Here is a 72,089-nt window from a genome sequence, read left to right as displayed (position 1 = left end):
GCAGAAGTGTGTGTCAGAGGGAAGCTGCTACACTCAAGGTGGGTGGCAAGAAGGATAGCGACTGGGAAAAGGGGACACACGGATCATGTACACTTCCAGAGCACGGCCCAAGTGACCCACCTCCTCCAGCCACACTCTACCTGCTTACAGTTCCCATTCACACTGGTGTGGACTGATTAGATTCCAGCTCTCCTTGTCCACTCATTTAACCTCCGAAAAATTCCTGAAGTAACAAGAATTTTGGGGACACACTTCATATTCAAACCCTAACACGTGGCCAAAGAGTATGGCATGGGTCATTCATTTGGGAAGGAATTTACTTTTTGTTTGATCTAAAATAAGGCTAAGGGTACTAATTTGAGTAACAACACCACTAAAACTCCCTGAATCTCTTCATCTCTTCATTTCTACTTCCTAATTATATTATTCAGATCTTCTGTATACATTTTAGGGGACACTTAATCTTATAAAAACTTGAAAACTTCCAAAATAACATCCCATTTTTTTTATGTCATTTCTCCAAAATATGACAAGCACTGTTTTATTTATGTATTTCAATACATAACATTTCATCCATAAAGATTTAAGTCAATTGTAATTTCTCGGTTACAGTTTTATACTCTGTTGTGAGTATAAGAGTCTTACCTTGTTCATTTCAGAGATTTTGCTCTGGATTCTACTTTGCTTAATGCTGATGTGAATGTTTGCTTCTGAGGGTGACCACCAGTTGCCTGAGTCAACTTTTCAATGATTTCCTTTGATTATTATTATTATTTTTGTGATACTAGGGATTAAACCCAGGGGTGCTCTAACACTGAGCTACAACACTAGCTCTTTTTGTGTTTTAAATTTGAGACAGTAGACAGCACCTCTGTTATGGTTTGGATGTGAGGTGTCCCCCAAAAGCTCATGTTTGAGACAATGCAAGAAGGTTCAGAGGAGAAATTATTGGGTTGTGAGAATCTCAACCCAATCAGTGAATTAATCCCCTGATAGGGATTAACTGAGTGGTAACTGAAGGATGGGCTGGAGGAGGTGAGACTTTGGGGGCATGGCTTTGGGGTGTATCTTTTATATCTGGAGAGTGAAAACTCTCTACTTTATGATCACCATACATGTGCTGCATCCTTCTTCCACACTGTGCATCTGTGATGTCCTGCATCACCCGGATCCCTGAGGAATGGATCCCTCTGTTGACTTCCGAAACCACGAGCTCTCTGATAAATTTTTTCCTCCTCTACAATTATGCTGCTTGGGGTCTTTAAGTCAGGGGAGCAAGAAAGCAGATTAAAACAATCTCCTTTGGTTACTGGCCTTAGAGGCTAGCCTCAAACTGAAAATCCTCCTGCCTCAGCCTCAGCAGTTGCTAGGATTTTGAGAATGTGACCGGCATTCCATCAATTTGCAATTCATCTAACAAGACAGTGTGAAGTGAAAATGAAAGAAGATGAGGGGCTAGTGTTCATGGAAGTTTAACAAAAAACGGAAGTTGTGAGGAAAGGTGAAGAGAAGGAAGTACATTTAAAAGCTGATGAGGAAAAGCCAATATAGAAGACAGTATTAAAATCTCAGATGAGAAAAGAAATAATGAATGGAATTAAATCACCAAAGAACTATTGGAAACAAGGTGGAGATCATAAGTTGGGGGTTTATCTTAATGCAGGAGGAGGGATGCCTCTCCTCATCCTGTTAGGAAGGTGGATTTGAACTTAGGAGCACTGGTACCTTTGCAAATGGGGTGTCAGGAAAGCAAACGAAATTTTCATTTTATTACTTCTGTTTTACTGTGAAGCAGAGAGTTGTCTGCTGAAAAAGAGGTTTGATCATGTACAAATTTTTCAGTGGTGGAGGTTTGAAATAGTTACCATATAAAATGGGATAAAATCAACGAAAGAAACATCGATAAATTGTCCCCGAGTACAAAAAGCTCAGGAGAATGCAAAAATCACAGATTTTTAGGTCAAACCTTTTTATGAGTGTGTGTGTGTGTGTGTGTGTGTGTGTGTGTGTGTGATTTCCTTCCCCATTACTTGGCAGCCTGGAAGAAGGACCAGAGACAGTGAAAAGTTAAGTCCATCCATGGGATGTCTTTTGCTGGGCTGATGTCACTGAAGAGCAACAGAGAGATTGAAGATGTGGATGAGAGTTGGCGGAGATGTTAGGCTTTGTGATGTAGAAGGAATGAGAATCAGGATTGAGATACAAGAGTGAGCTGAGATGGGAGAAGTTCAGGAATGTGTGTGTGTGTGTGTGTGTGTGTGTGTGTGTGTGTGTGTTGCTGGGATTGAACTGAGGAACTTGTGCTTGCTAAGCGTGTGCTGTCTGTCACAGTTACACTAGTAGCCCCGGGGAATTCTATGCTTCACGTTGAATTCCAGATTCAATGTTGAATAACAGATGCAAAAAGTCATGGAGAGAAAACTGAAAACCTAAGAGGTGTATTTTCAAAACATAATGTCTTGGGCCATAATAATGTGAGGATGAAAGTATCAGATAGCAGAGATGACACAAGTGACTTCCATTTTTGAGAGGGATGAGGAATAATTAGGGATATAGGGTATGACAGCATTCAAGTTGCCTGGGAATTTTCCTGACCAACTGTTCCCGTTGTCTTGTATTTTCTGTTCTGTGTGCTGAGGGGCCTTATTCAAAATTCATGAAATATGCACATTTTCAAAACCCATCTAAGAAGAAATAGAAAACTTAGAATACTTCAAGTAAATTAGATAAATTTAATAGAATTAAAAAAAAACTTGCTGCATATGAGAATTCAGTTCCAGAAATCTTTTCTGTTAAATCTATAAATCTTTAAGAAAAAAAAGAAACTAATTCCACACAACTCTTACAGAAAATCAGAAAATAAAGAAAAGTAAAATTCCCAACTGATTTTACCAGGCGTCTACTATACACACACACACACACACACACACACACACACACACACACACACAAAACCCAGAAAAAAATTAAGAGAAAATAAAACTACAGAACTATGACTCTTTTTAATTTTTTTTTTAGTTGTTGATGGACCTTTATTTTATTCATTTATTTGTATATGGTGCTGAGAATCGAACCCAGTGCCTCTCAGATGTGAGGCAAGCATTCAACCACTGAGCCATGACCCCAGCCCCAGAACTATAACTCTTATAAAAAACAATGATAAAAGTTTTATGAAAGTTTTACCAAATCACATCTAATAATATATAAAATTAGTAGTACATCATGAGAAAAATGTATTTATCTTGGGAATGCAAGGTTGGTTTAACATTAGAAAATCAATCAATATAATCAAGATATTATACAAAAAAATGAAGTTATATGATTATTTCAATAGCCATGAAATAATTTTTTAACATGTATTTATAATGAAAGCTTTTAGTAAGTTAAGAGAGGGAATCTTAAATTATTAAGAGAGGGAAATTGGCTCACCCTAAGAGATTGCACTGTACTCCTGGTAGAAGCTTTAGGATTTCTACCTGAGATCAGGAAAAAGGAAGTAATTTCCTCTCTCATCCTATCTACTCAACATTGAGTTGAGTCTTATTCGGTGCAAGAAATCAAGAAAAGTGAACAACTGGCACAAGAGTGGTAAGGAAGAAGTAAAATTTTCTTTATTCATGGATGATGTGTGAATGTACAAAGAAAATCTAAAAAATAAACCAAGAAATCACCAGTAGTCTAAAGGGAGTTCAGTAAAATTTCACATGGGGTCAAAATAAACGAATCAGTTAAATTTCTCTATACTGGCCTCTATGGCCTGAATGTGGTGTTCCTCCAAGTTCATATTAATGGCCAGGTGACAGAGTTCAGAGATTGGCCTTTGGGAGGGGATTATATCTTGAAGGTGGGTCCTCCTGGAGATTAGTGCCCTTGTGGAAGAGATGGAGAGCATCTACTTGACCCCCTTTTGCCCTTTTACAACTAAGGACATAGCAAGAGGCACCTCTCTAAATACTGACTCTGTAGGCACTTTGCTCTTGTGACTTCCCAATCTCCAGAACTGTGAGAAATAAATGCTATCATTCACAAATTACTTGGTCTAAAGGACTTTGTAGACTAAAACACTAGTAACTAGCTATTAGGAAATGAAAAAAAAATTCCATTACAACAGCATTCAAAGATAAAGAAATTAACATAATGAAAGATGTTCAAGACGTATATTGAAATCCACCTAATATTATCAAGGAAAATTAAAGACCTAAGTAAACAGGAAATAGAACCATCAGGCACTGAAAATGATCTATTGACTCAATATAATCCCAGTTAATATCCTAGAAGAAATTTCTTTTTATTATTGTGTTTTTTTTTCAAATCTTCTTACATATATTAAAATTGACTTTAATTTTTAGTCTAGTTTTAGGTACAAAAAGAATTTTGACTTGAAAGTATAGAGTTCCCATGTGCCCCCTCCCCTCATAACTAGAGTCCTTCCAGTCTCCCACACCAGTTTGGCACATTCGTTATATTCAGCGAACCCACATGAACATAACATTTTCATCTAAAGTCCATAGTTTACATTGCGTCTTATTCCCATTGTCGTACATTCCATGGGTCTTAACAAATACACAATGACATTTACCTACCATTATAGTATCATAGATAATAACTTCACTGTCCCAAATTCTGCATACCATATTTTCATCCCTCCTCCCTGCTAACTCCTACCAACTAATGTCCCCTTGGTTTTACATTTTTTTTTTTTTTTTTACTTGATAGGGTTGGAATCAAACAGTTATGTAGACTTTTTAGACTAGCTTATTTTGCTTCGTACTATGCTTTTAAGTTTCTTTCATGTATTTTGGGTGGCTTGATGGTTGATTTCTTTCTAGTGCTGAATACTGTTCCATTGCCTAGATGTGATATTTATTCATTCACCTACTGAGGGATATCTTGACTGCTTCCAATTTTTGACAACTTTGAATAAAGTTGCTATGAATCTCCATGTGCAGGTTCTTTTGTAGACAAAATTTTTTAAACCCATTTTCATAAATATCAATGGATATTTCTGGATTAGGAAGCAAAAGTATATTTAGTTTTATAAGAAACTGACAAACTATCTTCCAAAGGGGGTGTACCGTTTTTGTACTGCCACCAGCCATGACTCTTTGTTCCAGTTGCTCCATATCCTTGTCAACATTTGAAATTGGCAGTGTTTTTGACTTTGGTCCTTCTACCTGGTGCGTGGTGGTAGCTCATTTTCTGAATATGCAATTCTCTAGAGACATAGGATGCAGAAAGTCTCTTCATTTGCTTATTAGTTTTCTGTGCACTTTCTTTGGTGAGTGTCTGTTCACATCTTTTGCTCAATCTTAACCAGATTATGTTATTGATTTAATACTAATTGCTCAATCTTAACCAGATCTGTTATTGATTTCTAGTATAATTCCATTGTGTTTTTCTTATTGTTGAATTTAAATTTCTCCATAGATTGTGAATAATAGTCCTTTATCTGATACGTAGTTTGCAAATATTTTCATAGTTGGTATCATGTCTGCTCATCCTATTCACAAAATCTTTTGTATAGTAGAAGGTGTTTTCTTAAAATTTTAATGAAATACAGCTTGTTAATTATTTCTTTCATGGATTGCATGTTTGGTATTGTACCTAAAATGTCATCACCATACACAAAGACACTTAGATTTTCTCCTGTGTGATCTTCTAGGAGTTTTAGAGTTCTGAATTTAGATTTATGTTACACGAAACAAATTTTGATTAAGTCGTATTTTCATTTTCATTTTGTTTGGATTTTAAAAAATTTTTATTCAAATTTCATCTTTAATCAATGTTTTATTTAGCAATATGTTTTATAATCACCAAGTACTTTGGGATTTTCTAACTAGATTTCTGTTATTGATTTCTATTATAATTCCATTGTGTTCTGAGAGCATATGTTGTGTGATTTCTATTATTTTAAATTTGTCATGACCTGTTTTATGGTCCAGAATGTGGCTTATCTTGGTGACTACTCCACATGAGCCTGAAAAGAATGCGTATTCTCCTCTTGTTAAAAAAGTGGTCTACAGATGTCAATTACAGAGGGCTGACTGACGGTGTTCTGGAGTTCAACTATTTCCTTACTGATATTCTGCCTGCTTAACCTGTCCATTTTATGATAAAGGGTGTCAAAGCCTACGAGTATAGTAATGAATTGAGCTATTTTTCCTGACAGTTATATGGTTATTCCTCAGGTATTTTGAAACTTTGATGTTGGGTCTGTACACATTAAGTGTTGGAAGGCTTTCTTGGAGAATTGACTCCTTTATCATCATGCAATTTCTCTCTCTATTCCTGCTAATTTTCCTTACTTTGAAGTCTAGCCTCTCTGAAATTTATATAACAACTCCATTTTTCTTTCAATTAGTATCAGCATGGTAAGTTTTTCTCTGTTCTTTTAATTTATGCATGTCTTCATATTTGAAGTGGCTTTGTTGTAGACTTTAGTTGGTTCTTAGTTTTTAATCTGCCCTTAGATATCAGTCTTTTAATTGGCATATTTAGACCATTGATGTTTAAAGTGATTATTGACATCATTAGATTCATAGCTAACATATTTCTTTTTTTTCTCTCTCTTCCCTCTTTTTCTGTGTTTTGTAGTTTTAAGCATTTTATATGATTCTATTTTTCTCTCTGAACATGTCAGTCATATTCCTTTTCTTTTTTCAAAAAACATTTCTAGTATCTTTCCGCAGAGTTTGCAATATTTTTTTATGGTTAATAAACTAGAAAAAAAATCTTAATTCTTTCTTGTGAAGAACTAATTGACTTTTCTGTCAACCTGACTAACTGGGCTAAAGGATGCCCAGCTAGCAGGTAAATGGTATTTAGGGGGTGTATATTTTAGGGTAATTTTGGAAGAGATTAGCTCCTAAATCAGAATTTTGACTTCTGTGGGTGCACCCATGAATGCAAAATGTCCATATATATTTTTTTAAATGGCACATTGGCAAGTGCACCATTAAAATATCAGGTGCTCTTTGAAATTCTGGAGAACAACGTGAAATGGGCCTTCGCAAAGAAGAGGGGTAATGCTTATTAAGTTGATATATTTGTTCCCAGTTTTCACAAGAAACTTTAACACTATATTTCCTGCATCCAGACTCCTTTTAGGATTTATTCCCTCCTTAATATAGTAAACCCCCAATAAATGTCAATGATCCCAGATACCATGGTACCAAGGCTTAAGTTTTTGAATTATGGCAACTATAGACACTTGGCACCATGTGGTTCTGAGTTTGGGGAGTTCAGAGACATTTACCTCATAAATATTACACATTTCAGGAAAAAAAAAACAGACTCTCTAAGACATAGAAATGTTAATAACAAAATGAAAGCATTATCTGGGCAGGAAAGGCCTCTTGTTAGTTAAGTAAGTCTACTGCGCACCAGACAAAGTGCAGAACGGCATCTCCAGCTCCCAGGCCTGGGCCCAACTATAAACGGTCCATTCAAGTCTCTGAGAGTCCATGTGCTAAAGGGCTTCCAGATGTCCTTGAAGGCAGGCACTCTGTCCTGTAATCTGGGTCTCATCGGCCATGTGGTGTTGATTTGGTTGCTGTGATAGAGCAACGTGGGACGAAACACAGGCTCCCCTGCAAGTTCCCCAAGAGTTGGAAAATTGTTTAAGGCCTCATCATTCATTGGGTTGGAAGTCCCTGTGGCAAACACATCCTGATTTCAGTGGGTTAAGGAGATGCGTAGGCACTCTCAGGAATATAAATTATTATCTCAGCCCTGAAATGACCCCAGATATTTTGGGATCTTAAAAAAAATATTCCCATCCCCTGGTCAGAAGCGAGGTGCTAAATTGGACCCGTTAAATGCAAAATAATAATTAGAATCTTCAGTGTCCACTCTTCCTTATGGGTCTTTTATTTCATTACCCAAAGTGATTATTCTCTTGGTAACAGCCAATGAATGCTCCCAATGCAGCCTTTCAGTGACATTTAGAGAATCAAAGACAATTAGAATAGAATGCGGACATTAGAGTCCCTATTTTGACTCTCCTGGGCTTCAGATTTCTGCTGCAACACCCAGTATGCTCCTAGGGATGCTCCCTCTCCCATGAGTGTCTTTTAAAACAAGAGCACCTTGGCTTGGAAGCTGAAGGGGGACCCACTGCATTGAAATAACCACCCTGAGTTGCTGGCAGGTTGAGTTAGGGACAGGAACACTGGGAGCAAAACCCAGAGCCACTTGGTCCTTAGTCTGTTTAGGCTGCTCTCACAGAATACCACAGACTGTGTAGTTTACAAAGAACAGAAATTATTTCCCATAGTCTTGGGAGTTCCCCATAGAACTTAGGAGTCCAAGATCAAGATACCAGCATTCGGTGTCTGGCAAGGGTCCACTTGCTGCATCCTCACTGTGGGGAAGGCAGATAGCTGAAGGTGGCTATTAGAAAGGCCTTAATATCAATACAAAGGGAGGAGCCCTCGTGGTAACACCTCCTAAGAGTCTCATCTCTTTGTTGTTGTTATTTGCAATCCAGCTTTTTTAAAAAATGTTTTTATTGGTATGTGATAATTATACCTAATAGTGAGATTTATTGTGACATATTCATACATGCACATAACATAATTTGACCAATCCCATTCCCTGGTACCTCGATTTTCCTTTCCTTCCTTTCACCCTCTTCTTCCTCTATTCAACTGGCCTCCCTTTTATTATTATTATTATTTCTAAATTAGTGCCTTATAAATATATGTATGTATGTATATATGTGGATGTGTGTGTTTTTATATATATAGCGGTATTCATACATAGACATAGCATAACTTGGTCAATTTTGTTCCCCAGTACTTTTCCATGCTTTCTCTTCCTCCCCTCCCCATCCCCATCTTTTTCTCTACTTTGTGATATGCCTTCTGTTCTTCAGATTCCCTTTTTTTCCTCTTAAGACCTCCCACATATGAGAGAAAATATTTTACCCCTGATTTTCTGAATCTGGTTTATTACACCCCCATTCTAACCATTTTCTACCAAGTGACATAATTTCATCCTTCTTTATGGCTCAGGAAAACTCCACTGTGTGTATGTACCACATTTTCTCTTTCCATTTGTCTGTTGGTGGACACCTAGGCTCATTCCATAACTTGGCTATTGTGAATTACAGTGTTATAAACATTGCTATGCATATATCACTACAGTGCCGCAGTCTGGCTGGGCATAATTCAGGAGCCACTTGTCAAAAGAAACGAACTTCATTTTTAGAACCACACACGCCAAACAAAACAGCTCCTCAGGAAAAACCTTCAGAGCCCAACTGCCACCACCGGCTTCCCACAAGCCTCTCCACCTCCCCCACTCCTCCTGCCCTTGAGGCTGATTGGCTGGGTCATGTGGGCGGAGCCAAAAAAGTCCCCCAATGAGCAGCTCCGTGGTCTGAAAAGGCGGGGAAACAGCCCAATGAGCATCACCATAGAGGAGCCAATCAGTTGGCAGCTAGAAGTTTGCTGGGGCCGCTGTGAGCCAATCATCAACTGGCAGCTGGAAGCCTTTGCTGGCAGCTGGAAGTTTGCTGGGGCCCCTTCTGCTGTGGCTCTCAACACTATAGGATGTTAATTTTAATTCTTTGGGAAAAATAACAAGGAGTGGAATACCTGGGTCATATGGTGGTTCCATGTCTAATCTTTTAAGGAATTGCCATACTGATTTGCTAAGTGGTTGTGTTGTAGGGACAAACGAGGCAAGGCACTGAAGATAGCAGGAAACAGTTTTATTTGGCTGCAGCCAGGTTCAGGGGGCACAGCTTTTGCTGTAATCAATTAGTCTCCTGAACCCCGAGTTCAGGGAGTTTCAGAATTTTATACCCAGCATGTAAGGGGAGGGGCTCAGAAGTTCACAGTCTGCAGAAGTTCACATAAAGCAGCTTTTTCTTTCACCGTTCGGGGCAAGTTAACCCTTCAAGGACATCACCTGAGAAGGGGAGAGCTTCTTCTCCTCTTTCTTTCCTCCCCCTGCCAGCTGTTACCACAGAGCCCAATTGTAACTTATCTTAAAAATGTAGACATCTCTGTGAAGCCCAGCTCAAGGCCAGAGGCCTTATTTGCACAGTTCTACAAAGTACTATACTGGATATGTTTGTGAAAAACTAATAAGGGGGTGTCCAGCACCTAGAGTACTGGTATCTTCTCGGCCAATTGCCAAGTAAGCAGGGTGACATGAAAATAGGAAGTTTATCTACATTGAACTCTTTCACAGAGACTCTTTTGCTGACAGTCCTAAAATCAGCCATGGTGAAGAGGGTTTTCTGTGGAGAAAGGAGGTGCCACTTCAGTTGTACTAATTTGCAGTCCTACCTACCAATATTTAACCCTACTTCTAATATCACAACAACCGCAACCCTCAATATTTGAGGGTGAAAATTGAAATCATAGCCCACCAGTAAGTACAATCTTGTCTGCTGTGTTCACTTTTCTGTCATAGTTGTTCTCAACAAATTTTCTGATCAGTTTTCTAGGGAGGAAAAGTCAGAACAGAATTTAAAAGGACACAAGACAACATCAACAACAACAACAACAATAATAACAATAACAACAAAAAAGAAGTCTAACAGTAAAAAGATAAAATGAGCACATAACGTTCTGAGGAAGGCTGAATTTCTTGAAAGTTTTTATATAAAAAAATTGAGCCTGTTTGGAATTAAACTAGGACACCTGGTAAGTTTTCATTCATCCAAACAGATGCAAAAATAATCAGAACTCATATGCAAAAGCATAGTAAGATACACGGAAAGAAATTGGTAACTTGGTATCATGAAATAGACAAGTTTTGGCCAATGTAAGCATGCACTGTCAATTACCCTGTGCTTCATTTTCTCCTGCCCCTGGTTACTAGCCTTCAAAATCAGGAAGTAACTTTCTGATCCATTTGCCTGCCTCTGACTGCTTGCGCCTTTCCACATTTCTACCAAACTTAATGTCCTCTATGCATCTGTCTTCCCCCTCAAAAGCCATCCGTGGCTTCCGGTTGCCTGTTGAATAATGACCAATTTTGTCTCAGGGCATTCTAAGCCCGGCACCCAAATTGGCAAGTAGGTTTCAATTAGTGCACCAACTCTGATGGATCTTTGTCCTCTCTTTCTGGACCCTCGTGTTGAAAAGGGATCTAAAGCTACATCTGAATCCAATGAGGAGGCGTGTTGTGATTGATTGGGGATGCCTGCCATGGCTTTGGTAGCTGAGTGCAAGCCCAGGACCACATATTTCCTATCCCTACCAGACACTATCTGGTCTCATCTATCTTTCCATCCTTAGGACTCATTGCATTATCCCAGCTCTTTTTTTCCAGCAAATTATCTTATGTTCAGTTAAATTAGGGTAAAAATGTATAAGAATGTCTTTCTTATTAGAGTGCCAGCTATTTAAGATCAATCTATTCCACTTAATTTTTTTTTGTATACATCCCCTTCAGCCTTCTTATCACTTTTCACTTAGTTGATACTTTTACCAATTCTCATCTGGCCCTTTTCACTATTCTCCTGACCGTCATTGTATTGTGTGTTAAGCTCCCCAGTGCCTCCCATTTCAATTTCCTTAGGTTGGCTTGGAAGACCCCCAACCTTCAGTTAATACTAATCTTTCCAACATTGTCTCTGCATATCTTCAAATGCTCTTGTTATCCAACTAGCATTTTAAGAAATCAGCAGCTTAAAGAAGGTGACAAAGATGGAGAGATGGACCTGGGAGGAATCTGTGGATCCATCGTGGTCTTCAGATTGGCCTTCCAGTTTTCATATGCACACATACAAATTCATGCACACATGTGTTTTAAATTACATAGAATTAGAATATGAATATCTTTCTTATTTCAAAAGCAAACCAACAGTACCAATAAAATTAAGAACATTATTGACTATTTTACTCCCATTCCTAGCAACCAAAGATAATGATTCATGAGTCTTTGGATAATCTTCTAGGTTTCTATTTATGCATTTATAAAATATACATACAGAAAAATTTGTAGTTCAATTTTTGGCTGTTTGCATGTATGCATTTAATATAAATGATCTCATATAATAAGGACTATTGTGTAATCTTGATTTTGAAAAAATAAGGTATTTTATATATATATATTTCCTTTATTTATATATATTTCCTTCCCTTATTGATAAACATACTTATTTTTGCATTCTGGTGTTTATAGCTGCCATTCTTTTCTTATTTCTGATCATAAAGGAATGTTTCTAATGTTTCATTTTTAGGTATGATAACCGATGCTGGTTTTGTTTGATACATTTTATCAGGTTAATAAAATTCTCCCATAACTTCAGTCTGCGAGGACTTTTTAAAAATAATAAGTGGATGTTAAATCTTATTGTTTTAATTTTTAAAAATTTGTTTTAATCAGTTCTACATGACAGTAGAATGAATTTTGACACACCATACATAAATGGAGTGTAACTTCTCATTCTTCTGGTTGAACGTGAGGTAGAGTAACACTGGTCGTGTAATCATATATGCACATAGAGTCATAATGTTCACTTCATTCTACTATTATTCCTACCCTCTTACCCCCTCATCTGTCTTCACTCCTCTCTGTATAATCCAAAGTACCTCTATTTTTCTCTAGCCCATGTGCTCCTTGTTGTGAATTAGCATCTGCATATCAGAGAAAACTTTGGCTCCTTGGGATTAGCCTGTTTCACTTAGCACAATATTCTCCAGTTCCAGCCATTTATCTCCAAATGATATAATTTTATTCTTTTATGCTGAATAATATTCCATTTCATATGCACTACACTTCTTTATTCATCTGTTGAAGAGCATCTAGGTTGGTTTCATAGTTTATCTATTGTGCATTGAGCAGCTATAAACATTGATGTGGCTGTGTCACTATAGGATGCTGATTTAAAGTATTTTGGGGATAAAACAAGGAATGGGATAACTAGGTCAAATAGTGGTTCCATTCAAAGTTTTCTGAGAAATCTCCATGTTTTTAATTGCTTTCCAGATTGGTTGTACCAATTTGCAGTCCCACCAGCAATCTATGAGTGTACCTTTTTCCTCACTCACCAACATTTATTATTCTTATATTTTTGATGATTGCCATTCTGACTGGAGTAAGATGCAATCTTAGTTTTGATGTGCATTTCTCTAATTACTAGAGATGATGAACATATTTTCATATATTTATCAATCAATTGTATTTCTTCTTCTGTGAAGTGTCTGTTCAGTTCCTTAGCCCATTTATTGATTGGGATATTTGTTTTTTGGGGGGGTTAAGTTTTTTTAGTACTTTATATATCCTGTATATTAATGCTCTATCTGAGGTGCTTGTGGTAAAGATTTTCTCCCACTCTGTAGTCTCTCTCTTCACAATCTTGATTGTTTCCTTTGCTGTGAAGAAGCTTTTTAATCTGATTTTATTCTTTTTTTTTTTTTTTTGGTTTACAACCCCCATGGGTGCTTTACCAACCCTTTTTATTTTATTTTTAGTTTTGAGACAGGAGGAAGGGTCTTGCTAAATTAATTAAGGCCTCCCAAATTCCTGAGGCTGGTCTTGAACACAATCCTCATGCCTCAGCCTCCTGATTTCTTTTTCTCACATACATACTTTTTAGGAGAAACTGAATTTCTGGTTAGAACTGGGTTCAGAGCCAGTCTCCTGTTTGGAAAAAATCCAAGATCAAGCTTTGTTCTCACCACAAGTTTTCCAGAAAACTATGAATTGGGATATGTGTGTGTGTGTGTGTGTGTGTGTGTGTGTGTGTGTGTATGTATGTATATATATTTGTTTTTTAGTTGAACACAATAGTTTTTATTTTGTTGATTTTTATGTGGTGCTGAGGATCGAACCCAGGGCCTCGAACGTGCTAGGCAAGCGCTCTACTGCTGAGCCAGAACCCCAGCTCTGAATTGGATTCTTATCTAGTTGATAATAAAGTGATCCCTATCTTTAAAAAAAATTGTTATTATTTTAAATTTTTAAAATTTGTTCTAATTAGTTATATATGACAGTAGAATGCATTTTGACACATTGTGAATAAATGGAGCACAACTTTCCATTCCTCTAGCTGTACACAGTGCAGAGCCACACCGGTAATGTAGTCATACATATATATAGGGTGATAATGTCTATCTCATTCTTCCGTCTTTCCCATCTTCGCCACTCCACTCCTCCCTTCGTTCCTCTCTGCAGAATACAAAGTTCCTTCATTCTCTGACCCTCCCCACTATGAATCAGCATCCGGTTATCAGAGAAAACATTTGGCCTTTGGTTTAGGGGGTTTGGCTTATTTCGCCTAGCATGATATTCTCTAGTTACATCCATTTACCTGTAAATGCCATAATTTCATTCTTCTTTAAGGCTGAGTAATATTCCATGGGGTGTATGTATTACATTTTCTTTATCCATTCATCTGATAAAGGGTATCTAGGTTGGTTCCATAGTTTAGCTACTGTGAATTGAGCACCTATAAACATTGATGTGCCACTGTGTCACTGTAGTATGCTGATTTTAAGTCCTTTGGGTATAAACCAAGGAATGGGATAATTGGATCAAATGGTGGTTCCATTCCAAGTTTTCTGAGGAATTTCTTTTCTGATTTCCAGAATGCTTGCATCAATTTGTAGTCCCACCAGCAATGTATGAGTGTACCTTTTCCCCCACATCCTCACCAACACTTATTATTGCTTGTATTCTTGATAATTCCAATTCTGATTGGAGTGAGATGAAATCTGAAAGTAGTTTTGATTTTCATTTCTTTAATTGCTAGAGATGATGAACATATTTTCATATACTTATTGATCAAATGTATTTCTTCTTATGTGAAGTATCTGTTCACTTCCTTAGCCCATTTACTGATTGGTTATTTGTTTGTTTGTTTTTTTTTTTTTGGTGTTAAGTTTTTGAACTTCTTTTTATACCCTGGAGATTAGTGCTCTATCTGAGGTGCCTGTGGTAAAGATTTTCTCCTATTCCATAGGCTCTCACTTCATGTTATTGATTGTTTCCTTTGCTGGGAAGAAGCTTTTTAGTTTGAGTCCATCCCATTTATTGATTCTTAATTTTACTTCTTGCTCTTTAGGAGTCTTATTAAGAAAGTCAGTTATTTTTTTAACTTTTGATAGAATTTATTATCAAATTGTGAATAAATTTGAGAAGAATTTTATTATTAATATCAGACCCTAATATATATATATTTTTGTTTCCTGAGTAAAATATTGTATATTTTGATTGCTTATTCATATATTCTTTTTTTCTTTTTTTTATTGGGTGTTCACAACATTACAAAGCTCTTGACATATCATATTTCATACATTAGATTCAAGTGGGTTATGAACTCCCAATTTTTACCCCAAATGCAGATTGCAGAATCACATCGGTTACACATCCACAATTTTACATAATGCCCTATTGGTAACTGTTGTATTCTGCTACCTTTCCTATCCTCTACTATCCCCTCTCCCCTTCCCTCACATCTTCTCTCTCTACCCCATCTACTGTAATTCATTTCTCTCCTTGTTTATTTTCCCATTCCCCTCACAACAATATGTAATTTTGTATAGCAATGAGGGTCTCCCTTCATTTCCATGCAATTTCCCTTTTCTCTCCCTTTCCCTCCCATCTCATGTCTCTGTTTAATGTTAATCTTTTCTTCCTGCTCTTCCTCCCAACTCTGTTCATAGTTGCTCTCATTATATCAAAGAAGACATTTGGTATTTGTTTTTTAGGGATTGGCTAGCTTCACTAAGCATAATCTGCTCTAGTGCCATCCATTTCCCTGCAAATTCTATGATTTTGTCATTTTTTATTGCTGCATAGTACTCCATTGTGTATAGATGCCACATTTTTTTTTATCCATTCATCTATTGAAGGGCATCTGGGTTGGTTCCATAGTCTAGCTATTGTGAATTGTGCTGCTATGAACATCGATGTGGCAGTATCCCTGTAGCATGCTCTTTTAAGGTCTTCAGGGAATAGTCCGAGAAGGGCAATAGCAGGGTCAAATGGTGGTTCCATTCCCATCTTTCCCAGGAATCTCCAAACTGCTTTCCAAATTGGCCGCACCAATTTGCAGTCCCACCAGAAATGTACAAGAGTACCCTTTTCTCCACATCCTCACCAGCACTTGTTGTTGTTTGACTTCATAGTGGCTGCCAATCTTACTGGAGTGAGATGGTATCTTAGGGTGGTTTTGATTTGCATTTCTCTGACTGCTAGAGATGGTGAGCATTTTTTCATGTACTTATTAATTGATTGTATATCCTCCTCTGAGAAGTGTCTGTTCAGGTCTTTGGCCCATTTGTTGATTGGGTTATTTGTTATCTTAGTGTCTAATTTTTTGAGTTCTTTGTACATTCTGGATATTAGGGCTCTATCTGAGGTGTGAGGGGTAAAAATTTGTTCCCAGGATGTAGGCTCTCTATTTACCTCTTTTATTGTTTCCCTTGCTGAGAAAAAAACTTTTTAGTTTAAGTAAGTCCCATTTGTTTATTCTTGTTATTAACTCTTGTGCTATGGGTGTCCTATTAAGGAATTTGGAGCCCGACCCCACAATATGTAGATCGGAGCCAACTTTTTCTTCTATCAGATGCAGAGTCTCTGATTTGATATCAAGCTCCTTGATCCATTTTGAGTTAACTTTTGTGCACGGCGAGAGAAAGGGATTCAGTTTCATTTTGTTGCATATGGATTTCCAGTTTTCCCAACACCATTTGTTGAAGATGCTATCCTTCCTCCATTGCATGCTTTTAGCCCCTTTATCAAATATAAGATAGTTGTAACTTTGTGGATTAGTCTCTGTGTCCTCTATTCTATACCATTGGTTCACCCGCCTGTTTTGGTACCAGTACCATGCTGTTTTTGTCACTATTGCTCTGTAATATAGTTTAAAATCTGGTATCGCTATACCACCTGATTTGCATTTCCTGCTTAGAATTGCTTTTGCTTTTCTGGGTCTTTTATTTTTCCATATGAATTTCATGATTGCTTTATGTATTTCTATAAGAGATGCCATTGAGATTTTGATTGGCATTGCATTAAACCTATAGAGAACTTTTGGTAATATCGCCATTTTGATAATGTTAGTTTTGCCTATCCATGAACAGGGTATATTTTTCTATCTTCTAAGATCTTCTACTTCTCTCTTTAGGGTTCTGTAGTTTTCATTGTATAAATCTTTCACCTCTTTTGTTAGGTTGATTCCCAAGTATTTTATTTTTTTTGAGGATATTGTGAATGGAGTGTTTTTCCTCATTTCCATTTCAGAAGTTTTGTCGCTGATATACAGAAATGCCTTTGATTTATGCGTGTTGATTTTATATCCTGCCACTTTGCTGAATTCATTTATTAGTTCTAGTAGTTTCTTTGTAGACCCTTTTGGGTCTTCTAGGTATAGAATCATGTTATCCGCTAATAGTGATAATTTAAGTTCTTCTTTTCCTATTTTTATGCCTTTAATTTCTTTCGTCTGTCTAATTGCCCTGGCCAGTGTTTCGAGAACTATGTTGAACAGAAGTGGTGAGAGAGGACATACCTGTCTTGTTCCAGATTTTAGAGGGAATGCCTTCAATTTTTCTCCATTCAGAATGATGCTGGCCTGTGGCTTATCATAGATAGCTTTTACAATGTCGAGGTAAGTTCCTGTTATCCCTAGGTTTTCTAATGTTTTGAACATAAAGGGATGCTCTACTTTGTCGAATGCTTTTTCTGCATCTATAGAGATGATCATATGGTTCTTATCTTTAAATCTATTGATGTGGTGAATAACATTTATTGATTTCCGTATATTGAACCATTCTTGCATCCCAGGGATGAATCCTACTTGATCATGGTGCACAATTGTTTTGATGTGTTTTTGTATTCTATTCACCAGAATTTTATTGAGGATTTTTGCATCGAGGTTCATTAGAGATATTGGTCTGTAGTTTTCTTTCTTTGAGGTGTCTTTGTCTGGTTTCGGAATCAGGGTGATGTTGGCCTCATAGAATGAATTTGGAAGAGCTCCCTCTTTTTCTATTTCCTGAAATAACTTGAAAAGTACTGGTATTAATTCTTCTTTAAAGGTTTGTAAAACTCCGCTGTATACCCATCCGGTCCTGGGCTTTTCTTGGTTGGTAGTCTTTTGATTGCTTCTTCATTTTCATCCATTGATATTGGTCTGTTCAAATTGTGTGTATCCTCCTGACTCAGTCTGGGCAAATCATATGACTTAAGAAATTTATCGATGTCTTCACTATCTTCTATTTTATTGGAATATAGGTTTTCAAGATAATTTCTAATTGTCTTCTGTATTTCTGTAGCATCTGTTGTGATATTGCCTTTTTCATCCCGTATGTTAGTAATTTGAGTTCTCTCTCTTCTTCTCTTCATTAGCATGGCTAAAGGTCTGTCGATCTTATTTATTTTTTCAAAGAACCAACTTTTAGTTTTGTTAATTTTTTCAATAGTTTCTTTTGTTCAATTTCATTGATTTCCACTCTGATTTTAATTATTTCTTGCCTTCTGCTACATTTGCTGTTGTTTTGCTCTTCCTTTTCTAGGGCTTTGAGATGAAGTGTGAGCTCATTTATTTGTTGGTTTTTTCTTTCTTTGAGGAATGACCTCCAGGCGATGAATTTCCCTCTTAAAACTGCTTTCATTGTGTCCCATAGATTCTGATATGTTGTGTCTGTATTTTCATTTATCTCTAAGAATTTTTTTATTTCCTCCTTTATGTCTTCTGTAACCCATTGATCATTCAGTAACATATTGTTCATTTTCCATGTGATGTAGGATTTTTCCTTCCTTCTTTTATCATTGATTTCCAGTTTCATTCCATTATGATCAGATAAAATGCATGGTATTATCTCCATCCCTTTATATTTACTGAGGGTTGCCCTATGGCATAATATATGGTCTATTTTTGAGAGGGATCCATGTGCTGCTGAGAAAAAAGTATATCCACTTGATGATGGTTGATATATTCTATATATGTCAGTTAAGTCTAGGTTATCGATTATGGTATTGAGTTCTATAGTTTCTTTATTCAACTTTTGTTTGGAGAATCTGCCCAATGGTGAGAGAGGTGTGTTGAAGTCACCGATAATTATTGTGTTGTGGTCTATTTGATTGTTGAACTTGAGGAAAATTTGTTTTATGAATGTCGCAGCACCATTATTTGGTGCATAAATATTGATAATTGTTATATCTTGTTGGTGAATGGTTCCTTTTAGCAGTATATAATGTCCTTCCTTATCCCTTTTGATTAACTTAGTCTTGAAGTCGATTTTATTCGATATGAGGATGGTCACCCCTGCTTGCTTACGAGGACCGTGTGCATGGTATATTTTTCCCTATCCTTTCACCTTCAGCCTGTGTATGTCTTTTCCAATCAGATGTGTCTCCTGGAGGCAGCATATTGTTGGATTTGTTTTTTTAATCCATGATACCAGCCTATGTCGCTTTATTGGAGAGTTTAAGCCATTGACATTTATAGTTACTATTGATATATGGTTTGTACTTCCAGCCATGTTTGATTATTTATCCTTTTTTTAAAAATTTAGTTTGTTTCTCCATGATTATCTTTCCCCCATCCCTCTATCTTTACCAAGGCACTTCCCACTGATGGTTTTGGTTATTGTTTTTCATTTTTTCCTCGTGTAGTGTTTTGCTCAAGATGCTTTGCATTGCTGGTTTTCTGGCTGCAAATTCTTTTAAGTTTTGTTTATCATGAAAGATTTTTATTTCATTGTCGTACCTGAAGCTTAGTTTTGCTGGATACAGAATTCTTGGTTGGCATCCATTGTCTTTCAGTGTTTGAAATACATTGTTCCAGGAACTTCTTGCTTTCAGAGTCTGTGATGAAAAATCCGTTGTTAACCTTATTGGTTTACCCCTGAATGTAATCTGCATCCTTTCTCTTGTAGCTTTTAATATTTTCTCTTTGTTCTGTATATTGGTTATCTTCATAACAATGTGTCTTGGCATTGGTCTACTGTGATTTTGTATGCTCGGTGTCCTGTATGCATCTACAATTTGTATATCCATTTCCTTTTTTATTTCTGGAAAGTTTTCTGTAATTATTTCATTCAGCAGGTTACTCATTCCCTTGGTTTGAATCTCTGTTCCTTCCTCTATCCTGATGAGTCTTAAGTTTGTTTTTTTTTATGTTATCCCATATCTTTTGGATGTTTTTCTAGTGATTTTTTACCTGCCTTTCTGAGTTGGCTAGACTCTTTTCAAGATGATATATTTTGTCTTCATTATCTGACATTCTGGCTTCTACTTGCTCCACTCTGTTAGTGATACTCTCATTTGAGTTTTTAATTTGGTTTATAGTTTCCTTCATTTCTAGAATTATTGTTTGATTTTTTTTATAATCTCTATCTCCTGATAAGATGCTTAACTTCTTCTTTTATCTTCTTATGTAATTCGTTTTCAATGTGTTCTTTCACTGTTTGAATTTGCTGTCTCATATCCTCTTTAAGGTTCCATTCCATCTGTCTAAGGTGTTCCTTGAGTTCTTTATATGACCATTTTTCTGATGACTCTAGGTCCTCCTGAATATTTAGGCTGTCCTGCATTGTTTGTACTCCTTTTCTTCCTTGCAGTACAAAGTTCTGTTTGACTGCTGAGTTACTGTTTACTCCTATAAATTTATTAGATGCTTGGGAGGAAAGGTATTAGAAGGGAAGGGAAGAAGTCACTAAAGAGAATGAGAGTAAGCAGGTAGAATTCAAGGAAGGGGGAATAAGAAAATTGAAAAGAAATGAAAAGACAAAAGAAGAAAAAAATAGGAAGTAAACAAAGAAAAAAAATTTAAAAATAATAATAATAAAAAATAAAAATTAAAATTAGAAGAATAAAATTTAAAAAAAATTAAACAAAAAAAATTTCAAAAAACAACAAGAAAGAAAAATGAAAATGAAAAAAAAAAACCAAATAAAAAAAAAACTAATAAATGCAGTCTGAGAGTTTGATTAACTTCTCTTCCAGTAGGTGGAGCTGTGCCCACCAGGCCAAGCTTCTCCTGTCAATACGCGGGAACAAATCACTGTGCAGCAGCTCTTTCTCCCAGACTGGGCGGGTCTCTATTCCTGAGTTCCTAGGGCCTCCTCTTGTGTCTAGTCACTTCCCCAATTTTCCTCTAGCCAGGCCCCTCTCACCGGTGATGCTCACCACAATACTGGCTACATGCCAGGTCTGCTGCTCCCGGGAGCCCTGTTTTCATGAATGACTGGGCACACTTTCCCTGTTTGCCATTCCCTCAGACCCTACGTTTGTAGAGCTTGGGGCTGAGAATCCTCAGCGAATTTTACTTGCCCTCCGGTAGCCACGCCCCCAGTAGCTGGTGTAAGAGACCTCAGTTGTCTGCACTGGTGGGAGTGGTAGCCAGAAGTTTTGCACCGCGGGTCCCGCGCCACTTCTGATTCCCTCGGTCTGGCTATCGCACTCACGGGAGAGCTGTGTGGGGCCCTTAAGGGAGAGCTGTGAGGGGCCCTTAAGGTTTCTCCGATGTGTGGAGAGTGAAGGCTAGGGGATTACACACCTGTAGCCGCAGGTTTCAATGAAGTTATCTCCTCCGCCGCAGTCTGGTGACGTCAGTTCTCTGCCATGGTGGTATCTCTTGAGAAAGTCAGTTCTTAAGCTAACATGATGGATAGTTGGGCCTACTTTTTCTTCTATTAGGTTCAGGGTCTCTGTTCTAGTGCCTGAGTCCTTGAACCACTTTGAATTGAGTTTTGTGCATGGTCAGAGGGATTAATTTTATTTTGTTCCATATGAATTTTCAGTTTTGCCAGAACTTTTGTTGAAGAGGCTATCTTTTCTCCAATGTATGTTTTTGGTGCCTTTGTCTAGTATGAGATAACTATATGTATGTGGATTTGCCTGTGTGTCTTCTATTCTGTACCATTGGTCAATGTGTCTGTTTTGGTGCCAATATAATTTAAAGTTTGGTATTACGATGCCTCCTGCTTCACTCTTCTTGTTAAGGATGTCTTTGGTTATTCTGGGTCTTTTATTTTTCCAAATAAATTGGTTTTTCTAGTTCTATGAATAATGTCATTAGGATTTTACTAGGAATTGCAATAAATCTGTATAGTGCTTTTGGTAGTATGGCCATTTTGACAATGCTAATTCTGCCTATCTAAGAGCATGAGAGTTCTTTCCATCTTCTAAGGTCTTCTTTAATTTCTTTCTTTAGTGTGTTATAGTTTTCATTGTAGAGGTCTGTCACCACTTTTGTTAGATTGGTTCCAAAATATTTTGGATTTTTTTTGAAGCTATTGTGAGTGGGGTAGTTTTCCTAATTTATCTTTCAGTTGATTCATCACTGATATTTAGTAATGCATTTGAGTTCAGGATGTTAATTTTATGCCCTGCTACTTTTCTGAATTCATTTATTAATTCTAGAAGTTTTTGTTGGAAGTTTTTAGATTTTCTAAATATAGAATCATTGGCAAATATTGGTAATTTGAGTTCTTTTCCTATTCATATCCCTTTAATTTCTTTCTTCTAATTGCTATGGCTAGAGTTTCCAGGACTCTGTTGAATAGAAGTGGTGAAAGAGGGCATCCTTGTCTCGTTCCAGTTCTAGAGGGAATGTTTCCCAGTTTTCTCCATTTAGAATGATGTTGGCCTTGGGTTTAGCATAGGTAGCTCTTATAATGTTGAGGTATGTTCCTAGTATCCATAGTTTTTCTAGTGTTTTGAACAGGAAGGGGTGCTGTATTTTGTCAAATGCTTTCTCTGTATTTATTGAGATGATCATATAATTCTTATCTTTATGTCTATTGATATAATGAATTATGTTTATTGCATTCCATATGATGAACCAATTTTTCATCCCTGGAATGAGCCCCACTTGATCATGGTGCACTACTTTTTAATATATTTTGTATACAATTTGCCAGGATTTTATTGAGAATTTTTGCATCTATGTTCTTTAGGTATATTGGTCTGAAGTTTTTCTTTTTTTTTTTCCTTGATGTGTCTTTGTTTGGTTTTGCTATCAGGTTGGTACTAGCTTCATAGAATGATTTTGGAAGAGTTTCCTCCTTTTCTATTTCATGGAGTAATTTGAGGAGAATTGATACTAATTCTTCCTTGAAAGTCTTGTAGAACTTGGCTGAGAATCCATCTGGTCCTGGGCTTTTCTTGATTGGTAGGCTTTTGATAGGGTTTTCTCCTTCAATAATTCCTTCATTATATAATGTATTTTATGTATTTTGTTATAGCAACATGAAACAGACTAATACAGAGGCCTTCCCATTGAAATTGATCTGTTTAAATTGTGTATGTCCTCCCATTAAGTTTGGATAGGTCATATGTCTCTAGAAATTTGTTGATGTCTTCAAGATTTTCTATTATTAAATTATATATTTTCAAAACAGTTTCTGATTATCTTCTGTATTTCAGTAGTGTCCCTAGTGATATTTCCTTTTTCATCATGAATTTTATTAATTTGAGTTATCTCTCTCTCTTCCTTAGCATGACTAAGGGTTTATCCATTTTATTTTTATCTTTTTCAAAGAACCAACTTTTTGTTTTGTCAGGTTTTTTGGGTTGTTTCTTTTGTTTTGATTTCCTTGATTTCAGCTCTGATTTTTATTTCCTGCCTTCAATTGCTTTGGATGTTGATTTGTTCTTCTTTTTCTAGGACTTTGAGATGGAATCTTAGGTCATTTATTCATTGACTTACTATTTTTTTTTTAATGAAAGAGCTCAATACAATGAACTTTCCTCTTTTAGCACTGCTTCATGGTGTCCCAAAGATTTTGATATGTTGTACCAGTATTCTCATTTACCTCTAAGTATGTTTTTATTTCACCCTGATCTTTTCTGCTATCCATTGGTCACTCAATATCCTGTTAATTAATCTCCAGGTGTTAGAGTAGCTTCTATTTTTAACTTTATCATTGATTCATTGATTTCTAATTTTATTCCATTATGATCTGATAGAGTGCAGGGAATTATCTCTGTGTTTTTTTTTTCATTTGCTGAGAGTTGTCTTGTGACATAAGATATGTTCTATTTTAGAGAAGAATCCAGTGAGCCTGGAGTCTCCCTTCCACATACATCTGTTCATTACTCTTTCGCGGCTGCCTGTGAAGACTCTGTGATACCATGTAGTGCCATAACAGAGATCCTTCACTAAATATTATGCTATTAGGACTTTCCAGCCATCAGAATCATGATCCAAATACATTTCTCTTCTTTATAAAGTACCCAGCCTTATGTATTTTGTAATAGCAACATGAAACAGACTAAGACAGAGGCCTTCCCATAGAGAATTTGTCTTCACTGCTCTCTTTCCCCACACCACTATCTTTTAAGGTCACCCCTGAATGGGAATGATGTGAACAGCATTCCATTACCAATCTGCACCATCTCCATCAAGCTAACCCTCTATAAATTCTCTTAGGTAATTCTTCTGTTAGCAAGTCTCAGGGAACTCTCATGAGGTCATAGTGAGAACCAAGGGAAAGATTTCAGAGTGACAGCAGAGGTATCATAGGGTCTGGGCCACATTTATGCAGTTGCATCTGCTTAAGCACAATCTCTTTTAACGTGGGGCTTTGAGATAATCCAGCTCATGATGAGCTACTCTGGTCATAACGTCATTTAATGTCTCATAGTGAGAAACTAACTGTATCAGGGCACAGTAGCCTCCATGAGCTGCACTTTGAATGATGTATAGTTCTTTGTAGTAGAATGTCAATAGCACTGCACTGCTTGGAGAACCCTAGGGTCTTTCTGCAGTCTTTCAAATGATCTGTTCTCTAAAATAGATCATATCTTATGCCACAAAACAACTCTTAGAAAATGCAAAAATACACACACACACACACACACACACACACACACACACACACACATATATATATATATATATATATATAGAGAGAGAGAGAGAGACAGAGAGAGACAGAGAGATAATACCCTGCACTCTATCAGATCACAATGGAATAAAATTAGAAATCAAAGGACTCATGTGGCATCTTTTTATTCCACAGATGCTCCTACTATCATGGGATCTATTGGTTTGTATAGCCCAAGCAGCAAGGCTGCTTTTACTGAAAACTGGACATGTTACAGAATCTTTCCTTGCTCTTGGTTCCAGTCCAAAGCCATAAACTCTCCAAATAACCTTATATATGGATTGAAGTAGTGTGTAACAATGTGAAGTATTCTGCAGGCAAAACCTAAAGAAGCTTAACAAATAGCATGTTTATCTCTTACAAGTAGTAACTAAAAGATTAATCACCCTTTACTTTGTAAGGGACAGCTGTTCATGTCCTGCAGTAGTCTGGTAGACTCTGGATCTTCACAGGGTTGATTTCTCACTCTCTGGATTATTTTTTTAATAGTATAGGCCCACCTCTCATTCATTAATAGGTATCTTCAAAATAGTGGACCAATGTGACCTTTTGAATGTCAAGATAGTAGATGTCTCTGTGTCCAAAGATGGAAAAATTCCTCTCTGGAAAGCAGTATGGAAATCCCTCAGAAAACTTGGAATGGAGCCACCATTTGACCCAGTTGTCCCATTCCTTGGTATATACCCAAAGGACTAAAATTCAGTGTACTACAGTGATGTGGCCACATCAATGTTTAAATGTTTATAGGAGCTCAATTCTTTTTTTTTTTTAAGAGAGAGTGTGTGTGTGTGAGAGAGAGAGGGAGAGAGAGAATTTTAATATTTATTTTTTAGTTTTCGGTGGACACAATATCTTTGTTTGTATGTGGTGCTGAGGATCGAACCCGGCCGCATGCATGCCAGGCGAGCGCGCTACCGCTTGAGCCACATCCGCAACCCCAGGAGCTCAATTCTTGATAGCCAAGCTATGGAACCAACCTAGGTGCCCTTCAACAGATGAATGGATAGATAAAATGTGGTATATATACACAATAGAATATTAATCAACCATAAAGAAGAATGGAATTATGGCATTTGCCAGTAAATGGATGGAACTGGAGACTATCATGCTAAGTGAAATAAGCCAATTCCAAAAAAACCAAAGGCCAAATGATCTTTCATATGTGGATGCTAACACAATAAGCCAGGCCCCAGCAGGGGGAGAATAGAAGTTCATTGGATTAGACCAAAAAAATGAAGGGAAGGGATGGGGAATAGGATTAGAAAAGACAGTAGAATGAATTGGACAGTAATGGCCATTTCGCATTCATCAACTTGATTGGATTAAGAGATACAGAGGATTAACAGGTTTATGGGTGTGTCAATGAGGGTGTGTCTAGGAATGCTTGGCATGTGAGATAGTCAACTGAAATGGAGACCCTCCCTAAGTATGGGCAGCACTATCCAATAGGATATGGCTTGGACAGAATAAAAGTTGGAAGAACAAGGAAGCAGCAACAGATGCAAGCTACATTCTTTTTGAACAGGTTCTTGATTGCTGCTATGATCCTCTGAAGTTATCAGACTCTCACTTCTTCACTCTTCCAAAGCGGACTCTGCCAGTAATTCCCCAGAAGCTTTCAGTCTCAGACTAGGGTAACACCATGTTTCCCTCTTGTTCTGGGGCTTTTGCATCTTGGACTGTACAGCTACTGGTTCTTCCAGCTCTCCAGCCTGCAGACGGGACTCTCCAGCTTCTGATCACCTAAATCAACCTAATAATTACCCTTTTTATAATTGTACTTCCTGTTGATTCCTTTCCTCTAGAGACCCCTAATACATAGACATAACTTTTCTATGTTCATATATGGATACACGATCAGTGTAACTCCACATTTTGTACAACCATAAGAATGGGATTCTAATTAGGATAAGTTATACTCCATGTATGTATAATATTTCAAAATACACTCTACTGACATGCATATCTCCAAAAAAAAAAAAAACAAATTAAAAAAAAAAGAAATGGGATAATTAACATAGTACCTTGACTGTATTCCATGAATCTACTTCTGTCTTTCTGGGCAAATGGAAATGGCTTTAATCCTTCTTTTTTGGCTGATATAGAAAATAATATATTCACCAGATCAATAACTGCATATTATCTACCCAAGGCTCTGTGAGTCTTCTCTAGTGAAGCTACCACATCCAGCTTCATGGCTGCAATTGGGGCTACTCCTTGCTAAACTCAAGTAGTCCACAGTCATCCACCAGCTGGTATTTATTTATTTATTTATTTATTTATTATTACATAGTTCTTAATATATCATATTTCACAGTTTGATTCAAGTGGGTTATGAACTCCCATTTTTACCCCGTATACAGATTGCTGTATCACATCAGTTACACTTCCATTGATTTACATATTGCCATTCTAGTGTCTGATGTATTCTGCTGTCTATCCTATTCTCTACTATCCCCCCTCCCCTCCCCTCCCCTCCCCTCTTCTCTCTCTACCCCCTCTACTGTAAATCATTTCTTCCACTTGCATTATTCTTCTCTTACCCCTCATTTCCTCTTATATGTAATTTTGTATAACCCTGAGGATCACCTTCCATTTCCATGCAATTTCCCTTCTCTCTCCCTTTCCCTCCCACCACTCATCCCTGTTTAATGTTGATCTTCTTGTCAAGCTCTTTGTCCCTACCCTGTCCTTGGTTACTCCCCTTATATCAAAGAAGTCATTTGGCATTTGTTTTTTAAGGATTGGCTAGCTTTACTTAGCATAATCTGCTCTAATGCCATCCATTTCCCTCCAAATTCTATGATTTTGTCATTTTTTAATGCAGAGTAATACTCCATTGTGTATAAATGCCACATCTTTTTTATCCACTCATCTGTTGAAGGGCATCTAGGTTGGTTCCACAATCTTGCTATCGTGAATTGTGCTGCTATGAACATCGATGTAGCAGTGTCCCTGTAGCATGCTCTTATTAGTTCTTTAGGAAATAGACCAAGAAGGGGAATAGCTGGGTCAAATGGTGGTTCCATTCCCAGCTTTCCAAGAAATCTCCATACTGCTTTCCAAATTGGCTGCACCAATTAGCAGTCCCACCAACAATGAACAAGTGTACCCTTTTCCCCGCATCCTCGCCAGCACTTGTTGTTGTTGGACTTCATAATGGCTGCCAATCTTACTGGAGTGAGATGGTATCTTAGGATGGTTTTGATTTGCATTTCTCTGACTGCTAGCGATGGTAAGCATTTTTTCATGTACTTATTGATTGATTGTATGTCCTCCTCTGAGAAGTGTCTGTTCAGGCCCTTGGCCCATTTGTTGATTGGGTTATTTGTTATCTTATTGTCTAATTTTTTGAGTTCTTTGTATACTGTGGATATTAGGGCTCTATCTGAAGTGTGTGGAGTAAAGATTTGTTCCCAGGATGTAGGCTCCCTGTTTACCTCTCTTATTGTTTCTTTTGCTGAGAAAAAACTTTTTAGTTTGAGTAAGTCCCAATTGTTGACTCTAGTTGTTAACTCTTGCGCTATGGGTGTCCTATTGAGGAATTTGGAGCCCAACCCCACAGTATGTAGATCATAGCCAACTTTTTCTTCTATCAGACGCCGTGTCTCTGATTTAATATCAAGCTCCTTGATCCATTTTGAGTTAACTTTTGTGCATGGCGAGAGAAAGGGATTCAGTTTCATTTTGATGCAAATGGATTTCCAATTTTCCCAGCACCATTTGTTGAAGATGCTATCCTTCCTCCATTGCATGCTTTTAGCCCCTTTATCAAATATAAGATAGTTGTAGTTTTGTGGATTGGTTACTGTGTCCTCTATTCTGTACCATTGGTCCACCCGCCTGTTTTGGTACCAGTATCATGCTGGTTTTGTTACTATTGCTCTGTAGTATAGTTTGAAGTCTGGTATCGCTATACCACCTGATTCACACTTCCTGCTTAGCATTGTTTTTGCTATTCTGGGTCTTTTATTATTCCATATAAATTTCATGATTGTTTTATCTATTTCTACAAGAAATGCTGTTGGGATTTTGATTGGCATTGCATTGAACTTATAGAGAACTTTTGGTAATATCGCCATTTTGATGATGTTAGTTCTGCCTATCCATGAACAGGGTATATTTTTCCATCTTCTAAGGTCTTCTTCTATATCTCTCTTTAGGGTTCTGTAGTTTTCATTGTATAAGTCTTTCACCTCTTTTGTTAGGTTGATTCCCACGTATTTTATTTTTGGGGGGGATATTGTGAATGGAGTAGTTGTCCTCATTTTCGTTTCAGAGGATTTGTCGCTGATATACAGGAATGCATTTGATTTATGCGTGTTGATTTTATATCCTGCCACTTTGCTGAATTCATTTATTAGCTCTAATAGTTTCTTTGTAGACCCTTTTGGGTCTGCTAGGTATAAAATCATGTCATCTGCAAATAGAGATAATTTAAGTTCTTCTTTTCCTATTTTTATGCCTTTAATTTCTTTCGTCTGTCTAATTGCTCTGGCCAGTGTTTTGAGAACTATGTTGAACAGAAGTGGTGAGAGAGGGCATCTCTGTCTTGTTCCAGATTTTAGAGGGAATGCCTTCAATTTTTCTCCATTCAGAATGATGCTGGCCTGTGGCTTATCATAGATTGCTTTTACAATGTTGAGGTATGATCCTGTTATCCCTAATTTTTCTAGAGTTTTGAACATAAAGGAATGCTGTACTTTGTCGAATGCTTTTTCTGCATCTATAGAGATGATCATATGGTTCTTATTTTTAAGTCTATTGATGTGGTGAATAACATTTATTGATTTCCGTATATTGAACCAGCCTTGCATCCCAGGGATGAATCCTACTTGATCATGGTGTATAATTTTTTTGATATGTTTTTGAATCCGATTCGCCAGAATTTTATTGAGGATTTTTGCATCTAGGTTAATTAGAGATATTGGTCTGTAGTTTTCTTTCTTTGAAGTGTCTTTGTCTGGTTTAGGTATCAGGGTGATGTTGGCCTCGTAGAATGTATTTGGAAGTTCTCCCTCTTTTTCTATTTCCTGAAATAGCTTGAAAAGTATTGGTGTTAGTTCCTCTTTAAAGGTTTTGTAAAACTCTGCTGTATACCCATCCGGTCCTGGACTTTTCTTAGTTGGTAGTCTTTTGATGGTTTCTTCTATTTCCTCTATTGTTATTGGTCTGTTTAGGTTGTCTATATCCTCCTGATTCAATCTGGGCAGATCATATGACTTAAGAAATTTATCTATGCCTTCATTATCTTCTATTTTATTGGAGCATAAGGATTCAAAATAATTTCTGATTATCTTCTGTATTTCTGAAGTGTCTGTTGTGATATTGCCTTTTTCATCCCGTATGCTAGTAATTTGAGTTCTCTCTCTTCTTCTCTTCGTCAGCATGGCTAAGGGTCTGTCGATTTTATTTATTTTTTCAAAGAACCAACTTTTAGTTTTGTCAATTTTTTCAATTGTTTCTTTTGTTTCGATTTCATTAATTTCAGCTCTGATTTTAATTATTTCTTGCCTTCTACTTCTTTTGCTGTTGTTTTGCTCTTCTTTTTCTAGGATTTTGAGATGAAGTATGAGATCATTTATTTGTTGGTTTTTTCTTTTTTTAAGGAATGAACTCCAAGCAATGAATTTTCCTCTTAGAACTGCTTTCAATGTGTCCCATAGATTCTGATATGTTGTGTCTGTGTTTTCATTTAACTCTGAGAAGTTTTTAATTTCCTCCTTGATGTCTTCTAAAACCCATTGATCATTCAGTAACCTATTGTTCATTCTCCAAGTGATGCCTGATTTTTCCTTCCTTCTTTTGTCGTTGATTTTCAGTTTCATTCCATTATGATCAGATAAGATGCATGGTATTATCTCTACTCCTTTATATTGTCTAAGAGTTGCCCTGTGACATAATATATGATCTATTTTTGAGAAGGATCCATGTGCTGCTGAGAAAAAAGTGTAACTGCTTGATGTTGGGTGGTATATTCTATATATGTCAATTAAGTCTAGGTTATTAATTGTGTTATTAATTTCTATAGTTTCCTTATTTAACTTTTGTTTGGAAGATCTGTCCAGTGGTGAGAGAGGTGTGTTGAAGTCTTCCATGATTATTGTATGGTGGTCTAGTAGACTCTTGAACTTGAGCAGAGTTTGCTTGATGAACATAGCTGCACCATTGTTTGGGGCATATATATTTATGATTGTTATGTCTTGTTGGTATATGGTTCCCTTGAGCAGTATGTAGTGTCCCTCTTTATCCCTTTTGATTAACTTTGGCTTGAAATCTATTTTATTAGATATGAGTATGGACACTCCTGCTTGTTTCCGCTGTCCATATGAGTGATATGATTTTTCCCAACCTTTCACCTTCAGTCTATGTATATCTTTTCGTATCAAATGCATCTCCTGTAGGCAGCATATTGTTGGGTCTTGTTTTGTGATCCATTCAACTAGCCTGTGTCTCTTAATTGGTGAGTTTAAGCCATTAACATTTAGGGTTATTATTGAGATATGGTTTGTTCTTCCAGCCATATTTGTTTATTAATGTTACTAAACCTGATTTGTTTTCCTCTTTGATTACTTTCCCCCCTTTAATGTCCTACTTCCCACTGTTGGTTTTCATTGTTATTTTTCATTTCCACTTCCTGTAATGTTTTGCCAAGAATTTTTTGAAGAGATGGTTTTCTAGCTGCAAATTCTTTTAACTTTTGTTTATTGTGGAAGGTTTTAATTTCATCTTCCATCCTGAAGCTTAATTTCACCGGATACACGATTCTTGGTTGGAACCCATTTTCTTTCAGTGTTTGAAATATGTTATTCCAGGATCTTCTAGCTTTCAGAGTCTGTGTTGAGAGATCAGCTGTTATCCTGATTGGTTTACCCCTAAATGTAATCTGCTTCCTTTCTCTTGTAGCTTTTAAAATTCTCTCCTTATTCTGTATGTTGGGCATCTTCATTATAATGTGTCTAGGTGTGGATCTCTTATGATTTTGCACATTCGGCGTCCTGTAGGCTTCTAGGATTTGGGATTCTGTCTCATTCTTCAAGTCTGGGAAGTTTTTTCGTATTATTTCATTGAATAGATTGTTTATTCCTTTGGTTTGGAGCTCTGTGCCTTCCTGTATCCCAATGACTCTTAAGTTTGGTCTTTTAATGTTATCCCATATTTCTTGGATGTTCTGCTCATGGTTTCTTAGCAGTCTTGCTGAGCTGTCTATGTTCTTTTCAAGTTGAAATACTTTGTCTTCATTGTCTGATGTTCTATCTTCTAAGTGATCTACTCTGCTGATAGTATTCTCAACTGAGTTTTTAAGTTGGTTTATTGCTTCCTGCATTTCTAGGATTTCTATTTGTTTGTTTTTTAATTGATCTTTTGCTTCCTGGATTTGTTTATGTAGTTCCTTGTCAAAGTGATCTTTCATTGTCTGATTTTGCTGTCTCATGTCTTCCTTGAGACTCCAGATCATCTGAAGCATGTGTATCCTGAACTCTTTATCTGACATTCCATCTGTTGCAGCTATTACCTCTTCTAAAGTTGAGTTGACCTGCATTACTTGTGGTCCTTTCTTTCCTTGTCTTTTCATACTGCTCGCGTTTCTTTCTGCTTGGTGAAACTGTTGTGTTTTTGAAATTTTCCCCCTATTTATTTATATTGCTCTTGTATAGTTGGAAAATCTCCCTTGCAGGGCGGGTAGTGGCTGTGCTCCTCCTCTAATTAGGGTGATCTGTCTACCACGCTGGTCAGTCGCAGGTCTGCCCACCCTGCGGGCGTGGGTGGCGGCTCTGCTCTGCCCCCACTCCAATTGTGGTGATGTGTGATGTGTCTACCATGCTGGCAGGCCTCTAGGCCTTTTCCGCCAGTAGGTCGCAGGTCTGCCTACCTTGTGGGCTTGGGCGGCAGTTCTGCTCAGCCCCCACTCCAAATGGGGCTACCTGACTGACTCTCCAACAGGTCGCTGGGCCTTTTCCGGACACGGGCGGCAGCTCTGCTCCACCCCCACTCCAACCAGTGTGACGTGACTGCCTCGGTGCTACGTGTCCACCACGCTGGCAGGCTACCGGGCCTGTCCTGTCAGTGGGTCGCAGGTCTGCCTACCTTGTAGGCTCAGACGGCGGTTCTACACAGCCCCTACTCCAAATGGGGTGACTTGGCTACCGCGCCTTCGGGTCGCTGGTCCTGTTCCAGGGGTAGGCGGCTACTCTCTTTGGCCCCAGCTGCAGTTGGGGTGTCGTGATACCACACCGGTGGGTCACTTGGCCTGTTCTGGGTGCAGGCGGCAGCTCCCCTCTGCCCCTCTGGCCCCCACTGCACCCAGCAGGACCCAGACTGAGAAGCAGTTACCGCGGGGTCCCCGTCCCTGGGCCAAAGCCGTTCCAGGAGCCAGAACCCGGCCTCTCCGAGCCCGGTGCACGCTCCGCTAGGAGCAGGCTCCAAGAAGCGATCTCCGCGGGTTCCCCTGCCCTAGGTCAAAGCAGTTCCGGGAGCCAGAGCCCGGCCGCTCCAAGATCTCCGAGCTCGGTGCACGCTCTGCTGGGAGCAGGCTCAAAGATGCAGACCCTGCGTGTTCCCCAGCCCTGGGCCAAAAGTGTTCCGGGGGTCAGAACCCAGCCGCTTCGAGCTCGATGCATGCTCCACTAGGAGCTGGCTTCAATACCCAGTCTCTGCGCGTTCCCCAGCCCTGGGCAAAAGCAGCTGCAGGAACCAGAACCTGGCTGCTCAGAGCTCGGTGCACGCTTTGCTAGGAGCGAGCCCCAAGGAGTATTCTCCACAGGTTCTCTAGCCCTGAGCCTGAGCGATCTGTCTGCGAGACGCAGGCAAATGCCAGCCTGAAATCACCTGTTCCGTAGCTGAATGAGCTGAGATCCATAGAAAACAGGGATGATTACATCAGCTCTCCAAGATGGCGGCCGCTGTCCTCCTCCGTGGTCCGACTGGTGTCGAGAACCGAACTGGACCACTTCTCTCCTCCGTCTCAAAGCCAGAACTCAGCACTAAGCACGGCCATTATGCCGCTGGCAGGAGCCCCCAGAATCCGCATCGCTGCACCCCCTCTCCAGCACCTCGCCGCTTCCCAGCATGCGCCGCAGACTCCAGCCGCGGGGCTATCCGCAGATCAGGCAATGCGACCCTCTGTGCGGAGAAATCGCCCGCGTCCGAGTCCCCGCAGCCAAACCTCGCGCGATGGAAATCTGTCCACTAGATTCTGGAGCACCTCAATTTCACTGGAAATTCCCAACAAGACAGCCTTCAGCTGTTTCACCTCGTCTTTCTCCCACACAGTGACGCGGCGCACGGGGGTGATGCACTCCCTTTGCCGCCATCTTCCAGATCTCACCAGCTGGTTTTTATAAATGCCAAAATGATAACTGAATGGGAATCACCAGGCGGCATCCTTTTTATCTTTGAGAGTGGACTTGAATCTGTACCTTGCGCCTCTGAGATGGGATATGGTTTTTATTCATCTCTTGGTAGGATGGGGAAGTGGGCAGGGGGCTTCTATTTGGCCTTTTCTACTATAATTGCTCTTATTCTAAAGTAAAAATGAAACCTGGGTCTCCCAATATTTTAACTGACAAATCACAACTTGAAGAACCAGCTGTCTCCCTCCCTGAACATCCTATCAGGCTACGTGAGGCACAGCCATACCCACCCTCTCAACTCTTCAGTTCCTCACCCCAGCTCACTCCTGCTGCTCCATGAAGCTGTTGTTGTCTGTCCTAAGGCTTCTCTGCTATAGCCAGTGGGACACCTACATCAACCTTCTGCCAAACATGCAGATGGGAAATGGGAGGGAATTGATGCCCCTGATCCATAGGCAAGAGTCCTGTAGACGAATCCTCCCATGTCATGTCCCTTAGATGGGCAGTAATGAGGCCCTTTCTATATGGCTCTCTGGAGGGATTTCTAGAGACAGCACGTCTGTTTCCCACAGTGGTGATCAACTTTGTACATACCCTTCATTTCTCTTTCCTTTTAACTCAATTTTACTTTGCCTCATCCCTACTTCTCTTCCCTGAGATTGCCGACTGAAATTAAGGGACTACATGCAAACTCTTGTCATAGGGTCTACTCTAGGTGTGGTGTGGAACTTTTAATGAAGTAGAATTTATGCCTGTTATAGAAACTCAGAAGACAACTGTAGGTATTTAAAAGAAAAATCCATGCGAGATTCTACTAGCCAGACATAAACTTTCTAGACTCTTGTCCATGCATACACACACTCACCCACCCACACACACACACACACACAAACACACACTCACACACTCACACATACACATCACTTATACTTTTTTGAGGGGAGTACCAGGAATCGAACTCAGGGGCACTCAATCACTAAGCTACATCCCCAGCCCTATTTTGTATTTTATGTAGAGATAGGTCTCACTGAGTTGCTTAGTGCCTCACTTTTGCTGAGACTGGCTTTGAACCCATGATCCTCCTGCTTCAGCCTCTGGAGCTGCTGGAATTACAGGCATGAGCCACTGTGCTTGGCTATACTTATTCTTTTATACTTACTATACACATACACACACACACACACACACACACACACAAACTTTTTTAGCTGTAGATGGACACAATACCTTTATTTTATTTATTTATTTTTATGTGGTGCTGAGAATTGAACCCAGTGCCTCACACATGCTGATCAAACACTCTACCACTGAGTTACAACACAAAATTTTTGAAAAAATGGGACTAGGCTTTTTTTTAAAACTTGTTCTCATCTTATATATTATAAACATCTTTTTATGTGCCTCTTTGGACCATTGTCTGATATTTAATTGCTGCTTAATAAACGTTTGTTGAAATGATTCTTTTTTTTAAAGAGAGACAGAGAGAGAGAGAATTTTTTTAATATTTACTTTTTAGTTCTCGGCGGACATAACATCTTTATTTATATGTTGTGCTGAGGATCGAACCCGGGCCACACACATGCCAGGCAAGCGTGCTACCGCTTGAGCCACATCTCCAGCCCAAGTGATTCTTAAAAATTGAGTTTAAAGTCAGGTGTGATGGTGTATGCCTATAATCCCAGTGACTTGGGAGGCTGAGGCAGGTGGATCACGAGTTTGAGGCCAGCCTGGGTAATTTAGTGAGACTCTGTCTCAAAAATAAAAAAGGCTTAGGGTGTAATTTAGTGATAGAGTGCTTGCCTAGCATGTGTGAGGCCCTGGGTTTAATCCCCAGATCATGAGAAAAAAAATTAAATTAAAAAGACTGCAAGTTATAAGTACCCTATCACATAGTGCTAACATAATTGTTTCAAACCACTGTCTTACACTTAGATATTAAATAGTTTCCCAGTTGTTTTTGCCAGCTTTGCATTGTCATGACCAAAAGACCCGACAAGAACAACTTAGGTGATTTAGCAAATATTTCAGAGTTTCAGTTCACAGTCAGTCAACTCCATAGCTCTAGACCCAAGTTGAGGCAGAACACTGTGGCAGTAGGAAGCAGCTCAGGACATGGCAAGCAGGAATCAGAGAAAGAACTCCTTTCACCAGGGACAAAACCTAAACACCAAACCCACGCACCCAGGGACACATCTCTTATAGCCATATCCCACATGCCTACAGTTACCACCCAGCTAATCCATATCAATGGATAATCTACTGATTGGGTTTAGAGCCCTTACTCCGATTGTTTCACCTCTGAAGGTTCTCGAATTGTCTTACACATGGGCTGTTGGGGGCTACCTCACATCCAAACCACAACACCAGATTTGTTATTCTAATGCTGTGCCCCAATTTATATGCATAAAGGTATTTAAGAAGTAGCAGTCTATCATGATGATTGAAAGCACAGCCTTGGGTGTCAGGCTGATGGATTAAAATATTCTGTTATATAATTTGAACCAAGTTGCTTAACTTCTCTAAGTCTCAGTCTCCTTGTGTAGGAGGCTCATCCATGCAATGGTGACAAACAATTCCATTAACTCATTCCATTAATTTGTGTAAGAATGTGATAAAAATAGATAATAATTGTAGGTGATGCATCATAGGGTGCTATAAGCACTCAGTGTTAATTTGTGCAAAGCACTTAGAATAATGACTATGGCACAATAACTGTTCAATAAAATCATTACAGATTACTTCCTTAAGATTAGTATCTAGGAGTACAATTTCCTGGTCAAAAGGTGTGTGTTTTTGAGGTTTTGATGTAGATTGCCAAATTTTGGCCTGGATTAATAATCATAAGTAGCATACTACAGAGACACAGCCACATCAATGTTCACAGCAACACAATTCACAATAGCTAGACTGTGGAACCAACCTAGATGCCTTTCAATAGATGAATGGATAAAAAAATGTGGCATCTATACACAATGGAATATTACTCAGCACTAAAAAAAATAACAAGATTATGGCATTTGCAGGGAAATGGATGGCATTAGAGCAGATGATGCTAAGTGAAGTTGGCCAATCCCTAAAAAACAAATGCTGGATGTCTTCTCTGATATAAGGGGGGTGACTAAAAATGGGGTAGGGAGGAAGAGCATGAGAAGAAGATTACCACTAAATAGGGATGAGAGGTGGGAGGGAAAGGGAGGAGAAGGGGAGCTGCACGGAAGATGGAAGGAGACCCTCATCATTATACAGAATACATGTATGACGATGTGAGGGGAAAAAGAAAAAAAAAGAAGTGAGTCACATTAGATTGGGTAGAGAGAAGTGATGGGAGGGGAGGGGAAGAGGGATAGGAAGGGCAGCAGAATAAAATAGACATTATTATTGCTGTATGTATATAGGTGACTGCATGACCAGTGTGATTCTGCAACCTGTACAATCAGAAAGATGAGAAATTATACCCCATTTGATTCAAATGTATGAACTGTCAAGGAAAAAAAAATATGTTATGTGATTGAAGGCCCAGGAAACTATCACCTGCTATGTATTGTGCTTAAGGGATTACTTAATTCTAAAATAAAGGAATAGGAATTATCTGTTAAAAAATAATCATAAGTAAATATTCATATTGTTGCTCAGATTAATATTTATGTGGCTACAAATATATGAATCATTCTTAATTCAAGAGGATAAGCATAAAATATTCTTAAAAGTCACATATTTTGATTTTTGGAAAAAGTGTCCAGGATCATCTAGTTAAATCTTTTATCAGCAAGGATAGGCTCGTCCATGCTATGGTGACAAACAACTCCATTAACTCAGTCATTTAAAACAACAAAGGTTATTTCTCCCTCATGCTACCTGTCCAGTGTATTGTAGCGTAGGGGTGGTGGAAAGGTGGGTGTCTACTACTTAGAAGTCATGCACTCGGGCTAATCAGGCTTCCATCTGGTGAGATATTTCCATGACCCACGAGGCAGGAAAAAGAGACAGTGGAAAAGCATGCACTGGCTTTATAGCTTCAGCCTGGTTGACTCAGTTTAGTTCAACTTGTCTTTCATTTTTCAAACAAGATACGGCCAAACCAGCTTCACTACACTTTGGAGAACTACACTCCTTGTGCTCAGGAGAGAAGAAACAGGCTTTACTTGTGAACCGACTTAATGGCTAATGGCTAATGGACTTGTGTTTTAGGTTCCTGTGGCCTATTGAATTAGAATACTATTTATTCTTTGAAACAGGTAATATAGAAGTCACGTGGTTCAAGCTGCAAAAGGGATCTGGGGGTGTAGTTCAATGTAGTGCATTTCTCTATATGTGAGGCCTGGGGTGCATCAATAGCACTCCAAATAAAATAAATAAATAAGTAAGTAAATAAGCAGATAAATAAATAAATAAATAAAAATGAATAAAAATGAAAGAGAGGAATAAAATTCAAAAGGTACTAGATGTTATAGAGTCATACTTCTATATCCAACCCTTTTTTCCTTTACTCGGAGCCAACCAATACTAACAACTGTCTTGTTGCTTCTGGAGATGTTCTGTACATATATTTGCATGTATTAGCAAATATTATGTGTGGGCTGGTGAGTCTCTTTTTGCTTTCAGGCCCATTAATCACCTGCTCTAGTTTCAATATGAAATCTTCCCCAAAGGCTCCTGTATGAATGGAGCAATGGCTGGAGATGAAATAATTGGATTGTGAGAGCAGTAACCAAATCAGTCCATCCTAATTTGTATTGACTGCCTGGATGGTTGGTGTAGGCGTGGGGAGTGTAGCCGGAGGAGGTGGGTCACGGGAGGCTGTCCTTGGAAGCATTATTCTATCTTTGCCACTTTCTTTTTGTGGACTCATTGGCCCTCCATCAGCTGAACAGCTTTCCTCCTCTGGGCCCTTCCCCGGTGATGTGTGGCCCCCACTTTGGACCCAAAGCAAGGAAGCAGGTCATTTATGCACTGAGACCTCTGAAAATGTGAGCCCCAAATAAACTTTTCCTTCTCTCAGTTGTTTTTGTCCTATATTTTGGTCACAGTGACACAAATTAATGATTAAAGCCAGGGGAGGGGTCCTCTGGTTTTCCGTACCCTTTTAATCTGTTCCCACTAGTGGCTCTCCTGTGTTTCTCTGTTGCCATGGCAGCCAAGGTTCTCAGAACCCAGGCTTCTGATAGTTGAACTTCTCAAGAAGTTACTGGATTCAGTATCTGAAGGACTTCAGGTGGCCTGGATTTGCCTTAGGAGCTGGCAGCATCTCTTTCCTAAGGAAGTAAATAGAGTCAGGTGTGACACAGTCTATAAGGTACGTGAGTGTGTGTGAGAGAGAACAGGAGAGAGAGAGAGAGAGAGAGAGAGAGAGAGAGAGAGAGAGAGATCTCAAGGGAAAGCCAATGTGTATGTATTCTCTTTCCCAATGACTTGCTGGAGCATTATGAGAAACGCTGGATTACAGATGTCATCTCGTGATGGAAGGGTGGGTTCAAATAGCTGTATAATTCTAGGAACTAAATTAATATCAATTATAATAATTTAAAAATATTTGCAATCTTTGATCCAATCATCCAGCCTATAGGACTATGTAAAGAGAAGTAGAGGTTTGTGGATAAGGGGTTTAGTATCATGAATGAGACTATTGTTAGTGGTCTTAATCGTGTAAGGGTCATTGATCACCTATGTTAATGATCACTAATAGGTGATCATCAAAGACATTTAACGGGAAAGTGGTTAAGGATTCCAGAATAGTCACATATGCATTTCCAAAATTTAATAATCTCACTTTGTTTGATGTGACACTCATATACATGATGGGTGCACACACGTACAATCCATACATACATGTAGATATGAAAAAAAGAAGACTATAAATAAATGCACCGAAATGTTTTCTGATGGTTATTATTCCCCTTGGATGGAGGGATGGGGGTATTTATTTTCACCTTTCTACTTTCCTGTGGGTTTTCAGATTTTATACAACTATCTTTTATGGAAGGCAGTTCTTCCCACTGTAGTGATAAGACAAAACATGAAGGGGTATCAGGTGGAGATGCTCAGTACAGAGGGTCATTATTCAATAAAACAAGTTTTTAAAGAGGAAGAACTGCCTCTTGTGCCCTTGACTAGAGAGTGCAAATACAGGATGCACTTCTGCCTGAGTGGGAGAGCAGAGAATGGATAAAGGAATGGGCCAATGGGCATCATTTGGAAAAGTACATGAGTCTCTTCCCCACATCACCTAATAATGTTTTTCTTTTGAAATTTCCAGTGTCCAGGGAGCCTGGGCATTTGATCCTTGTACCTCATGGATGACTCATCCTCTGGCACCAGCTGCCCCAATATAGAGCACTGCATTTCAGAATCCAAATCCAACCAGAGCCTCTCTGTAGGCCATTTCCCCTCTGAGGACAGCCCTGAGTATGAGGCTGTTATACCCTGTGAAGACTTGACCTCTGAGGGGCCATCCTCCCTGCCTCCTGTCCAAGGAGCATGGGGAACCAATGGTGTAAAGGGGACCCATGGGGAATGGAATTCAGGAGAAGCCAGAGGAGCTTGGTGAAGAAGACATGGATGAGTCCATTAATGCCTACCTGTGCAGCCTCCACGAAGACTCAGTTGCTAAATGGGCTCAAAGTGACGATGATGATGACGAGAGTATGGACAATTGGAAACAGGAGACAATAACCAAGACCGTCTGGGAAATGTATTATTTCTTGAAAACTATTAAGGTATGTCTGGACAGGCCGAAGAATGACGAAGATGATGACTCTCTGTTCCCTGATTCTCCTCAGGAGGAAGATGTAGATGACTCTCTGCTCCCTGATTCTCCTCAGAAGGAGGATGTCCAGGCGTCCAGCAATGTCTCTTCCCATATGGAGCAGGTCAGTCCTGAAGAGCAGGAGGCTGGTCAGGACTTGCCCAAGTGTCAACGAGCAGAAAATGGAGACACCAAGCAGTGTCCTGGGCTTGAGGAGGATGAAGTTGTTGAGGTGAGCACAGAGCTGCCCCCCTGCAGAGGAAGGACAGGCCCAGTGGGGGTGCCAGGTGGGACAGCATGGAGTCCTTGTACCTGCTGTGAAGCAGAGGAGGACCCCAGTGTCTGGGCAGATGAGCAATGGGAGAAGGTCCTCAGCCAGGAAAGGGGTCAGGGAAGAGGTGTTGGGGAAGTGCCAGGGAGCACTGAGAGAGGGAGGGGAGGACAAAGAAGCACTGTACAGACCAGTGTGTGTGCCTGTGTGTGGCTTTAATGTGAGTGAGTCCTGAATCTTTGCATTGACAGTTGGCGCATTTTGGTAAAAAAGTAAATTGGAAATCCATAAATGAGTAATACTGGCCCCATTGCTGCTGACCCTGAATGTCTCTAACTCCTCTTTGTCTTGGCAGATGGAAAGCCAGGAGCCTGGCACTGCAGAGAGCTCCCCAGTCTCAGCATTGCAGTCAGAGGAGGGGGACCTGCCTTCAGATAAGGAAGGCACTTCCTGTGTGAATTTCCGGGGCTTCTTTCACTGGGTCAGGAAGCGAGTGGTGTCCTCCCTGCCAGGGAGAAAGTGCCGTGAGAGGGCCAGCAAGGTGCCATTCTGCTGCCACTAAAGAGAAGACATTTGTTTGTAGGCCACAGGCTCCAACCTCAAGAATCCCTCTAGTTAGGAACCCTATGCACCCAGAATTTTAATTGATTCCCCCGCCGATGTTGTAGAGTTAGCATGGTTTTCTGTTTTCCTAATAAAGTTCTTGTGTTCCATGTCTTCCTCCTCTTCCATCATAACATCTGGGCCAGGTTGAAAGTAGGTAGGTTGACCAGAAGACTGAGGTTGACTCTGAGGACATCACAGGGAGTATTCTGCCTCCTACACAGAAGGCCTTCATTTCTCTTTCCCTAGGCCCCTTCTTACTGTATTTCCCCTCTTTTACCTCTTATTCATTTTAACATGTTTTATCATTAACTCCTACCTGCAGTGTTAGAGGCAGCAGGACCTCTGTGACTCCCATGTGGCAGGATGGTTTGGGGGGAACTTGTGGGTCTGGAGTGAGTGGCAGAGGGCAGTGAGTCACTGGGAAGGCCATGTCAGTCAGTAGTGTTAGACAGAGAGCTGTTCTGATAACCCTGGGCACCATGTGGTTCTAGCGTGTTATTCTAAAATGTCCTGGCCTGTTGTTTACTTTTAGCAACTTTGCCAACATATGTGGCCCATGGGGGAGGAAGGTGAGGGCTACAATAAACTGTTTCTTTTTTTTTTTTAGACATGCTTATCTCTACTGGTGGTTCATTCAGCTATGATCTCTCTTCTGAAGAGAGTACTGGTTAGATCAATGCAGCATGGCCCATGTCTTAAATGGCCAGTAACAAATACGAAAAAACAAAGAGAGGATTGCCCAAACCAGCATTTACGGATGGTAACCTTTAAAACAGACAGACCTGCATGTTCAAATTCTTCCACTTACTTTACCTTTGACAGACCTACTCCAACTGCAAGATTGCATAATAATCCAGAAAGCCTTTCAAAAGTCAGATGATTACAGCAAAACATCTTAGACAGGCTCCTACCTATAGATGCCCCTTTCTTCAACTCACTTTCCCCTGACACACCAACTCCAAATACAAGGTTTTATAAAAAAGAATCACAGAGACAACCAGAGAGAGCCCCAATATCATGATGAACAGATGGGAAACTTTAAATTGGCCAGCCAAGATCTTTCCAAGAGACTACCTACAGGATCAATGTAGTATTGGCCATGTCTTAAAAGGGACAGTGACAGATATATACAAAACAAAAGACAGACAACCAGAGGGAATTCCTAGGCTCAAGACCAACAAACAGGGGAGAATCTAGACCATATCAGAAGGGAATAAACATCCCTAGGTTCTCCAGTCCTGCTTTAACCATGACTCCTACAACAGGGGCTCCACAGATGTCCCCAGAAAAAGGAACCATCTATTCTCATAAAGAGGAACATGATGTGTGATATTGAAGGTCTCCGAGTGCGCACCGGGTGACTTACCAATTGACCCAGGGAGTCGTGTCTTAACGAGTTCAGTTTCCTTTTTCTCACAGTGGACCAAAGGTGTCACATCTTAACTAGTTCAGTTTCCTTTTTCTGACAGTGGACCGTGATGGAGCAACTGGAACTGTTCAGGTAGAGAAGGCAAAAGGAGCTTTGGCAGCTGCTGGGATGGTCCTCAGTCCCTCAAAGGACTAGCTCCTCTGGTTCAACCAGAGGCAAACTCACCCATCTCATACCTCTCCAGCCATCGGCTGTCAGAAAGTCTGCCTCACATCAGCATGGAAGTGGGGTTCTCTGGAGAACCAGGCCTGCCCAATAAAGCCGGAGCAGGGACTGCTCTCGCGTCTCACCTGGGTACCAAATTTGTTGCCGAACGCTCGGTCTTTGTCCCTGATAACGAAGACACAGTTTGGGTAAAAAGGAAAAGGAAGGTTTATTGCTTTGCTAGCAAAGGAGAAACACAGGGGCCTCCTATCCTAAGGGCTGTGATTCTCTTGATCGGAGTTTTCTGATGACGAGTGGTGTTGAGCATCTTTTCTGTGCTTGTTTGACCATTTGTGTATCTACCTATTTTGAAGAAATACCCTTTCAGACACTTTGCCCATAGATCTAAAAAATTTAAAAAGCAAGAGCACTGTCATTGGAGTTCATTGGAGGGATCAGGAGGACATTCTTAGATCCTAGACAGGAGGCCGCCTACTGTTTAGTAGAGGAGAAAGGATTAAGAAGAGCTGGAGGAGCCTTCTGGGCTCAGAACAAAGTAGATTATTTGAAAGTTAAAATGAACATAAAAAGAACAAATATCTTCATTTGTACTTACAAGATCAGTTTCTTTGCCATGTTTCTCTTGAATGAATGTCTTATCATTGGTATTTTTCTGAAAAATGTATTTTTAAATGTGACACTCGATTTTTTTTTTGGGATAAATTTCTTGCAGATGTCTGACACATTGGCAAACTTTAACAAGGAGAGCTTCCATTTGAATTAACATAAGTAGCCACATATTTGTACTCATAATTTGAAATGAGGTGAGGACCAAAAGTATTATTAAGGACATTTTTGTTTCTAGATATCTTAATTTTGCAAAAGTATTATTTTTATATGATGATGTGCTCTATCACAATTTGGGTCTCTATAATGAATATCAGCTAAATTGTTTCATATTAAAATTTTATTTTTGAGTTTGATTTGCAATGGAATTCACAAGAATTCCTCCTCCTCCTCTTCCTTATCCTCCCTTCCTCTTCCTCCTTCTTCTTTTGACAAAGAAAATTCCAAAAGCTTTACCTTCATTCTTGTTTTTTTTTCTAGGCAGTTCATTATATTGTTTATAAATATTTAGATTGTTTTCCTCCTTTCTCTCTCTTCACAGTCTTTTGCATCAGGAAAGACCTTCTGAGCAAAGTTAAATAATAGTGATAGATGATAATGATAAAGAACATCCTTGTCTTGTTTCTGATGTCAGAGGGAACATAGCTAACATTTCTCCATTAAAACTGTATTTACTTTTGGCTTTAAGAAAATACCCCTTTGAAATAGAAAAAAAAATATTCATTGACTCCAAGTGAAGATTTACTTTAAATCAAGAATCAACTTTGAATTTTATCAAAGGTTGAATCTCTGCAATATTAAACGACATTATTAACCTTTTAAAAATATAAAACCAGATTTTTATTTCTGAGCATATCCAAGTGGATCCTGTACAGAAATACATAAATAGTCAATATAAAACAATTTAGCTTACATTGACTATAGGGGTTCAAATTATGATAGAGGACAGTAATACATAAAGATTGGCTTTTCATAAAGATAGAAGTAAAAAGCTAGACAATTTCAGTAAGTTGTTGCTCAGGTGGTGAAGAAGGGATACCTGTGACTTTGGACCATTCTCAAGGATGTGAGGAAGTAGAAACCCATGTATTCTGTTGGAAGTAATATCTCAAACACTTTCTATAGGTAGCATTCAGGAAATACCATTTAAAATTATGAACACAGTTATTCACTGACTAAGCAAATTCCATTTTACAAATTTGTCCTGTAGACACATTTTTCATATACCTGATGTGACATATGTACAAGTGTATTTCATCACAATTAGGAACAGCAAAAGGTCAGAAAATAGATTAACTATCCATCAACATGAGACAGGTTAAATAAATTATAGTAACACTCTTAGAAGAAAATAAAATACAGTCATAAGAATCATGAGAAAACTTTCCATTTATTCAAGTAGAGAAATTGCCCACATATATCACTATGTTTTTCAATGAAAATACCTCTGATAGTTTGGTTTGATGAACATTAATACTACATTGGGAAGAGTTAGTCCTGAGTTTCATTTCATCATTAATTACAAAATTCTCTTTTTATTTTGCCCTAACTAGTGCTTTGGAAACTAATGCATTTTTTTTAAAGATCACAATTCCCACTTTCCTTTTATTGACATTTGTGAGTCCATGACCACCGGTATTTCTGGATCATGTATATGGTTTGCATACAGCATTTTTATCATCTGATTCAAATGTCTATTTTTTCTATTGATGGATGAATTTAGTCTTTTTTATTTAAGGATAAAACACAGGATTTTATCTTAATTATGTCATGTACTTTATGCTATGATTTCTGGTTATGTAGCTTTAAAAATCTATAAAATATTTTTTGGATGTATTTTATTAGACATTAGAAAGTTGCTCATATTTGTTCTAGTGGTTACTTTGAGAAGAATAATTTTTATAATATCCTCATGCTTTATTTTTTTTTATAGACTATTTCTCTTAATTCCATACAATAAGGAACTAAGAACTTTTCTTACTCATCATGTAATTTTAATTGAACGTATTATTTTTCATGGTATTTATTATTTTTATTTTTATTTTTTTGCACATCTATGACTATATTAGTAGCTCTGATATTATTTGACCACCAATTATTAAATATTCAGAATTCATGCACCTATATTATTCAGAAATAATCCTGAATTCCCACCTAGAGCTAAATACCCGAGGCATGTGTGAGATGTGGCTGTTACATCATCTCTTGCCACTGTCCTGGGGACACAGGGGAATCTCTGTCTCCCAAGGGTGGTCTGACTGGAGCTATTTAGGTTGTGTGGTTGTGCTCATGTGTGGGGCATGCAGGCTAAGCAGGATGTGATGATAGAACTTTTATGGAAAAACCAGCTTTCTCAAGTCATGGAAATTTTGCAATCTATGACCTTCACTTCTAGTTATAAAGTGTTAATATAACATACTGTAAGTTAATATAACATATGCTAAGAAGCTTGGAGAGACTACAGGAAACACCAGGTACATTTTCTACCTGACTGCTTCACCTGAGTGCTGTTGACGGAGACCAGGCTACATCCCTAGCCCAGCTTTAAGAGGTACAAAGAACATGTGGTTGTAGCCCAGCAGACTCCTGCCTGTCCAAAAATGACAAAACAGCTGGTGGTGACTCAATGTCCATTTTAGAGTCTGAGTTGCTAGCCAATAGAAGAAAGCACTTTTACTGCCGACATGTTCTTGGCAAAGTCAGAGCCCGTGGTAACTTGCTGAAATCACATTCGTTTCTCTTACATGTAGAAAAGTATGGAGAGCAATTTTGGAGCCTTATCCTATTGACAATGTTCAGAACTACAGCAAAAATGATAATACCACTAACAATATCAGTTGAACAGTTACGAGGTGTTCTAATTCTTTTGAACAAATTTATTTTCAGTAAAAATTATCTGCCATCTATTTTATGTTATGTCTGACTTTTTTGCATCTAACTGCAAAGTATAGAAATGTAAACCCAAGAGCTACTGGCTTGGAAGCTCTCTGTAGTTGAGGGTATGAAAATAGAAGGGGACCTCAATTGTAATCTATGAGCTAATTTAATCTCCACCAACAGTGTTAAAACTCATTTTACAATTATACAGAATGAATAAATGAATAAATAAATGAATGAATGTTCACTAAGATGATACATATATTTGGCTAAAGACTCTTTCCAGATTATATAAATATACAAATTACAGATTATATAAATATACAAATAAATCATACAAATCAACAACAAAAGCAGACTGCCAAGTTAAAAATGAGCAAAAGACTAGATGGGATGCTATTCAAAAGAAGATAAAGGGAGTTGTCAATAAGCATATAATAGTTATTCATTAAGGAAATGCAAATTAAAACCAAATGAGGTATTGCCACACTGTCACCTGAATTGCTAAGAATCCCCATTGTTACTGATAATTATGGATCAACTTAAACACTTACACTCTTCTATTTGGAATTCTATTGTATTTTTTAAGTTAAGCACATTACTACCCTACCTGATTAGAGCAGTTCCACCTCTAGCTGTTCATCCATCTATGTTATGTTCCATAGACATTTGGAACACAAAAAAATGTTAACTTTCATTCTGTCAAAAGACAAAATTTCCATAAATTAGTTCAATGATCAAATTGACTTTTATTTGCAACTCATGAATTGGGCAACATCTCATCTGATGTTGGACATGGCAGGACAGTTAATTTGTATAATGTGACTGGAGCAGGAATAAGCAGAGAGCCTAACACAAAAGTGGACTGCGGAACATCAGGTTACTTAGGTCACTTTTCTGCAAGAGTTAGAGGGGAGGGGACTTTCTCACCATTGTCAGCCAAAACTGATTTGAGTGTGTTCACTTGGAGATTTGGCTATCATTTCTTTTCTGATTTCTTGGAAGCATCAGATAAACAATTAAGTTTTGGTTGAGTGACATGAAAATTTATCGTGAGTGACTCCCTTTTGATTGGATTTTTTGGGGACTTGTGCAGGACCTCAGGCCAAATCAGTGGCCTCCCTTAAATTTTATTTAACAGTCCTCAAACTATCAACAATGCAAATATCTACATCCACAGGAGAATGGATAAACTATGGTATATTAGTACAATGAATACTATTCATGAATAAGAAAGAAAGAGCACAGGTACATTCAATCATGTGGAGGAGGCTTGGCCCTTGCATGGAGCAGGAGAAACCCAGACACTGGGTGTCCTGTGTGATATTAGAAGAGGCACATATGATTCTTGGTGATCAAAATCAGAATAGTTCTTGTGGAAGATTGGTTGAAGAGGACATAAGGAACTTTATGCAAGGATAAAATGTTTTATGTCTTGCCCTGTGTATGTATATCAGCCTTTTTGTTAATGAACAAAGAAGAAAAATACAAAGGGATTGGGTACATGTCCCATGTTTCAAGAGCCACCGTAAGACCTTGGGCTCATTGTTGGTTCTCTTTGGAGAACCACACCTTTCCATTAGAACATGTAACTTTCCAATGATCCCTTTGTCACCAGAAGAGGGCCCGAGGGCTTCCTGGAGAAGAGACCTTGGCAAGTATGGTCCTTGGTGCATGTGACAGAAAATAATTTCAGCGTGTGCCTGTAGAAGCACAGAGATTTCTTTAGGAAAGCAAGGAATATACATCCAAGGGAGAATGCGGGCATCTTGAGCGTGAGAGATGCTTTGGGGGGGTCTCAGGCTCTTCTTTTAAAGAAGACTTGGTGAGGGGTGGGCAGGGGAACATTGTGAGGATAACTTCAGTGTGGTGATCACAAAATGGATTATGGATGTCTGGTCATTGTCAGGATCCTCAGGCTGTCCAGGTTTCCATGATCTGATCAATAGATAACACTGAAAAGGGCCCCTAAATGACCGGTTTCTTAAAATATCATGTCTCTATCTACTTAATCTATTTATTGCACGAGCTAATTAACAGTGCCCATGGTAGTTTTCATAAGTTGGTAATTTATGTTAATTCTAAGATTTACAGATTTCCCAGAAAATTGGGAGTGAGGAGCCTGGGAGGGAGAATGGACTTGGCGAGTGATGGGTCTGAAAAGGTATGTGAAACCTTAAAATAAAATCGCATTTCTTTGTGCTTCCTTTGGCTTCCTTTTTAAATTTCTTCCACCTTACCTTACCTTTGGATTCTGCAGTTTGTCCCCCGGCACTGCCAATGGCTGTCATGTCACTGTAAATCCACCACAGGTAGCTAGCTGCACATCACTGCGCACTGGTCCTCAGGAGCCAAGCCTCTGTGAAAGATGCCATCCAACCATATCAGCTGACCTGTTTCACAGGCAGGGGGACAGAAGGGGAGCATCAAAAAGTCACTGCGATGCACTTTGCCTAAAATTAAGGGCGAAGGAATAATAATGGAGCTTTTATGCTATGTGCATGTTTTCTTTTCCATTAAATCTTAGATATGCTGTTTGCTTTAGTAGCCTTAGTTCAGGCTGCTTTGAAATCCATAGGGGGAAAGAAACCCTTCATTAAGTTCAGCAGTACAGGCCGGCAATGCAGCAGCGCTCCTATGCTCCTATTTGGTTTTCCTTCTGTAAATATTTGTGCTCTCTCAGGCTAAGGAGTGGCCTGCGCTAGAAACTAAAATATCCCCATTTATATCCTCCAGGTGCGGCAGGAAATGCCTGACCCCTCACCCTGCCCCTGCAATGACCTCAACCCCACTCCCAAGGACCACCCTCCGGGCTGCCCTAATGCAGACCCATGATCACCTCTCCAGGTTGACTGCTGAATAGCAGAAGATGAACCTGAAATTGAATGGTTATTGCAACCTTTTTTTTTTTTTTTCATTCGAAAGGTGAAGGTTACTTAGCCTTTCACTGCTGCCTTCAAGCTTGTTAATGAAAAGATGGAAAAACAATATTGACAACGCTGTCCAGAAATCGAGCCTGATTTATTACAGAAATGAGACTGAAGACAAATGGAAAAGTAAGAGAAGGGGGTATGACCAATGATAGAAAGAAAATTTCCAATGTCTTAAAGAAATAGTATTTCTTTTTCTACTGGTTCTATTCTTTTCGGTTTTAAAAATTGCATTTGTTTTTCCACAAGAGAATTGTGTCATGAATGTTAATTCCAAATAAGAGGTCTGATGTTACCTGTGGGATCTGTGTGCCTCATTATCTCTTGCTGCTAACTCAACTTAATTTGGGGGAATTTTGATCACTCATTTATTCCATAAATATTTACTGAACTGTGTGCCAGCCCAGACATTTGGTTGATGCACTTGCTTTTTAATTTTTTAAAATTTACATCTCTATAGATCTACTTCTATTTTCCTTTCCCTAAAATCTTATCTTGGTAATTCATTATCAAGTTGTCATATTCATTCCTATTTAAGTTATCTCTTATGTAAATGGCCCTCTATATCTTCCAAGACCATGATGAGAAGCAAATGAATTAATCTTGATCAAACCATATAAAATATTTTTTATTTTGACTATATTCCAAAATGTAACCAAAAGTCTTTGACTTTTTTTAAGTTTTTAAAAATTTGTTCTAATTAATTATACATGACAGTAGAATGCATTTTGACACATCATACATCCTTTGAATGGGAAAGAAAAATATCAGAGAAATTAATTTATCTTAATAACTTTAATAAGATTATAAAAATTGAAACAAAAAATGGAACAAAAAATCAGAAAAATAAATGTGAAATCAGATGTTTTTCTAGTAGGAAGAAATAGGATCGCTTTATTTAAAATGGAACAAAGTCTGTAAACATTGGAAAAAAGTTGTAAACAGCAAATAGAACTTTAAAATGTCTTGCCATTCTAGACCTCAAAGGAATCCTCAGAAAACAAAGAAAAATGTTAAAATCCACAATTTCTTACCACCACTCAGCAATAAAACTAATCACAAAAGGATACAACAAACCTCTGAAAATCAAAATACATAGATTAAAATATTTTCTGAAGTAACCTATATTACAAGAAAATCAAAACTGCAATTGTAACCTACTGATATATAAGGTTTCTATACTTGCCTCTTCCTCTGCTGAGACCTTGGGGAAGGGAAGTGGGTGATAACTTCTGATTGCTCTTCACTTCTTTTCCCCATAGCTCTCCCAGTGGCCGGAGAAGAATTATCTATTCCATTTTCTTCTGGCAAGTTAAGCACACCTTTATTATATATGGAGTGTGGAGCTGTGGAGGCCCATCATTTCATGTGCTAATAGAGGAGAAAAAGGAATTAGACAATCTTTTCTCAACATCAAGTGTGTCCTTCTGCAAAAATCTTACTCTTCAGTGCCAGAACCTGAACATTCATTCATTGCTTCAATCTTTTCGTTTAAATTATTTTGGAAACAATTCCAACTTATCTATCTCTCAAGCAGGTGGGCTGGCTCCTGGGAACAGAGTAAATGTCATGGCTTAACAGGCAAAATAGTAAAGCCCCCAGAGACCCTTCAGATGTCACCACTGTCATACTTCCTCACTACACAAGAAGAGCTAAGCTAACCAGCATTCAACAGAAGAAACCAGAATGATAGCCACATAATAATGGAATAACTGAGGAAGGAGGAGCAACCATGAGTTAATAAAACAGAAAAGAAAAAAGTGTCAATTTGTAATTAGTTAAATAACTAGATCTTTGAAGGGGATACTAAAATAATCAAGGTATTATAACAATTAGAAAAAATGAGTGGTAGAAAACAGATATTTAAGGCTTATTACAAATAGTAATAGTACATAAAACAACATAGGGATAAGACAAATAGTACAATATTACACTTTAGGATAAGAAATTTCAGTCTTTCTGAAATGTCCAAATTTCTAGGGAAATATAAATTGCCAAGTTAAAAAATCAAACTAATCATAATAAAATGTGGATAATTCATTAAAAAATGAAGAAAAAAATTTATCAAAAAAACTCCTAACAACCTCTATCCCATTTAAAAAAGAGTCTAAACATAGACAGCTTTATGATGAATTTTTCTTGGATTTTACAAAAGAGTTGCTTATGTCATAAAATATACTAAATCTTTAGAAAAAAATAAAAAACTTTAACATTACTTATTCTAAAGTCTAAAAGAAGACAAAAATAGAACATAAGGAGTGATCTGTTGGAAAGACCAAGTATTGTGAACAAATAACAAATAGGTTTGTTTGTTAAAATACCAATGTTATTAAATCTAGCCACATATTAGAAACAGAATTATGTATAACCAAATAGGATTGATCATGATACTATAGATAAAGAATAGAAAAAAATTATTAAGATAGTAGATCAAAATGCAAATTGAAGGATTTATGATCCTCTTTATAAATATCAGATACAGTAGATAAAATTCATCATGTGCTACTAATAAGACTCTTTATAAACTGAGTCTTTCATGAATGGCATTAAGAACCTCTACCCTAAAGTCTATCATATATGATGGTGAAGTGTTAGAGAAATAGAATAAAGATGCCTGATATTATCAATTTTCCTAGAATTTTTGTTGCAATCCAGTTAAATAAGAAAACAATAATAAGAGAAGGTGCAACTATTGGAAATAAAGACAAAACTTATTATCAGTCCATAGCCAGATAGCATGTCTGAAAAATCCCAAATGAAGCTGAATGCACCTGGAGCTAATTGGCAAGTTCAGAAAATGCTGAATACAAATATAAATGTACCTCAATGATGAAAGGTGGGGGGTGGGGAGAAATGTGGTTATAGATGACAAAGGATTGCGGTCAAGAAAGAAGGGAAAACAACTGTATGTGTATATGCTGATGGACTAATTCTGTAGAGAGTGAACAATTCATGGCATTGGAGCAGAGCATTAGGAGAAATGTCACAAGCTTGAAGAAGATGAAATGAAAGAGAGAAGACCCTGGACCCAATGGCTTATGCAGACAAACACATCAAGAATGAGGTAGAGAGAAGAATCTGCTGAGGGGCCAGAAGCAAGGGGTTCAGGAAGGTTCTTCCATGAAAGATGTAGATGTTTCATGTCATCACAGGGCTCATTTTTTTTGGAGTATCATGAAAGAATCACATCTAAGTAGGCTGAATATCAAATGGGAGGTGAGTAGGTTCAATCACTGACTGCAGACAGCTCTCCCTGAAGATTTTAATGGTGGAGGCAAGAATAGAAATGAAGTTATGGGTGTTGGGAGTTGCCCTGGCTCCAAAGACTAACTTCCCCATCCCCCAAGAAGAGCCGACCAATGGTGAGCCCTGCTGGCTCACATGATCCTTACCCACCAATCAAACTAGCCCTGCTGGCTCACCTGATCCTTACCCACCAATCAGACTAGCCCTGCTGGCTCACCTGATCCTACCCACCAATAAAAAAGCACCCCATGCCAACTGTCAAACCACCCCCGCTCTATAAATATGCAGAGCTGTTCCTCAAAAAACGGGCATTTGCTCTGACCTGGAGCCTTGTTCGTTCTTTTGATGGGGTTTGAGATAATATATTCTATTTCAAAGAAGATAGAAATTAGATTTTATTTGATGATTTAAATAATCCAGGAGAAAACCAATTAATTGTGCTGAAGAAAGGGAATCATTGCTGAAGGAAAGTATTTGAGGATGGGAAAGAAAGGGATCCTCTATAAATGGCTTGAAAAAAATCATTGTTAAATACACAGATAGGTGAATTAACTCTGTTATTGTCAAATGAATCTCTCCAAAGAAAAAAATTTCCATTAAAACATTTAATTTAATAATAAAAATTAATTTAATAAATAATTCAATATTTAATAATATTGAAATGCCTGAAAATAGCTAGAATGACTTGGAAAAATAAAAATTGTGGGAAGAAAGTTGCTCTAAATTTTATGTTGCTACTCATTGACTCACATCTGATGTCAGATAACACTGTGTAAGTCATGCATTAGAATATATTCTAGGTAAGTTCACACTTAATGGAAACCATAAACATAATGAAAAATCATAATGGGCTTCTATGCATACTTTCAAAAGCAAATAGATTTGTAAATGCTCTGATAGGTAGAGTAAATGAAAAATAATTTTAAATTTTATTCTCTTGGTTTTTCTTAGTATACATGATAGTAGAACCCATTTTGGCAAAATCATACACAGATAGGATATCTCTTATTCTAATTAGAACCCCATTCTTGTGGGTAGACACGATGATTGGGGTTCACTTAGGTATTTTCACATGTGTTCATAGGAAAATTATGTAAGAATTATTGTACTGTTTTTCCTATTCTTACCCACCTCCCTTCCTTTGGTTCCCCTTTGTCTAATCTACTAAACTTCTTTTCTTCCCCTTCCCCCAACCTTATTGTGGTTTAGCTTCCACAAATCAGTGAAAACATTCGACCTTTGGTTTTTTGGGATTGGCTTATTTTGCTTAGCATGATATCCTCCAGATCCATCTATTCATTGGAAAATGTCATAGTCTTTCTTCTTTATGCTTGAGTAGTATTCTATTGTGTATATATACCACAATTTTGTTATCCATTCATCATTGATGGGCAACTAGTTTGGTTCCATAGCTTAGCTCCTGTGAATTGAGTTGCTATAAACATTGATGTAGCTTTGTCACTATAGTATGATGATTTTAAATCCTTTATATGCAGAGGAATTGGATAACTGGGTCAAATGGTAGTTCCATTCCTAGCTTTTTGAGGCATCTCCATACTGCTTTCCAGTGGGGTTGCATCAATTTTCAGTCCCACCAACAGTGTATGAGCGCATTCTTTTTTTCCCACATCCTCATCAACATTTGTTGTTACCTGTATTCTTGATAATTGCCATTTTGAATGGAGTGAGATGGAATCTCAGTGTAGTTTTAATTTGCATTTCTCTAATTGCTAGAGATGTTGAATGTTTTATCATATATTTGTTGATTGTTCATATTCCTTCTTTTAAGAAGGGTCTATTTAGTTCCTTTGCCCATTTTTTTTGATTGGGTTATTTGTTTATTGGCCTTAATCTTTTTGAGTTCTTTGTATATCCTGGAAATTAACACCCTGTGGTGAAGTAAGGTGGCAAAGATTTTCTCCCATTCTGTAGGTTCTCTCTTCATTCTATTGATTGTTTCTTTTGCTGTGAAAAAGATTTTTAGTTTTATTGCTATCCTGTTTATTTATTTTTCTATTTTATTTCTTGTGCTTTAGGAGTTCCGTTAAAGTTTCTGAGCTGACTAGCTTTTCTTCTAGTAAGTGCAGGGTTTCTGATCTAATTCCTGTGTCTTTGATCCACTTTGAGTTGATTTGTGTGCCAGGTGAGAGATAGGGGTTGACTTTAATTCTATACATATGGATTCCCAGTTTTCCCAGCACCATTTGTTCAAAACACTATCTTTTTTTCCAGTGTATGATTTTAGTGCCTTTTCTTTGTAGAGCTTCTGCATAGTTCTGAAACGTGTTGCTTTCATAATCATCATTACAATGATTTTTCATAATATTTGCACCAATGAGTGGTTCCTCATTTTTAAAAAATTTAAAGATAAAATCTTAAATACCAAATGATCTTATAAATTTTTCATTTCTTATGTAATTCCAAATGTTTAAAGAAAAGCTTAGAGTATGTGAATTTCAAATTTCTCTTTCAAGCACAATGATAAAGTTCTTAACTTCTGAACTCTAGAACAAATACTGGAAAAATAAACAGCATTTGTGCTATTTTATTGTGATGATAATGGATTTGCATTTTTAATTTTTTAAAATATCAAGTATTTTCTAATATAAAAATTTCCATAGCTAGGTTTGAATAACCCTGCATTATAAAATGCATGCATACTGGATAATTCAGTATTTGTTCTGTTGGGCGCGTGAGTGGGAAAGGGGATATCCCCTGCAGTGAGTGGATTTTAGTACTGTCAGTCATAATATGAGTTTCCTCTGGTTACTATGACAAAATTTTACAAATTTAATAGCATAAAACAATGCAAGTCAATTTCTCTTACAGTCCTGAAGGTGAGAAGTCCAAAATCAGTATCACTGAGCTGAAATTGAGTGGTTGGGAAGATTAACAAGAAGAAAAAGATAAAAGATAACATTTATATACATGCATCTTTTACAGAAGCTCTATAGAAAAATCCATTCCTGACCTCTTCCAACTTCTGGTGGCTGTTTGCATTCCTTGGCTTGTGGCTACATCACTCCAATCTCTGCCTCTGTGGTTACACCACTTTCTCCTCTTCTGTGGTAGTGTAAGTAATCTTCCTTTATCTTTCTTTCACAAGACTCCTATGACTACATTAAGAACTCACCTGGATAATCCAAGATAATTTTCCATCTCAAGATCCTCCACTGCATCACATTGTTTTTGTCCCTTTGCGCTGTATGAGGTATCATTCCCACATTGTGGAGGATGTGAATATTTATGTAAGAGGGTGGGAAGTCTGACCTCCTATAGTCTCACAGGAATGTGCTCAGCCCTGGGGCATGCAATGAGACTGACCTTGGGTAAGGAGCAATTTCATACTCTTTCCAAATTAGTAAAGTTCAAAGTTTACCGCTGAAATTTTGATATAGGAGTCAGCAGAAATAGATGGGCAATGGGCAGATTAACAAGAAGAAAAAGATAAAATTTTTATACATGCACTGGGACATCAGAGGAACGTGAAAACCCCAAACCCAACACAACCTAAAAGCTTATATACTGTCTTCATAGGGAAGTGGGGTGGTGGTGGTATAAAGCAATAAGAAGAAATTGGTCATCAGAAAAATAGCTTCTTAGGAGAAACTAGTTGTCATAGGTTTGAAGATTAAAGTAATAATAATTTAATGTTCTAGAGGAGGAGTCATCAAAAATAATGATCTTGGAAAAAAAAGAGGAAACATGAGAAACACACTTTCTTCTTTTCAATTTTAAGTGCTAATAATAATCCTGAACTCACATACATATCTGATGAAGTGCATATTATATGTCCAGCTCATTTACAGGGACTGGAAATAGAGAAGTAAGCCATATGGACAAAAGTTTTCTTTCTTGCAGTTTATATTCCAGTAAAAAGAACAATAAATAAGTAAACAAGTTAAGATAATGACATGAAGAACATTAAACACAGTGTGCTTAAATGATGTTTAGTTAAATTAAAAGGATTATGTTAAATCATATGATTTAAATTAAATCATAGCTATGATTGTAATTAAAAGTAGGCATTAATTTGACTGAATGGAGTTCTAAGTGGAGCTTATTTTTGAGCTGAGTCCTAAATGATGTGAACATACTAGCTACATACAGAAAGATCTAAGATAAGACTATTCCAAAGAGATTAGTTTGCAGTGGTCCACAAAAAAAAAAAAAAAAAAAAAAAAAGAACGGAGTGTATTAGTTAGCTTTCTGTCACTGTGACAAAATAGCTGAGATAAACAACTTAAAATGAAAGAGTTATTTTGTTTCATGGTTTCAGAGGTTCAGTCCATGGCCATTTGACTTTGTGGTTTCCGGGCCATGGTGAAGCAGGACATCATGGTGGGTAGAGTGTGGTTGAGCAAAGCTGGTTACCTCATGGTAGTCAGGAAGCAGAGCAAAAGAAGCTGAAATAAATGGACAGAGGAAGGGGCTAGGGATAAGATACACTCTTCAGAGACATCCCCTTTGTGACCTACTTCCTCCAAGTAAGTCCCACTTCTAAAATTTTTAACACCTCCCATAGCACCACCCACTGGGTTGGAGGGACATTCCGGATCCCAACTGTATTAATTGGCAAAAGCTCATTATGTCCAATGACAGAAAAAAGATCTATGTGGTTGGAGCAAAGGAGAGTGCCCTGTGTGATTGAGTCAAGATGGAGCATGCAGAGTTTCAAAGGTGATGGAGATAAGTTTATGCATTTAAAAAAAATAAGTTGGGAACTCCTTTTAAGGAGTTTTTCTAATGGGCACTCATCAAAAGGCTTCATGTGGAAGTGTAATATGATATGACTTACATTTTGAAGATATCATTCCTTTGTGCACAATGGACTACAGAGGGAATGATGACAAGTGCTAAGTTAGCATTCAGAGGACTCTACATGACAGATGATGACAAGTTGGACTAGGATTAAGGAAGTGGGGGTCTCAATGTTGTTAGTTTTAGGATAAAATTTGGATTTGGAGTATCACTGCCACTGGATTAGGTGTGACTGGGAGAGGAAGAGATGTTAAGGATGGCTTGATGTCTTCACAACATAGCTTTATGGAGGTGAGAGAGATGGTTAGGATTGGGGGAAAACCAAAATCTCTCTCTGGCAATGTTGGAACACCCATTTGGCTTTCAAGTGGAAACGTCACAGAAGTTGTATGTTCTATGAGTCTGGAATCCCAATAGAGTTCTTATCTCTCGACATAAATAGAGCACCACCAGTGATTTTAAAACATTAGACTGGGTAAGATTGCCTAGAGAGAGAGTGGAGGCAGGGAGGGAGGGAGGGAGGGAGAGAGAGAGAGAGAAGAGAGAGAGAGAGAGAGAGAGAAGAGAGAGAAGAGAGAAATAGAAGTTATAATCACTTTAATCTTCCCCCATATGCTCTTTATTCTTTAATTAGGTCATTTCCTGATCCCTTTCCCATGAATCTCTAAATCTTCTTCATTTTCATTAGAATTCAATTCACTTTGAGATACAAGTGCTGACTGAAAAAAAAGAGGAAAGAAAATTCTGTCTTGGTCTTTTCTACTGGAAAGTTACCTCTAGGCCCTTGGAATGTCATGCCTGATAAAACATGTCTCTGTTGGCCTGGAAACTAGTCTAATATTGTGGCTCATGCTGGGGCCTTTGGATCATTAGTATCTGTTCTGGCTTCTGGAGGGACTGAAGAATAAAGACAATGAGTAGGCTTATAGAAAGGGTCAGCTGCTGAAGACCAGTTATGCAAGAAGAATGGGATGAAGTCCCAATAAAATGTGGACACCCTGAGCCTGGGTGAGCTTCCCTGGTTGGCAGTATTCCATGTATTGGTGTACCAGCAAATCCTGTCACCACAATGACCATTGCCCATGACTCCGTGGGAAAGGCTAACCAGAAGCTCCATGTTGGGGAATTTCTTGGACTTTTCCCAGTATGTCTCCTCCCATGGAAGATTTTAATCTGTATCCTTTCCCTGTAATAAATCATAAATATGACTATAAATAGATTTTACCAACTTAGTTGAGTCCTTTTAGTTATTTGTCAAACCTGAAGGTAGTTTTGGAAACGTTTTGAATTTTTAGTCCATGTCAGAAGTGAGAGCGATCCTGTGTAGAGGATTCCTCCCACTACCTTTGGTTGGTGATCTTCACTCTGTGCATCTTTATTTTGGTTTTTAATCACATTCTTATTTTCTTTTTATTTAGTTAATTTATGTACTTGTGCGTTTTTTTTTTTTTTTGCTCTTAGAGAGAATCTCCTGGAGAGCCCCACACTTTTTTTATATCCTCCTTAACACCTAACACAATTTCAAGAGTGCTATTATATTCTCAATATACATGCTGGATTTATTGTCATGTTGAGTTTTCATCTTTATCTTTTTAAAAATAATATTCTTATACTTCTCAAGAATTACTTCAAGGGAAATTATTTTCTGAATTTAATTTATTCTGTGTCTGCATTAAAATGAGGGCTTTATTTATGTGCGTTTGTGGGGGTGACCCAAAGGAAGATGTAGGAGGAAGCCATTTCTCTCAATGTAATTTTCTGTTGTTTGAACATCTACATGGTAGATAATATAGCTGCATCTTCCTGATATGGAAGCTATAGGTTTGGGGGACTTCTGTAACATTGAGAAGATCTCCTGAAGTTCAGAAACATGTATGGATGTATTTTGGGGAAAGGATATTTGAAGGAGAAGCCCAGAGTTCTCTAGTTTCTCTATTTGGTATAATTGTACATTTCTTGTAAGCCTATACTGTCCAAAATGGTAGCCATTATCAACATGGCTAACAAATGCTTCGATTGTAGCTTCTTGAATAGAGATGTACTATAAGTATAAAATATGCACTGGATTTTGAAGACTAACCCCTCCCCCCAAAATAGCAAAACATCTCATTAATGATTTTTATAATTGATCACATGTTGAACAGATACATGTTGAGTACCCCTTATCGGAACTACTTGTATCATTAGTTTTCAGAATTTAAAAAAAAATTTTTTTTAATGTTTGCATACACCTAATGAGATATCTTGAGGATGAAACCCAATTCCAAATATGAAATTCATTTATGTTTCATCTTCATGAAATTCATTTATGTCTCATAAACTGAAGATAATTTTATACAATTTTTAAGCGTACCTGCATTCTGACTGTAACCTGTCATAGGAGGCCAGGTATGGAATTTTCCACTTGTGGCATCATAATGCTCAACGATATTCAGATTTTGGAGCATTTTGAATTTTGATTTTTCAGATAAAGGTCTGTCAGTCTGTATACTTGGCATATATCTGGTTAAATAAAACATCATTAAAATTACCTTCTTTAAGATGAGTCTACTAGAAAATTCAAAGTCCCATATATATATATAAAATTTGGTCAGACTTGTGCAATGTGTCATCTATCTGCAGAACCTCCCTGCTGTCAGCCTGGAAGGGCTGACTCCCCCCCAGCTCCATATCATGGCCATTCTCATTTTTAGGTGATAATTGCTGAACATCTGCAGGATGCAGAAGGAGCTCTTCTCCTCTTTTAGTGCTGGGAAAGAACACACAGATTTCCTCTCTGCTTTTTGTTTCTGAAGATCATTTTCTTAATTTTTAAGAGGCAAGGTGGATGCAAAAGAAGAAAGATGTTTGTTTTTCGTTGTCATCCCTCCAGATGCTCTTGGAAAAAAAAATTCTTCAAAACAAAAATTGGGAAAACAGCAATAATTATAGTTTAAAAAAACAGTCAAGAAATCATCTTACACACATCATCTTCTAATACTTATTTCAGATGGAAACTTCAAAAGTGTTGATTTTTTTCCCCTTTTAAGTTTTCCAAAAAAACATTCCAGAGTCACATAGAGATTGCATATGCCAAGAATTTGTGAAAAGGACCTTTTATTGCAATGTTCCTAGTTTTGAAAAAAATGGGTTTTAATAAAGAGGCCACAAAACCTTCTATGATACGTCAGTAATGTGCTATTTTAGTAATAACCTTACCTGTGTTCTAGGGCACAGATGATGAGAATATATCCATAAGAGGGGAAAGAAAATAATTGAGACTTGACAGGCTAAATCTAGTAATGGTATTAGTGACTTCTTCAAAGCAGAGGCTGCCTCCTGGCTTTAACAGATGCTCATTGAATGGTTGTCAGTTTTATAATGGGCAGTATCTATTTTATTTCTTTAGGATCCTACAGAGATATGATTTGCACATGTGCCCTCTCCCCCCGCCCCCCACCACTCAACTGCAGTTGCTACCTTTGAACACATTCTTACCCCGTATGCAGAAGACACCACCTTAGACAAGGAAAATCTTGGATGCGCTGCACAGATCCCACATGGTGTGAAAATCATTGTTCTTTTTCTGCTGGTTATCAAATGTGAGTGGCCCTGACCCTCATAAATACAGCTACTTTAATTATATTCCCTTTTAAAGGCAGTTCAGTCATTCAAAATACATTTTTTTAAAGGCTTCCAGTGAAAAGCATTAAAAGGAAAAAAAAATCTTTTAACCATAATTTAGTAATTCTCCAGCCTTGATTTTTCTGGCTTTCCTTGCTGCATAAGTGGTCATATATTTTATAAGCCTTGCTAATTTGCTGTTAAATTTGCTATTTATATGATTCTAGATGATTTGTTGGACTTCATTGAACAGAAACGATTTTTATTAGCAGCCAGTGCTTTCAAAGAGGTGGTTTCTTTCACACCATCAAGGCCACTTTCTCAACTTATTGACAGCTTTACGAGTGTAGCTGGATAAAGAACAGTTTCCTGTATCCAAAAGCGTTTTGCATTCCATGGGGCAAAAACTTGGACTTTTAATTAGGATATAAGAGCCTTCCTTTCTCTCCCAGCATTCCCTGGGGGGCACAGAGCAGTAACACTTGGATTTAGATAGTTAATCACCTGTCCAGACTTCAGCCCACTAAAATTAGGAAGGGTTTCAGGTCAAATGTTTACCTGGCACCCAGCCAGCCCAGGATGGTACTTATTTCTGCACATCTGCATTTTGTAGACATACACACACACCATCTTGCCTTTCTAATTAATCAAGGGTACTTTTTGCCTACTTCAAAAACTCTCAGGTGAATTCTGTTGAGGACCTTATTTAAACCCATATGGGACATTTTTTTTTTCACTAAAGAATGAAGCATACATTGGACTTTCCCATGTGAGTTTGCTTTACTGCAGGGAGCACCAGGCAAATTCTCCTCATTCCTTCACTCTTGTCTTGTCTTCACTATCAGCATGTTTATAGGGCTTTTAAGGTTTTATGTTTCTGTTAAATTTTTCTTTATTGTTCTAATCTTACCCAGGAGATTCTTTCTCTTTTCAACATGGTGTTAGGGCTTTGATTATGAAAACAATAAGACATCAGATAGTAAGTGAACATCTTGGGGTTTGAAGTGGTAGACTGGTTGATAAAAGTTTGCTAGTATCTGTGTATATTTTCCCCTTTGGGGAAAGCATGCACCTCTAGAATGTGTTGTTGTCTGTCTCTGGTGTCTTGCTCTGTTTTTGCAGAAATTATGCATCAATAGGGCTTCTGCCAAGGGTCTGGAGAAGCATGATCTTTGAGGGTGGCCTTAAACTGATAATAATGCATTAGGACCACCAGAAAACTTATTCACTTATTTAAGTAACAGGCAGGCCTTTGATATAGAGACATTCATCAGGAAAGTTTTCTGAGTTGCTCACTTTTTGCTTATTTTTTAATCACATTTAGAAGATCCATTTCTTGACTTAAAAATGAAAAACAAAGTAAAGGAAAGAAGAAATTCAAAACGTGAATTTTTATCCATGGGTCCAAATCTGGTGGCTTAGCAATACTGTTAAGGAACTTCAGCCAAATCGCATGGTATTTCAGTCTATAAAATAGAGGTCGATTGCACTGAGCTCAAGTATAAGGTCTGCCTGCATCTGAGTGCCTGGTCAGAATTTTTTCTATCTTGTTCTCTCTCTCTCTCTCTCTCTCTCTCTCTCTCTCTAATCTCCATCTTATGTTCAAATGAACACACTTCCCCCACCCCAATATTCACAGACAGTGTTTGCAAACATCTAAGCAATTTACAAATAGCCACAAAATCCATAGTAATTCTGAATGTATTGCTTTATGAGCCATTTACTTAGAATGTGCTGGATACTTCTTTGCAATCATGAGCAAAGTCACTGAAAACATAAGCACCCTGAACACATTCTGACTTGAGTCTTTGCTATATTAATCATTTGCATACGACTTTCAGAATGTCGATATTTCTAACTAATGGCAACTAATACTGAGTTTTCTTCTATTTGCTTTTTTAAAAGATTGCAGTGAAAATTAGTTCTCTTCTAATCAGTGCAAAATAAATATTTTCTTGATGGGCTACTTTACACTGGTAACCATGTAATCAGAACTCCTGCATTTCTGCTTATATTTCTGCTTAAAATCAGTAGGATAGTGAAATTGCATTTTAATATCTTTTATTTCCACCATCATGATTCTGGAAATGATTTTTCTTTTCTTTTCCGTCTAGGCAAAGAGTGTGCTTGCTTTATTTTTGTATCTGGTCTCTTGGCATTTCTTTTTTTCTGCTAAGTGTTCCTTTTTTTTTTCATGTTAGTGACCTTGATCCTATGGAAAGTAAGTTTAGAGAGCTTTTCATTAGCTCCGTCCTTGTTAATCATGATTACTTAGGCATATCACTTCACGTGGGCCTTGGATTTTAAAACTTATCTAGTGAAATGAGTTACACAAATGTTCCCCTGGGGGAATGTCCCAAATGCTGAATTTTCATGTCCCTCCAAAAGCAACTTCATACATGAGAATTTTTTTCTGTGTGTGCAGAAATGTGACCTAAGGAAAGACATATCTAGTCTCAGAAATTTGCTTTCTACATTTTTGTTGACAGTGCCCAATTGTAACCAATTTTATGTATTCGCCTCTGGAGTATTTTGGAAAATGTTTCTTAAGATTCCATGTATGCATTTAATTTTAGATCTTACATAGCCTTCATAGTCAAGCTGGGCTCAATTTCCTTCCTTCCTCTAGTTTTCTCTTTCTGTCTTTCTCTTCCTCTCCCCCCCTCCCTTCCTTCTCTCTCTCTCTCTCTCTCTCTCTCTCTCTCTCTCTCTCTCTCTCTCTCTCTCTCTTCCACTGGTGACAGAATAAACTATTTTCCCCTCCTCATTTATTCCATACCAAGATGCTGCTTGACTCATTGACTCCGACTGTGCTCATGTGCTCAACAATACTCGACACATCCCCTGGATTACAGGGCCAGGGGAAATGCTATACCCCTGTAGTCACGTGCACCTAGCATGTAAGGATGTGTGTGTGCATACACAGGAGGATGGTGAGGAAGGGAACAGCAGACTTATGGTCTTTCCCTTCATCTCCATTTTCTACTCCATTTTAATTTGGGGTATCCCAAAAGGGACATTCATCAATTTCTTCTGGATATCTGTATTGGTACCTATTGCTGAGTCACAATTTAGAGGCTCAAAACCATAACTTTTTTTAAAATTTCACTTTTTGTAGGTCAGAAATCTGAACATGTCTTAGCCAGGTGTCTATGGCTCAAGGTGGTCTGTCTGGTTGTAGTCATAGTGTGGGGTGGGATGGGGCTCTGCTGTCATCAGATGACTTGTTGAGGAAGGGTAGGGTCCCCTTCAAAACCCACTCACTTGGTTCTTGTGAGGCCTCTGTCCTTCACAGGACTGTTCCATGACACAGCATCTGTCTATTCTCTTCTGCCCTGTTCTCCTTGTTAGAGATGAACAGATGAATATAGCCCCCACATAAGGGGAGGGGTTCGCACAAAGCTGTGATTATCAAGAGTCAGGGGTTGCTGGGGTCATCTTAAAGGCTGCCTATCACAGCTATCTGGTGTCTAATGATTTATATTTCTCCCACATGCAATATACATTCACCCCGCCCTTACACATCCTGAAATGTGTAATCTTGTTGTGGTATCAACTCAATGTCTGATATATCATCACCTAATGTGGGTCCCGGTATAGGTGAGGCTCCAGGAGGTCTCATCTCAAGAACTGCTCATCGGGTATAGTTGATCTTGGTCTGTAAACCTGTGAACCTAAAGGGAAAAGTGATCTGCCTTCCCCAGGTCCAATACCCAACAGTAGCACAGGGTTGGGGTCATCGCTTTAGGTATTCTCCATAAAAAAAGGGACACCTTGGGGTCCATAGCAATTCTGAAACTCAGCCAGACAAAGGTTGGACATACTTTAATTAAGTCTCATGCCCTGGGAATCCTTTCTCTGGCTCTCAGTTCTGCCATTGGCCTCTTGGCTTTGAGTATCTCCTTTTATACACAAGTAGTGTATGTTTGTAGCTGATCAAATCTTTGAGCCTGATCCTGCCTGTAGAATTCAGGGACTACTAAAGGCCTCTGTTTATTCCTCACCATCTCTGTCCCCTTTAGAGTCTCTCTTTCTGTTTTCAGTACGTTAATCTTCTTGAGGCACATTCCATTTGGCAAAAATTCATGCCCACAGTCTCTTTGAGATGAACTAACTCCTATGGTCTGATTGAGAAGATTTGTGAAGCACACCCTTAATCTCTTTAGGGGGATTTTGTCTGACCACCTGATAACCTGAGACATTACTTCTGATCCTTCTCAAATCCTAACAAACTATTTCTTATGCATACACTCAGCTTCATCATTGGGCCACATTTCCTCATAGCACTCTCTCTGCATTTGATCTTGGCTCAGGAGTCATTTCTTAAATTTTAAAGTCATCCTTTGCCATTGGGAAGGAAGGGCTGAGACTTTTCAAAGCCATTGAGCCTTAGTCCCTTTTGGTCCTGTTCTCAGGACCATTTATTATAAATGACAAGAAAGAAGTAAGTGGTACCTAGGACAAGTTGCTTAGGAATTTCCTTCACTATATTCCAGTGGAATTGGGCATACTGTCTATTCTCTACATAATTTCAGGCATTATGTAGAGAGTAGACAATCCTGCCCCTTTATAACAAATGAAAAGTTTCCCAAGAGATTTTAGCCCATTTTCTTTTAAGCCTTCAATTATAATGTCCTCAAAAATCAATTGTCTCTTCCAAGCACTTTAATTTACACTCTCCTCAAAGTCCATTCCCCGATGGCATAGTTTGGACCTAAAAAGTCCCACAAAACTCACGTGTTGGTCCCCAGTGTAGCCATGTTCAGAGGTGGGGCTCTTAGGAAATGATTGGATCCTGAGAGCTCTGATTTCATCAGTGGATTGATCTATTTATAGCTGAATGGAATACTGGGAGGTGGTGGAAACTATAGGCAGGTTGAGCATGGTTGGAGGAAAGTAGGTCACTGAGGGCGAGCCTTGGAATTATATGTTGTCACTGACCCCTTCCTTACTCTTTGCTTTCTGACTGCCGTGATCTGAGCAGCTTTCTTTCACCATGATGTTCTGCCTCGCCCTGGGCCCAAAGCAGTGGAATCAACTGACTGTGGACTGAAACCTCTGAAATCACAATCCAAAAATAAACAAAATAAGCTTTTCCATGAAACATGAAAAGTTAACACACCTGGTTCCAAATCCATTCCCACATTTTAGTTTTTTATATGGAATTAAGGGGCCCCAGCAAACTTCCAGCTGCCAGCAAACTTCTAGCTGCCAACTGATTGGCTCCTCTGCGGTGATGCTCATTGGGCTATTTCCCCGCCCTTTCAGACCACAGAGCTGCTCATTGGTGGTCTTTTTTGGCTCCGCCCACACGACCCAGCCAAGCGACCTCAAGAGCAGGAGGAGTGGGGGAGGTGGAGAGGCTTGTGGGAAGCCGGTGGTGGCAGTTGGGCTCTGAAGGTTTATCCTGAGGAGCTGTGTGGTTTGGTGTGTGTGTTCTAAAAATAAAGTTCGTTTCTTTTGACAAGTGGCTCCTGAATTGTGCCCAGCCAGACTGCGGCAACAATTGTAAGGGTGAAGGTCAATGGAACTAAAGAGAAATATGGTCATGGTGATCCTTGGTAAAAGTGCTTTCCTCAAGACTACAAGATTTATGGAAGTCAGTGAGGGCTGGGGTAAAATGTTAGCATCTTTCCATTTTCCTTTTAGCCATTGTTGTTATCCTCTTACTGTGTCTAACTTCTAAACTTTACCATAGCCATATATGGATAGGAAAAATCATGGTATTTAGAAGGTTTGGTAGTGTCAGGGATTTTAGGCATCCTTTGGGGGGATTCTTGGAACATGTCTCCTATGGATAAGGGGGAGACTACTGTATAATTAAACTTGGGAGCCTGTTTGATAATTGAGTTGATTGTGTGGGTCTGGATAGTAACCTTTTTGGGGATGATGGACGTGATGGGATTGGGAAGTTGGTAGTGCCATCAATCAGTGGTGTGTTGGAACTGGGGACAGGAATCTGCCATTGCCTATAAAAGCAGCTTTGTAACGACTGGAAATCAGAATGATGGCCCATTGGGACTTGGCTCAAAGTAAGCCTTACTTTCTGAATGTGTTGGCAAGGGTTCCAACTTGTTCCCACTGCTACCACCAGATCCCCTCGTTCAACTTAATTGTTTATGTCTGACGGCAAAATTTTCCTGACCCAAAATTCACATGTTGGTAGTGAGACAACTCTCTCTGTCCAAAATCAGGTAACCAGCAAGGGAACTTCTCTTTTCCTTTTTCACTCCTAGCCAATTCTCTTTATCACACTTCTCTAGGCTTTGTTCTTTTTATCTTCACTTATACTTTTAAAAATTCTGCCTTGTTCTTTTTCTTTAAAACATTCTTCTAATGTTTTGTACATTAAAAAAATCTTAATTTTTTTTCAGGTCCATTTCTGCTCGCTCTTGTATTAGTTTATTCTCATTTATGACGTCGCTTTTTTCTCATGTGATTTTTCTTTGTTTTTCAGTTTGTTTATTTTGTTTTGCTTTTATTCGAGCCAGTACTTTTTTGCAAATATATTAGCAAGAAAGTAGAAATTTCATGAGGTCTACGGTAAGGGCAGTTTCTCTGAAAGAGATTATGTTGGATCCTGCCTGGAGACATTGTAAATTCCTAGAGTGACTTAGATGAATTCTTCTGTTTATTTTTATTTATTCTGCTTGTTTTTAGAATATGCCCCCAGAAAGAATTCAGACCTCAATTTCATGTAAAAGTAGCCCACAGTTTTGCAAATTATGAACGGAGGTCTTTTTCTTTTCGACCTAAAGTCGAGGGAGTAATAGGAAATTTTCTTTGCTGTCTTCTTTAAAAGGGTGAATGTTAGTATTTTTTCCCCCTAAGTCTCTATTTCACTGAAACATTTTCAGATCTATGGGAAGTTTTGTCTTCAACTCCTCATTTCATCAGACATAAGGGACATTTTGTTGGAAAGGAGACACATTCCTAGACTTAGTCTCCTTTCCCTGGGCAGTCACTACAATTAAAGTTTTGGGTAAAGAGTTATGCAGCTACCCTTAGGGTGGTTAGCCGCTTTAGAGCTCTCTATTGCTGGATTCATAGGTGGGGTCTGTAACTGGCCTCTATGGAGTTTCCTTATTTTATTGCCAGCTCAGCAACACAGTAAAATGATCAGCTTTGGACATTTTGTTATCAGAGGGTTACTGAGATTATTGCTGGATCTAGAAGTCAACTCTAATTTTGATTGGTGCATGATAGTTGTACATAATGATGGGCTTCTTTGTTACACATTTGAACATGCACACAATCTGTTTTGCTTTTATTCCAAGCTAGGACTTTTTTTTTTTTTTTTTTTTTTTGCAAATTTATTAGTAAGAAAGTAGACATTTCTCAGCAGTTCCCGTTTTTCCCACCATGCTTTCCTGACAATAGTTCCCAGCCCTACACAGCATTTCGAACTGCCTTTCTTTTCTCTTATTGACAAGAGAATCGTATTTTCCTTCCAATATTCTCCAATTATCTAGGCTGTTGGCATGGAATCTGATTTCTTCACAATCATTCCTTGGGGTCCTTGAACTTTCTGTAGACGAGTAGCTGTCCCATTGCCATTTTGAGATTCCCCTTCTCCACCTGCCAGGGCAAATCCAGTATTCCCTGACTTATGGATTCTAATATTTTGTTTATGTCTGCATTTTTCTCTGTCATTTCATTAAAGAACATTTCAAAGGTTGAACATTTTAAGCTCATTCGCACCTAAAAGGCCTTTATTTTGCTTTCCAGCTTGATTAATGGTGTGCCTGACGACTAAATATAAGTTTACAACAAATCACTGGGACTTCTGGTTTTAGTTCCAGCCTTTGAAGAGCTTGGAATTTTTCACTCCTGTCCTTACAACAAGGAAAAAGTGGAACACACTCAAAATCAATGGCTTTTCTCAGTTCCACTGGAGAATGGAGGACTCAGGGTAAACTAATACCCCAAATCTGGAGAGACACACAAATCTGGAGTCAGAGCCAATGACTTCTCACATGGAGAAGACAGTACAGCCTTATAATAGCAGTGACATGTCAGCGTTGATTCTGATGAATTTCTGGAGGCTGAGTGGATTATCATGAAAGTGAAGATCTTCAAGGAGCTGAACAATCATGAACTCCTTCTGGGAAACTCATGAAATTCTTGTACTAAAAAAAAAAGGAATAATCTCTAGTAACTTTGGCAGTGGGGAGGGAAAGCAATCTTTTAAAAAACACCCAGAGAATTCTCTGTGACAAAGTACTACCCTTTAAGAGGATGACCTTATCAGTGTCTTCTGACACCTAAGATAAAGGGCATTTGCACAACTATAGCCCTCCCTAGCCTTCCTGTGGGGAAGGATGGAGGATAAAAACCATCTGCAAAAGTCATAGCCTTGGAACACAGGCTCACTGAAAGATTGAGGCTTAATGTTAAGATTATAAGATGCTTCCACTCCACTGTACCTACCACCGCATCAACAGGGCTTCAACCTGCGAGAGCTGCAAGGTATAGACTATGTATGGAGCAATTCTTAGGGAAGCCCAAAGACAACAAGAAAGACAAAAAAAAATATAGGAATCTCATCAGAGATATATGATGCCTCAGTCTGGCTGGGCACAGAATCACGAGCCACTCAAGCAGGAACAAAACTTTATTTTTGAAAAAGCCGCGAATACTCCATACGCGCCGGCAAGCCAAAAAAATGGGTCCACCCCCCCCCACTATCCTTCCCCAACCAATGGGAACTCTCCAGGAGTCCCGTAACATGAGTCCCTAGCAGGCCAAGGTGAACAGCAGGAGTCCAATTTCCATATGAATGTAAATCTTAACATAATCATATCATCTCAATGGCTAGCTGGCGTCACCTTACAACCGAAAGTGCCATGCATCATATTATTTGCTTGTGGCTCCTAGCAATATGAAAGTAAAATATCTTCTAAATTCTGAACTGACCCAAGAATAGGCTCATTTAGAGCATCTGTCACGACAATGCACTGGGCATTTGTAACTTGTGGCTGAGTACAATGAATGGCAGCATCCCCATTGACGGGGAGGGATTGGAAACACTGTCTTATAATGAGCCTGCGCCATATGAGTTGTGTAATATTATCTAAAGTGGATTTAGGCTGCTTGTAAAGGCACATTTTAAACTCTTAAGGTAACCACTAACATATTTGTTCAATGAGATGCAAAGAAAAGATAAAATTGGATGTTGCAAACTATTAAATTAAAACTAGAGAAGGAAGAAGGGGAAAGGAAAGGGGGAAAGAAGCAACAAATATAACAAAGAGAAAACAATTACAAGCTTAGTAAATATTAGTCCAAGTATTTTTATAATCACTTTGAAGGTGAAAGGTCTGAAAATATCAACTGAAGGACAGGTTGGTAAAGTGGATGAAGAAAAACAAGATTTAACTATAGGTTAAATATAAAGAATCAAATACATTAAAAGTAAAGGGATAGGGAGAAGTATACCACGGTAATACTCATCAAAAGAAAGCTGAAATAGATTACCAGGGTTCATGAGGAACATTAAAAGTGATAAAGGGGTTGTGCCTAGCATATGTGAGGCACTGGGTTTGATTCTCAGCACCACCTAGAAATAAGTAAAAAAAAATGTTCATGACAAGTAAATATATATATATATATATATATATATATTTTTTTTTTTTTTAAGTGATAAAGGCGTTAATTCTCCCCAATGACATAACAGACCTCACCCAAGCAACAGATTATCAAAATACGTGAAGCAAAAGCTGGCAGAACTAAGAGGAGAAGACAGCTAACTCTGCTTTTATAGTTGGAGACATCAACACCCCTCTTTCTGTAACTGATAGATGAATGAGGTGGAAAAATCAATAAAGACAAGAATGGGGCTGAGTGTCACTGTCAATCAACATAATCTAACGGACATTTACAGAGAAATTCATCCAACCACAGCAGACTACGCATGGCACATTCTCAAGCACACAAGGAATATTCACCAAGAGAGACACACCTCGGGGCCACAAAACACAGCTTAATAAATTTAACAGAAATTATACTGAGTATTTTCTGAGATCACAATGATATTAAATTAGAAATCAATAACAGAAAGGTATTAGAAATAACTCAAAATATTTGAAGATGAAGCCATACATTTATAAATAGCACGTGAGCTAAAGAAGAATTCCCAAGAGCAATTTTGAAAGAGTTTGAAATAGCTGGGCATGTTGATACATGCCTTTAGTCCCAGTTACTGGGGAGGCTGAATCAAGGGGGTTGGTTTAGACTGGAGTTTGAGATCAGCTTGGGCAAAATTGGGAGTTGCTGTATCAAAAAAAAAAAAAAAAACAAAACAAAACAATAGTTTGAGGGGGCTGAGATTTTGGCTCAGTGGTAGAGCACTCGCCTAGCATGTGCATGGTCCTGGGTTCCATCCTCAGCACCACATAAAAATAAATAATTAAATAAAGATATTGTGCTCAACTACAACTAAAAAATAAATAAATATTTAAAAACAATAGTTTGAAATAAATGAAGTTGAATATACAAGTTATTAAAATTTGTGGAGTGCATTGAAAACATTTCTTTAGTAGAAATTTATAGGATTAATTCATGTATTAAAAACAATAAAAATAAAAAATAGCAATAATTTAAGCTTTCATTACAGTAAAGTGAAAAACAACATAAGCCTAAAGCAAGCGAAAGAAAGAAAATAAACTCTGGACTAGAAACCAATGACTTTGAAA

Source organism: Spermophilus citellus, assembly GCF_964194105.1.
Source record: "Spermophilus citellus genome assembly, chromosome: 17".
Taxonomy (NCBI): domain Eukaryota; kingdom Metazoa; phylum Chordata; class Mammalia; order Rodentia; family Sciuridae; genus Spermophilus; species Spermophilus citellus.
The sequence above is the reverse complement of the archived record's forward strand: the minus strand, read 5'-3'. Positions refer to the sequence as shown.